The 72,089-nt window shown below is 32.7% G+C and overlaps 4 protein-coding genes, 1 long non-coding RNA gene and 1 pseudogene across 5 annotated transcripts; 4 read left to right on the top strand and 2 right to left on the bottom strand.

The window, feature by feature from the left end:
• Window positions 1–90: 90 nt before the first annotated feature.
• LOC143566152 (ATPase GET3A-like) lies at window positions 91–2,171 on the bottom strand (annotated as a pseudogene).
• Window positions 2,172–21,996: 19,825 nt separating this feature from the next.
• LOC143566151 (uncharacterized) lies at window positions 21,997–26,648 on the bottom strand. The gene is made up of 3 exons (XM_077052921.1): window positions 26,604–26,648; window positions 23,274–23,985; window positions 21,997–23,120 (listed from the first exon to the last, which is right to left on the bottom strand). Exons 1-3 carry the CDS (start codon window positions 26,646–26,648, stop codon window positions 21,997–21,999), a joined length of 1,881 nt encoding a protein of 626 aa, XP_076909036.1.
• Window positions 26,649–30,068: 3,420 nt separating this feature from the next.
• LOC143566155 (uncharacterized) lies at window positions 30,069–31,371 on the top strand. Its single transcript, XM_077052922.1, has one exon. The coding sequence runs from the start codon at window positions 30,277–30,279 to the stop codon at window positions 31,144–31,146; it is 870 nt and encodes a 289-aa protein (XP_076909037.1). The 5' UTR covers window positions 30,069–30,276; the 3' UTR covers window positions 31,147–31,371.
• On the top strand, window positions 31,190–32,957 carry LOC143566156 (pumilio homolog 12-like; the record flags this gene model as incomplete). The annotated part of the gene is made up of 4 exons (XM_077052923.1): window positions 31,190–31,348; window positions 32,115–32,278; window positions 32,378–32,636; window positions 32,759–32,957. Coding segments are annotated over 4 exons (702 nt in total), but the record flags the coding sequence as incomplete, so codon positions are not given.
• Window positions 32,958–52,624: 19,667 nt separating this feature from the next.
• Window positions 52,625–56,075, top strand: LOC143566162 (uncharacterized protein At2g23090-like). Its single transcript, XM_077052924.1, has 3 exons — window positions 52,625–52,751; window positions 52,842–52,882; window positions 55,771–56,075. Exons 1-3 carry the CDS (start codon window positions 52,676–52,678, stop codon window positions 55,888–55,890), a joined length of 237 nt encoding a protein of 78 aa, XP_076909039.1. The 5' UTR covers window positions 52,625–52,675; the 3' UTR covers window positions 55,891–56,075.
• Window positions 56,076–56,187: 112 nt separating this feature from the next.
• Window positions 56,188–58,343, top strand: LOC143566160 (uncharacterized). Its single transcript, XR_013141188.1, has 3 exons — window positions 56,188–56,794; window positions 57,660–57,712; window positions 58,045–58,343. It is a non-coding gene; the product is annotated as an uncharacterized LOC143566160 (long non-coding RNA).
• The last annotated feature ends 13,746 nt before the right edge of the window (window positions 58,344–72,089 follow it).

The following is a 72,089-nucleotide window of genomic DNA, read 5'->3' as shown; positions in this document are numbered from 1 at the left end:
TTAACATAAATATATAATAATCAAAACCATACAAGTGCAACTGAAGCTCTTCCTTGGCTGCAGCACCAACGCTGCTAGCCACCTAATATGCTAACCACCATTCACAATACCTGCAGTGTACGAAACACTTAGATAACACACACACACACACAAACATATAGGGCGTGTTATATTGAAATCATCATATAACATGTAAAACATATCTAGGTACTTTGTTGCAGTTTCATTCTAGATTTGAGCAACTTGGAATCAACACCTAAATATAAATTTTGAAAACTTTTTTAATGAAAAAATATTAAGATTTACAAATGGGTGGGTAAAAGAACACATGTACTATTTTATATACTCGAAATAAAATAAAAAAAAAATACTGCATTTATATAAACCTTCGTCATCAAAAAGCCCTTGGTTGATCGTAAAATTATGTATATCTATCTCCAATTTAGTGAGTTGTTGTACAATCTCTCGTCACATATAACGACAAGAATTCCGTGATGCATGTGCATATAAAAGTCTTATATTTCTGTTAAACAAAAAAATGAAAAGCTAAAGCTTCGTATTTTAAAATGTAACAGAAAAGAAACTCAAAGCCGTTACCGGATCTTTGGACTGCTTGTTGACTTGTTCAATCACATCTTTCATGCCCGCAAACCTTCCATGTATTGCATCCTCGCCAAACTCTTCTCAAAACCAAACAAACGTCCCATCGGTCATTAACATGACAAAAACAAGTCAACTCATACAATATGTTGTCACAAGTTAAAACATATATCAACATGAACAAAAAGAAAATACCTGAATACCTTTGATCTGGATAGACCTTTTAAATTTACTCCTTCAGCATTTTGGTAAGACCTTTTTAAAGCATTAATGGGAATTGTAACAACCGAAGTGTCTGGTGGGAGCAGTATCAAAAAGCATTACAGAGTAATCCATCAGTTGTACTAACCTTATGTCAGGTTTTAATAAAAAAAAGTAAAACTTAAATCCTTGAATACCTTTGATCCTGAGAAAATTATTATATACTGCCTACATTTTACTTGTAAATTCTATAAGCAATACAAATGCTAGTTGTTTTACTAAATTCTAGATTTCTTTTCCCAATGTTCTCCTATTTGCAATATTTTATGCAAGTCATCAACAAAATTGAAATGAAAACCAAATGCATATGTCAAAACAATATATATAAATGGAATTCAAAAGTCGAAAGTAGACATTAAAAGTACACAGAGAAAGTTAGATTTCTATATTTTAAAAATTAAAACATTTAAAAATCGTAATTAACATTGATTGACATCAATTCCAAAGTTTGAAGGGTATAAAGTGGCAAACTTATACACAATAAAGCACACACTCAGTGGATAATGAGAAATCATTAACACATTAACATTTGACAAAAGTCATAACATAAAGCTTCTAATTAAGCTTCAGATGAAGCCACATTGAAGAAGTTTCTTAGTTGTGTTATTCATGGTTTTATTGAATTACAAAAACATGTAGGACTTGATAACGAAAATGAACACATCCCTCATTTGCTCATTTCTGTTCCCGAAGGTTCATTTATATTCATTTGCTGCATTTGTGTTTGTTAGTTTACATTTGTTTAAGTTCACTCGTTTATACATTCATTTGATCTTTTAGGCTCATTACAGTTTAGTCTAGTTATATGAAATTCATAAGGTATATTAAATAGTTTAGTCAAGTTTTATTAATTTTTTAGGCCCAATAGCCTGATTCAAGTTGACTTTCAATTGGTTTCTGGTAAGTTATGTTCGCTTACGTTCGTGAACTATTCGTTTTCAATATTCACGAATGAACATAAGCGAGCACGAACAAGTTCATTTTCTTAGCAAATGAACATGAACAAGAAAACAAAGTTCCTTTAATTGCTCGTTATGATCGTTTTTCGATTAAAGTTAAACGAACGAACACAAACATGCCTCGTGCAGTTCACTTACAAAGCCTACTGGCTAAACCAATTTATAAACAGTCATACCAACAATCAGTAAAGAGAAGACTACCTTTTTATTACGAGAGTAAAGTATCCTAGACATACTACTTCGTATGTTACATATATTAAACATACAACTATTTCATGTTATGTCAATACTATAGTAAAAAAAACTACATTTTTATTACCGCGTGAAATATCCTTGCTTTTCGGCCTGCATTTTTCTTGAAAATATAGACAAGTCAGTAATAGAAGTGACAAAATATGATAAAAATTGGAAATGGCTCAAATGAAACAAATTACATACAACAGTAATCTTACATTTGTATGTTCAAGTTCTAAGTCAGAACAGATATACTCTATTCCTTCTGGGCTATTCACAGAAATAATAATGTATTAACAACCAAAAAGAAAATTAAAAATAAAAAATAAAATCATACGGAATCCAAGGCGTTACTCAAATGGCTCAAAAACAATTTATCGTCTTTGATTATCATGAGTTTCTTGAGAGCCACTGATCGCTTGAAAAACTGCATCATAAATACAATGCCAAAAACATACGGATGGCACTTAATCATACCAGAAGACTGAATTGAATACAAATAGAATAACTTATCAATGCGTTCCATCAGCCACCACACCTACTCTAGAGGAGAAACCAAGGAGTAAAAGCTTAAGGTTCTATCTTTTATCCTTCGGTTGTCAGTTTTGACTATTTTAACGTTTGTGAGTTCGTTTTTAGTTTTTAATCATTCAAACCTTTTGTAATCAGATTTATATGAACATGTTTATCATTTATATCTATTTTATCTACTGTTCATTGATTATGATTGGCTAAACTACTTTATTCTACCTAGGTTTGATGATTATTGTTAGGTTTTGATGAGTTTATTGGATTGTTTGATCAATATGACTTGAATTGCTATTGAAAGTTTGGTTTAATGATGAATTAGGTTGTGCTTAGTGGCTGTGATTTTATTGGTTTTATCTCAAAATCTCATACTTCGATTATTTGAATTGGTTTTGATTGATAGTTGTATGTTCAAGCCTTTACTATGTGTTTAGAGTTTGTTTGTGGTAGGATCAACCGTAGGGTTTTATTGAGATTGTTAGTTGATTGAATTCAGCGGGTTAAGCACCTTCTTAGAGACCGAGAGGTGATAGGAAGTAGAGTCGGCTCATTGCTTATACTTGTTAGGATTAGGATTGCGCGAGAGCGGGTTCGGTTCTTGTCGGGTTTGGGTTCGTGAACGATTAGTTGGTTTAGTTTGAGTTAAACCAAATTGTTCCTCTATCCTTGGTTACGTAGTATTCGTTTCCATTAGGGTCGTTCGTCGGTGAGTCCGAGAGTAGATTCGGAATTAGAACACCTTAGCATTCGTTTCCCGGTTTGTTCATAAAATCAATTAAGTGTAAGTTAGGATTTGTTAGTGAGACCAAGAGGTGATCTAGCTTTCTTGAGCGAATCTTAGTTGTGTCATCTTTATATACCGGTGTCGTGAGATCATTCAATCCATTAGCTTGTTAGACCGTCAATTTGATTCTTACCTAGGTAGACGTTTTCTCCATTGTTAGTCACAGTCGTTAAGCAGTCGTAGTGTTTCAGTTAGTCTCGTTAGGTCTAGTTAATTGATTTAGTCAAAGTAATTTAGGTCAATTAGTTTAATTATTAAAAAACTATTATTCTTATAAAGGTCTTGTCTAGGGTTTAGTGATAATAGGCGTTCTCACGTGTCCTTTTGTTCGATGCTCGGACTTCTTAGGTCTATACTACTTTTAATCGGTACACTTGCCGGTTTGTATGGATTCATTAAGAGTTTTCGTTTTATAAATTTAAAGCTTAGTTGTGAGTTTCATAGAAAGAGCATTCATTAGATACACATCAAGTTTTTGTCACGGCACAAAAAAAGGATTTTAGTTGAATATAAGGAAATAACTTCAAATCTATACTAGATATAATACATCACTTAAGGGTAAATTAAGACGCTTGGATTAACTAACTTACAACATTTAATGCAATATGACAACATTCAAGGGGCAAAAATGTCAATATTTCATTAAATTTCACGTGCATTTGAAATCTTTTAAAAATATTTACAATTTTGAAATTAATACCCAACTAAGCCAAACCATTACCAATAATAGGTTTCCGATATAGTATGTACTTTGATAATAAATTGAGTTTAAAATAAGAATTATTAATCTGCCCATACTTTCATATCATATTAAACACCAACTAATACGTTACTTAAGAGAATCGGAATATGAACGAAAACAACTTTGGTGACATAACTGATAAACCTTATTAGAATAATAGAATGCGAAATCATAACAAGAACAAAGATTACAAAAAATTCATACTGTAAATTTGGCTAAATTAATGTTGTAAAGACGAGTTTACTTGTATTAAATAAAAAATTATTTAACTATATCTAATAAATATTATAAAATATATCTAATACTAAATGAGTAAATAATTAGCATTTTAATATGCACGATGAGCTCCGGTTTCAACCGTGAAACCAAACTGATGAACAGTCTCACACTTTCAAACGAACTTATGAACACCTATAATTTTTTTACATGATTACTAAAGTATATATATATAATTTTTTACATGTTTCCTGCTGCATTGCGTGGGCACTCTTCTAGTTATTATTATTATATATATATATATATATACCGAACATTTTAGGCCGATTGTGATAAAATAGCTGGAAATTATATATATATATATATATACCGAACATTTTAGGCCGATTGTGATAAAATAGCTGGAAATTACAAAGTGACAAATTTTTTTTAATAAAATACTTACTAAACCATAACCTTGTAACCTGGTCTACACGATAACAATATTTTGTATCAATTATGAAGACACAATATTCAGTTTGAATGACACACTAAAAAATTATGACTTGCTAGTAATTGGTGTTAAGTAATTCATAGTTTCATATCACTAACGTCATATTGTTCTTTCATGGAGAAGATCTTCTGAAATTTTGAATGAGGATGATGGTTTGATTAGTAGGTTTTCATGGAATAAAAGGAAAATTAAATTGATAAACAAAACTGATTATGAATGCAATATAGATTTCTTAAAACTAAACATAATTATTAGTGATATTTTTAAAAGTTGAAATAGGATCCCCTAAAAAATATATAGATTTATCTCATATAAATTCGGTACCAATACCGATTCTTACCGTAAAATACAGATACCGATACTGCTTTTAATCAATACCAAATTTATGAAAAGGGAATGTCGATACCGGTACCGCTTATGATCGGCCAGTACGGTTTCGGTATTCGGGGAAAAAAAGCTCATCCCTAGTGGGAAGAGGTATTATGGTAAAAAAATAATAATAACTAGTTTTATACCCGTCCGGTGGACAGTGGTTGCTTAATGTCATAATGCCATAACCATCTTTGTTTTTCCTTTGTATTCTAAAAGATAACAGTATTTGTTAATAAACTTCAAAGACTTTCTCAAGTTACTTCTTGCTTATTCTTCTCTTTCTGTCACAAAATTATCCGGTGGCCGGAAATTTAACATAATAATATATGACAAAACTATCTTTAAAAGTATAAACAAAATCAATCAAAAGCTTGCAAAAAGGACACGTACTATAAAGTGTTACATGAGACTCTTAACCATTGTTTTCCTAGACCTCTTGCCATTTAAGAAAAATAGTAAATGGGTTGACTTTATAAAAGTCAAATATAAACTAATTGAAAAGGTTCAAAGAAGTAGAGATACATTTGTAGGTTTGTGCAAGGTATATGTCCGAACCAATTTGAAACCAAGAACATCAGCAAAACTGGAACCGAGGTCTTGACCCAACATTTACCGGTTCGTCCAAGTTTCGGCTAGTCAACATGTGCAGAATCAAAACCGATAAGGGATTGCCCATCACCGGTTATATAAAATGTGTATACTTTTCCTCCCACTGGTCACTTTTGTATGAATAGGTGCATAATGAGCTAAAGAGCTAATTGTACTGTGCTGCCTGAATAGACATAAAATCCCACCAATTTAGTATTTACACATAGAGATGTTAAATACTAACATGATAAATAAAATATATTATAAACTAAGATAATTTAGTCTAAAATTTAATAGCCGCTAACAAAATTGTTACCTTGAAACATTTGGATTACTTCAGAATTAGAGGTTATAAAGTAGCCTTCTGCACTCAGTAAACCCAGCCTTACTTAACAACCAACTGATATTGGACCACCTCTAAATTAACTACATAAGCAGTCAAAACTCATTATGAAGATGAAAAAAAATCAAAGCACCAACAAATATGCAATTTATGATTAAATTGATGAAGATAATATAATTGGTTTAGAAGCTAATCCATACATCCACCTGTTCAACACAACTATGATCTTGCTTTCCTGCTTTTTAGTGCAGTTTTAAAATAAAAGACCAAATGAGAATACAATTGCCAACTGACCAAATGCTATGATATTCTTTGAAGTCAAGTGTGATAGGTATAGAATTAAAGTTGATGCATTGTACCACATGTGTTACCTTCACCGTAGACGTACTCACCTGCATTCACCATAGCCAAGATTCGCATAAATCAAATTTAAGTTTACAACTTTAATTTGATGGTGGTTGTTATAGGGATGAAGCATTGATCAAGATTCAAGAATGCATAAAGTAAATTAAAGTTTACAAGTCTATGATAAAATTAAGACACTTGAATTATTAACATGTGTAGTGGTGATTACCAATTGAGATGAAGGATTAGGTTTGTCTTCAAGAATTAGATGACCCATGTGTTGTATCCATATCATATATAAGCAAAGTTGTCCTCTATAACTCTCATATAATTAAAATCCTGCACAAACTTGTGGGGCGTTATAATTGACCACAAAATAGACTCCCACGGATACACACCCAAGTGAAACTAAATCCAAAAACAAATCAAAATGTTAAATGGTCAGGGTTTCGATAGAAACCAGGGGAAAGTAAACGCTTGCGATGTTCCTCTACTCTCTTTCACCATCTTATCGATAAGAAGGAAATAAGAAAACAGAACTACATGGGACATGAAAGAGGTAATTAAACCCACCATAGGCATGGGGGAGGAATAGAAACCGTCTGGAGCGTATGAAAGAGATGATGGAACTTCTCTAAACTAAACTGCTCCTTCTAGAAGGTTTTTAGAGGGCTTTAAGGGCTAAGATTGAATCATGATTTACCTAAAAGTTGGTTCCCCTGTTGGGGAACAATATAATATATAATTTGGAGGAAGAGGGGAAGAGGTTTGGCGACGTCATTGCGGACACAGAGCAGGTGGATTTTCGCTGAAAATATGAGAGAAAATTTGTTGGGTCCATAAGAGACGGGATGACTTTGTGCAGGCACGGATTAATGAATTTAGAGCGGGTGGTTTGAATGATAATGATGATGATAATAATAATAATAATAATAATAACAAAATGGGAAGAAAACATTGCTTCAGATTTTATTGTCTCTGCAAGATACAGATCTTCAGTATTATACAGACGAAATGATCAAAAGCCTTTCGCAGGTATCGCAAACAGTTACTAGGGGTGTGCATGTGTCGGTTTGGATGGATGTTAGTCTTAAACCAAATCAAAAACTGAAAATTTGATTCGGATTTTACCAATTGGGCATGAAATTTCAAATTCGGAAAACAAGTTGACTAAAGAAAATGAATTTTGGCCTAAATGGTTTTGTTAATTACAATTACTACCACTGATCGATTCAGACTGGTTATTAAATTCTTGTAGATTACTTAACATTTAAACTTAAAAATGAAAATTCATACATTTGGTAAGGGTCGGCCCTTGGGGGTGGCAGGGTGATCGACGGCCACAAGCCCGACACCTCGCTAGGCCCGGATTTTTTTTTTTTAAAAAGTTTATATTTATTTTATTAAAAATAATATGTATATTTAATGTTTAAATTCAATTACATAACCACTAGCTTGGTCTAGTGTTAAAGGGGTATTACTCCCAAGGAAAATGTTATGGGTTCTAGTCTCATCTGAAACATGTTTAATCCTATTTTTATTAAAAAGTTTTTTACACAACCCAAATTGTAACCAAGTAAACCCATATAAAAATTAAATTGTTTAAACCCAACAAAATACTCCTTTTACTTAAGGCTAAAAAAAATCGCCTTCGGCCCAAACTTTTTGTTGTTGGGTCACGATTTGGTTAGACTGACGCATATCAAAATACCACGACATGATCACGACAAAAGAGAAATGATCTAGAAGAGCCGAAGTATTATACAAGATGGAATTTACGACTTGGAGCATGTAAATACATAAGTCCACAGGGATTTTGGTTGGCATGGGTTAGCAATACAGAAATCATGTTGATTTCTATTTGGGCTTAGTTGGGCTTGGTCATTGGGCCTCTTGTAAATGCTAACTATATAAAGCATGTTAGGAGAGAGAAACATAAGATCTCTCACACACTTTCATAGCACCATATTCTAGAGAGCATAATATTCTTCGTGAATTGGTTTGTGTATCTGACGATTTATTTGATAATAGAATCGTATGCATTGAAACTATATTACTTCGTGTTCATTATATTTATAATGTTCTTCTATCTCGTTCTTGAATCACCACGGTGTTAGGATTCGGCACTACATCGTGTCTGGGTTGATATCATACTGTAGTGATCCGGATTCGGGACTTACAAGTGGTATCAGAGCTTTTAGACCTATTCTAGGCTCGGTTGTGATATCAACGATTCAAGATTTTCTGGAATTTTGGTGAATTGTTCTTCGTGTTCATCGGAAGATTCAAGATTTTTGGTGTGTTGATTTGATTATTGGAGGAAAGAGTTTAATTTTGGTGTTTTTGGGAGAAAATTATTTTGGGAATATAACTGATTTAATTTTTGAAATTAATTCAAATCCCTGAATTTCGGGATTTGATTTGTTTCCTAATTGATCAAGTCAACAAAGGTGTTCTCTACTTGATTTACAGGTTCTCAGGTGATTTTGTTTGGTTCTCGGTTAGAACATTGAGTTCTCGGTCAATACTTCGAGTTCTCGGTCAAGATTTGGAATTCTCGGTCAAGATCTTGGGAGATATATGCCTTGTTTGATTGTTCGCGGGCATTCTTAACTGTTTTCGGGATCATTTAAGGGTTTTCGGCCAAAAACTCTAGGTTCTCGGTGGATTTCATCTATTTTCGGCCAACATTCTGAGTTCTCGGTCAAAGTAAAGAGTTCTCAATCAAATTCAAGAGTTCTCGGTCAAAGTCAAGAGTTCTCGGTCAAAGTCAAGTGTTCTCAGTTGACTTTCAGGGTTCTCGGTAAACTTTCCAAGTTCTCGCTCAGGTTCATGGTTCAAAATCTGGGTTCTCGATCAAAGCAGAGTGTTCTCGGTTACTGTTCAAGGGTTCTCGGGCAGATTACAAAGTTCTCAGCTCAGCTTATGGTTCTCGGCTACTTGGCTATAAACTATTGGTTTTTCTGTTATTGGGCCTAGGTACATTGGGCCATTGCTAATTGAAATGGACCAGTTAAGTAAGTTATATTCTCCTAGCTCATCCGAGTTAAGCTCTTAATTATGTTCTCAATCTTGTGTTAGTAAGATAGATTTATATAAATCTCACAATAGAAACTTGATTAGAGAAATTGAAAGAGTTAAAAGTGAAAACTATGTTCTGACGAAAAATGAGAAAAATATTTAAGGAAAAAGTAGATGCACAACATAAGGACATACGTCAACTTCAAAAACATTTTAGTGTAAAATGTTGTCACCACTTAGATGCTAAGAAGTGTATTGCTGAATTAACTGCGAACTAGATACATCTAAGGAAGAACTTGACAAATTAAATGCTAAATTTGAAAATGCCGATTTCAATTTTAAGAAATTTGATGTATCTAGTGAGGTAGTTGAGAACATAATTAAGCATCAACTAAAGTATAAAACTCAGAAAGTTGAGGGGTTAGGATATGAAAAGGTGTCTCCTCCTTATAATCATAACTATACTAGTATGCCTGTGACTGAAGAGGAAGAGGCTAGGGAGAACATGGTATATGGTAAACAGGTTCAATCTAAAATTGTTGGATCAGGATCCGTAGAGGTAATTAAACCTGTTTTTAAATGTGTGAACAATTTTGATGCTTCTACTTCATGTGCAAATATAGTAAATATTGTTGCCTCTGATAGTGAAGGGGTTCAGGCTAGTGAAAAGGAATCTTATTCTAATGTGTCATCAAACTCAGATGACACCACAACACAAAATTGTACTAATAATAATACACAGAGTCATGACAACGAAGGGAAGGCACATAAGAAATCAGTACAACAAGGACAGTCTCGTCCTCATAGGTTCTCTGGATCTCCATGTGCTGATAAATCATTGGGTGCTATTTATATTAAGAGGCAAACATGTTACCACTATGGCACACCGGGACATATAGCCAGAAATTGTGTTCATCGTCTATATGTTCCGTATTACAAGCAAAATCAGAAGGCTACACCAAGGGACAAGAAGAATGGAAAAACCTTTCCTAAGAAGAAACTCATGTCAATTTTAACTTCACGTCCTTCTCAACATGAGGCAAGTGTTTTCGTTGACGTTAGAAGAAGGATGAAGGTGTGTTTTGTCTACGAAACGGCGGGCATTTGGCAAAGGAGTGTCACTACCGTCCTGTTACTAGACAAACTCCTCATGTGAAAGGTAACAAGTTTCAACTGAATCCAGTGGTTAAACAAAATACCTATTTTACAAAACCACAAGTATCTGTACAACTGGTCAAAGATGCTCAAGGATTCAAATTTAATATGACAGGTTTACACTCAAATGAATTTGAACTGTTAAAAGAAAAATAAATTTTCAGAAATCAAAGTGTGTTGAAAGTTCTAAGAATTCGAATTCTAATTGTTCAACTCCAAAGTCTATTGTTTCCAATTTCAGTAAACCAAAACAGACTTGGAAACTTAAAACTCAACAAACAGAACCTGTAATAACAAATGTTTCTGTTAAAGATGGGAAATATATGAGTTGGCAAGAGGTCACATATGTTGACGATCAAGGGAACCCCAAGACATTTATGACTTGGGTTCCTATGTCCAACTGATCCCGCTAAGCGTGTAGGAACAACCACAATTTCAATGTTTATTAAATGGGTTGTTCCAGGCACATGACAGGGCAAATTTCCATAATTTTAAGCTTTTAAACTATAAAATGGATTATTTGTTGCCTGGACGGGATTTTAGGGTGATAGAACGTTTTTAATCTGCTCTCTAAGTGTGTAGGAACCAATCAGGGAATTCATTGCATATTAAAAGTTTGTTCCAGGCATTCAACTCGCAAGGATGCAGAATCTCAAAAACCAAGCTTATTCTTAGGGGGGGATTCACACAAATGGGAAAATGTTGTCTTGAAGATAAAAGGTAACCGTATCACTTTAGTATGAAAGATTGACTAGTCAAAAAGATTTTAAAATTTTTTTTAATCATAAATTTTAAAAAATACAAAAATATGTTCACGTATAGTTTTTCAAGTATAGTTTGTTTTGTTTTTCAAAATGTGAAAATGACTTGTACGTACATGAGAAATGATAGTACATGCTGACTATCACACTTCTTCATATGGTACTATTAAATTATACGTTTCGATGATTAAGTCTTTTTTAGGTTAAATTTGTACATAAAAGTTTTTTTTCCTGATAAAATTTTTGCACAAATTTAGGGGAAAATTTCAAAAATAGTGTGCGTGTGTTTTTATAAAATAAAATTTTCAAAAATATTTTTACACTTTCTCTGAAAACTATGTCGGTTACTTAAGTTTGAAAGACATATACTTGTATATGTTTGGTCCTGTCATCTACTCGTAGATATACAGGATAGCCATTCACCTGAAGACTGAAAGCAACTAGGGCGATTGTGGTGCGTTTTTGGTTTTTATTCTTTCGCTTAAAACTATGTCCGTTACTCAAAGTTCGAGGGACATGTATTTTCATATGTGTTTGGTCATGTTATCTACTAGTAGAAATACGGGATAGCCATTTACCTTAAAACCGAAAGTGAATGGGGTGATGTAAGGCCCCGTTACCGGTACCCTACATTTGGTGTTAGATTTACTCATAAACACAGTTCTAAATATCAGAGTTAATTAAAACTTTACGCGGAATATAACTTCAACCATAACATATTACAAAACTGTCAAATCTTGCCATAACAAACATTCAAATTTATTTAAACATAAAACATAGTCTTTTAAAACATCATGACATTTTCTTGAGATGCCAGTATCTTCGATTCTATGCCATGTGTCTTCAGTCATGCGAGCTGCTTCAACCTATTTGCCTGCGTGCATACTAAAAGTCAGCTACGCTAAGTGAGTTCTAGTTAATCACATAACTTACTTTACATACACATATACGTGCCCGGAGGTACGCATTACATACTTAACCCGTCCTTCATTCATCATACACAATCATAATTAACCTTACGTTATAAAGAGCATTCGCCCTACATACCTCGGATATTATTAGGGTCCGGTACCCTCCATCCTCGGATATTATTAGGGTCCGGTACCCTTCATCCTCGGATATTATTAGGGTCTGGTACCCTTCATCCTCGGATATTATTAGGGTCCGGTACCCTCCATCTTCGGATATTATTATGGTCCGGTACCCTTTCTTCCATACCTCCTTAACATACTTTCTATATACATAATCATAAGTTTCGCACATACATACATCATTCATTCTTCATCTTACAACATACATATAACATCAACCATTTCCTGGCAATACATGCAATTCCAAAGATCGTTCATGTATCAACAAGAAATCATTCACACATTTCACATAATACATATATGGCACACACTTATCACTTAGGATAAGTGTATTAACTAATCACATCGAGTATGCACACAACCCCGAAAACATAACAAGGAATGGGGCTAGAAACTCACCTGAAGTCGGTTACGTTCACCGTTAATTGTTATTCCTTTCTTCAGTTGGGCGCGGCTAACTGTATAATAATTACACGTATCAATTATCTATCACTATCTATAACGTCTTTCTAGTCTACTTATGACCCACAACGAACGGGGGTCCGGGGAGCAGCGCCCCTGGCAGCGGGGTCTAGGGGCGGCAGCCCCTAGCAGGGTCCAAGGGGCAGAGCCCCTGGCTGGGGTCGAGCTGCCATGTCAGCTTGGAAAAATTTTATTTCTATTAACTGTCGTAACACATTTTCCATTAGGATTTTAAATCATTATTTAATTCGCTAACTCAAAAGTTCAAGGGCTTAATTGTAATTAATTCATTCTTTTTCTAAGTTCAGGGACCATTCTGTCATTATGTTAAACTTCTAGTTCGTCCCAGTCCTTTAACAATTGGGGTTCATAGCGAATGAACCCATTCATTACTTTATAATGAATCAGACCTTATTCGTTTGGTCTGGTTAACGAGTTGAACCTTATGACGAATTGAACTCTTATAACGAACCAGTCCTCTTAACGAATTAGATCTTTTAGCGAACTGGACTCATAACGAATTAATACATAGCGAACCAGTCTATGTAACGAATTGGACCTTCCAATTCGTTATCTTTTAACTATAGCGAATCAGGGGTAATTCGCTATCTTTTCTCCTTAACGAACTGAAGCTAATTCGTTATATTCCCTTAGATGAATCAGCTAGCGAATTACTTCTGATTCGTTAGTTCCTCCTTAGCGAACTAGGGTTAGGTCAGGGAATGTCAGAACATTCCCTGACACTCCTCTTAACCTCGTACCACTTTCCGGCGCCGCCATTGCGGGAAAACGCGTTTTTGCCGGAAAAACGTGTTTTAACTCGTTTTTCGCCATTTTTTGTCTCGTTCGATCCAGATCTGAGCTAGGGTGACCCCTAAGCTCATCATAGGTTCGGTTTATACACGATTCCAACCGAATCTCGTGACTTTAACGATGTAACAGTGTCGGCTCGTTGTCTCGTAACTAAATATAACAAGTTTAAGTTAATAAAACATCATACTAGTATTTCCTTGGGTCGGTGCTCGGTTTCCTTCTTGGTTTCTGCTAGAGAAAAGGAAGAACTAGAGAGAAAGCTTAAGTGTGTGTTTTGGATGGTGTATGGAATCTGTGAAATGAATGATTAATGGATGATTAAAGGTTTATATATTTAGGGATCATGGGCTCAAGCCCATGGACTCTACTTCTTTCTTTTATTCCCAAAGTCCATAACCCATATCCATTTAACCCAACACTAGCCCAACTCATTTCTATTTATCTAAACCGATAACGACCCACAGTAAAATAGACGAAATTTATATTATTATTATGATCAAAAGTAGGATGTTACAAGTGACTGAATTTAAAAAATTGTCTTCTGTAACTCTACCGAGAAGTGATATGGTTATTCAGTTAAGAGCTTTTTAGAAGCTTTAAATATTTTCAAATGAAAATTGATCCAACCTTTGGAAAATGATAGTAAAATTGTTTATGTGTGCCTAACGTGTGAAGTTACTAGGCTTAAAAGGCTTTTGAACAGTCATTGATTTGTATGGTGGCTTTCCATGATGCGTAAAAGTTGAAGTGATATACACTAAATCTGCTAAACTTGCCGTGGAGAGTTATTTTAAATATGTGTTCATGTCTCCAAACACATCTCTCCGAATGATAGGCAGAAAAGCAATTACCCAGTCATACACGAGCCAATTAGTGTCTTGATCACCAAAAATATTATGTTATTAAGTTAAATAAAAACATGAAAAAAAACATTAAAAAAATTAGTATAAAGTTATTAAAATTCGTTTTTCAAGAGCTTAAAGGGTCAAACTAGAACTACGAGGGTGGGGCATTCAAATAAGTCCTAAACACCCTAAATGTAAGGCATGTAAGTCAGGATGGCTTGTAAGTCCAACGTTCAACCTTAAAGCTTAAATTTTTTTGTTTGCATAGAGAAAATCTTTTGATCAAGCACTAGGGGGTTGGAGTCAAATTGGGGTGATCTGGGGAAAGCCAAATACGCTTTGAGAAGGGATAGGAGGCATCACGGGTCCATGAGTGATGTCCATCTAAGATTTATGCCTAATTGAACATAACTCGTATCACTGATGCAATGAAAATTATGCTAAGTATCTTTATACCTGCTATCAACATGTCTCTCTATGTCATAATAATGCTGAAAGTGAATCATTATGAAAGCATCTTAATCAATATGATTCCATGTTCGGATCTTTTCATAAAAGTTTGCTGGCTCATCGAAACTGAAATTTGATCCCAAAAAATTTACAAGAAGGCGGGGTGGTTAAATTGTTGTATTTATTTATTTTATTAATTTGTTTATTTTTACCTCAAGTTTACTCTTGTCGAAACGAATGCGTTAAGAAATCGTTTTAAACTTGGATCGGGCTTTTGTTCTAAGACCGTGAAATCTGATATCCGTTCTGTGTATTATAGTTGGTTTAGATGGTATGATCTCATTTCAAGTCTTTTCAAGAAAATCATAAACTCAGAAAAATAAAAATTACAAAAATATGTCTGTTTTATTTTATTTTATTTAATTGTTTTCAAAATATTTTGGTTGATCTTTCTATCAAAGTTGATTGTCTTTCAAGACGGATTCCTTGCAACATAATCATATGAAGTATCTGATATTCAAATTGGATGATGCTGTCAAGAAGGGAGAGATGGTAGAGTATTGGATGCAGATGTTGAAGTTGCTGATCAGGTTAAAGTAAAGATTCTGAAGGTTTTGAAAGCATCAGTCTAAGGGGGAGATTGTTGGGTAACGATTTGGTTAGACTGACGCATATCAAAATACCACAACATGATCAAGAAAAAAGAGAAATAATCTAGAAGAGTCAAAGTATTATACAAGATGGAATTTACGGCTTAGAGCATGTAAATACCGAAATCCATAGGGATTTCGGTTGGCATGGGTTAGCAATATAGAAATCATGTTGATTTCTGTTTAGGCTTAGTTGGGCTTGGTCGTTTGGGCCTCTTGTAAATGCTAACTATATAAAGCATGTTAGGAGAGAGAAACATAAGATCTCTCACACACTTTCATAGCCACCATATTCTAGAGAGTATAATATTCATCGTGAATTGGTTTGTATATCTGACGATTTATTTGATAATAAATCGTATGCATTGAAACCATATTACTTCGTGTTCATTATATTTATATTGTTCTTTTATATCGTTCTTGAATCACCACGGTCATGTATTAAGGCCTGGGACATGAAAACCAAAAGGCCCTAAACTGCAAACTTAAAATTTAGACAAATATGATAATAATAATAATAATAATAAAACAAAACAAAACAAAATTTTTTTTTTTGTTTTATTGTTCAGCAAAATGATCTAACTAAAATACGTAAACAAATCGTGATGCTCTTCTAACATTTTTCGAAGCAAAGCCCTCAATTAACTATCAAGTATTCAAGTATCAACTGAAAAAAGTTTTAACAAATAATAAAACTAATATCAACAAAATAACAAATATGAAATTCTTTAACATCAAATGATTAAGAATTAAGTAAGTGATTAAGAGTTAACTACCTATTAACATTAACATTTAACAAATAGCTTAATAACCTATTTGAAAAAGCAAAGGAAATTAAACTAATAAATCTGCTATGATTTTGAGTTTTGATATGTTCATTTAAATATTTACACCATGGATAAAGCTAGTAAATAATAACGGTAATAACATGTAATAGCTGATTGTTAAAATCCCGTTGGTCGCCGCTTGCCGAAATGTCGTCGGAACCTGGAAGTCCGATGGTCGTTGCTGCCTACGTTCAAAACCGTTATGTTATTTGGTTTTGTTAAATTTTAATGGAATACATATCATTGTTATTATTATTATCATGATTATTATTAATTTTATTATATTATCATTATTTTGTATATTACGGAGTATAATATAACAATATTATAAGAGTTGATATCATATTATCTGGGCTTTGTTTTAGAGCAACTGGTCTGCAATATATATATATATATATATATATATATATATATATATATATATATATATATATATATATAACTCTCTTTTAAGAACCCATGGGCCCTCAAAGGGGAGTGGGCCTGGGCCTGAGCCCTCCCTGCCCTCCCCTTGGGCCGGGCCTGACCACGGTGTTAGGATTCCGCACTAACATCGTGTATGGGTTTATATCATATTGTAGTGATCCGGATTCGGGACTTACATTTTTGCTTTCTCGGAGCCGGCCATGCATTTGGTCCAGTTTAGTCTTTCTGGTTTCGACTACATGAAAAACTAAAAACAAACTGAGAATTTGGTTTTTATGAGAACATAAAACAAACACTCCTTTTTTGTTTGGGTTTGGTTATTTCGGTTACATATAGAGTTTTTTTTTTTAATAAGGTTTTATGCACAAGCGTATCGCTTATGCATTTGTGCTTGTATTATTTTTCACATATAAAACGAAAATATTTAGTAATAGTAGATGAGCAACAAAATATAACTATGAAGATACTGAGATTAATTTCGTCATGATGACAGGCTTTGTTACATGGAGGAATTAACACAGCGGTAGAGACGATGGAGTCGACAATGACACGTTTAGTTAACAACCCGCACGTTTTACACTAGGCGCAAACTGAAATCGACAGTGTTGTGGGACCTGATCGATTAGTGGACGAGACGGATCTATCAAAGCTTCCATACTTGCAATGTATCATCAAAGAGGCGTAAAGAATGCACACCCGACCGCCCATTACTCCTTCCTCATGAGTAATCCAAAGATTGTGTGGTTGGAGGTTATCATATCCCGCGGGGTACGACGTTGTTTGTAAACGTGTGGGCCATACAAAATGACCTCAACATATGGAAACGTTTATGCCCGAGCGGTTTGAAGGGAAAGAATCTAGCGTCTATGATTGAGTGCTTTGATTGGAAACGGGTTAGTGAGGGTTTGGTAGATATGAGCGAATCGGGTGGGTTCACCGCACCCAAGACTGAGCCGCTAGTTGCGAAGTACTGGGCTCGTTCGATTGTTGAACATCATCTCTCTCAAAGGTAGTTAGCAAGGTTCATGTTGTAGTCATTGGGCCAGAGAGAGTGTGACTTGGTAGTTAGGCCTTTCTTTGAATCGTGTAAAACCCATCAACTATTAAAATAGGTAGTGGACCAATGTGCGCCTGTGGGGGAAATGTGGGTTACAACTTATTTTTGAGTATTATTATGATAACAGAACAAGACTACGGCTCGTTATTGAATCAGAACAAAGTATTTTGTGTTCGTTTGTTTAACTTTAATCAATCAAACAATCATACACGTACAATTAAGTAATTAACGAGGTTTTCTTGTACGTGTTCATTAGTTAAGAAAAGGAACATGTTCATTTTCGTTTATGTATGTTCGCTATAGTATTAACAAACAGTTCTCGAACGAAGGAAACAAACATGATTCAATATAGATGAATGTATACAAGTATAACTTAGCTAAAGCTAGCTAAATGCGATTTGAAAAATAATGTGTTGAGCCTAAAAAGTTATTACAAGCCGATTTACATTTTCTAGCTCTTGTACGCAACACATACACATGAGGGCCGGTCTTTGTTCAGCTTTTAATGGTTTGTTTCATGTTTGTTGCTATATTCAGGCGCACCGATCTGGCAATGACTTACTTGGCCGTTAGATTAGTAACAAGACCTAATAAACATGTTGCTAAACATGACTTTGTTTTTGTGTCACCGACTTAAACATTGGTTAATTTATATGATAATTTCTTGACAACAATATATGCAAAGCTAAGCTAAGCCCAAGCAATCAAGCGTGGCTTGACTTGTTTGCAGCTTTAGAAGTACTGTTAGAAGCTGAACACATTTCTTTTTTCCTTAGCTAAGGATGAGTAGTTTCAACTTTCAAGATAGAAAAGTTATGAGTGTCATATTCATTGTATTTTTCCCCTTCAATATAGCACAGACCTTATTGTTATACTCATACCCAAAATATAGGAGAAATCAATAAGAAAAAAAAAACTTTAATGTTCTAATCTATATCAGGAACCCTATTCTCATTTCTCCCCCAACTTATGTGGGAACCAACATTAGAGCATTCTCAGCGCTTGCTCTATAATTATGTGAACGAGTTTTGTAAATTATATGTTATATGAGAAAGTTTAAATTTGGGGATACACTATTCACAATGTATTGTTTTTCAATATTTCTGTGCGTGTGAGTAAAGGAGGTAAAAAGATAATGATAGAGGCATAAAATTAAAAATAAAAGAGAAAATATAGTAATTTTTAATGTAATTATATAGATACATATAGAGAATGAGTCGGAGAAAAAAAAAATGACAATAAAAGTAGAATAAGTAAGTATTATTTAATTCAATATAAAATATATATACATACGAAGGATAAGATGTGAGGTTTTTTTTTTAAATAAGAGAGAGATTAAGATATTATGAATTTTAGTTAATTATATGTATAGGGATCGGGAGGTTACTCAGAATGCTTTTATGTAGTTTATACATATAAATTTTTGTTTGAACAACCAATTTATTGACGAAATATAAACATCTAGCTTAGCAAGAGACTAGACTAAACATAAAAACACCCGACTACAAACACCATGTAGTTCGTTATAGATATATTGCTTCTACAATATAATTCTTTTCATATATAATAAATATAAGTTATTTAAACGTTAAAAAAAATTGTGGAAAACTTGAATTCAACCCTTGCCCATCTTGACGCGTTAACATGCGTGACCACCCTATGTTGCATCTTCCATGTCTACGTTTTTAAGACACTGATTTATGAATTGTTGACCTAACTATATGTGTTTTAGACATATGTAGTATTTTTTTGGTTTGACTAACGATATGTATAACTAATCAATCTCAAGTTTTAACGGTTTTTCTTTGTTAAACACATTTTAAACACGTGTCGGTTGCCTATGAATCCTTCACTTTTGTATCAGGACGTGTTAGACCATTTACAAATGCTGTTGGTGTTCGAATAACTTTAATGCATTCGATATGCTTTAGAAAGAGGTGAAATGTTATAAAGACTAGATTATTATTTGGACTACGTGATTTGACTCATTTAAAGAAGTCATTTGGCATTTTAATGATTTGACATTGAATTTTATTACCAATTCAGTCTATGGCACTGACTCTCTGGTAATTTTTTTTTCTACTAAATCAAGGGGTATTTAAGTTATTTTACACTTACGGCCTGTTCTTGAGTTTTTTTAAAGGAGAGAAAGGAAAAAAAACTAAGAATAGTTAAAAAATGGGTGTTCTTGAGTTTTTTTAGGATGGAAAGGAAAGGAGTAGGAGGAGTTAGGAGGGATTAAATTAATGTATTTTTCCAATAAGTTATCCTCCCAAAAATGGGATGATTACTAAGGATAACATAGTTATCATTTCCTTTCCTCTAATTTCCTTTCAACTCAATAACACACCTAATTAAAAAAAATTTCTTCCCTTCCCTTCCCTTTCTTATCTTCCCCCCTCCTTTCATTTTTTTTCCTTAGTTAAAAAACTCAAGAACAAGGCGTTAATGATTATTCATGATACAAATTCATCTCAAATGTATTTTTGGAAGACGGGATTAAAAGACACGTTTTTCCATGATTTTAGAATTTGTAGGGATGAGATATGAAACATTAAAAATTGTCTGGCTAAACTGCTTTTAAGAAGATTTAGTGAGAAATTATAAACAGTTTCTTCAATATTTTCTAAATATGGTCGGATTTTTATAAAATATTTACACGTGTCAAAATACTATTGGTTTAGAAATTTGGTCAGATGTTTTCACAATGTCTCGTCTCATTTCAAATTATATAGGCTATTTTAGAAATATGGATAATTTAGGGCTATTACACACTTTCATTATCTTAAAAATGGCTTTTTAGAGGATTTGTGGGCCATGTTTTTCACTTGAAATATTATGGAAATATAATAACATATAGTACACTTTTAAGAAAGGCAATCACATAAATAATTGTATTTTTTTAAATTTCATTTTGATAATTGTATTTTAGCACAATATGCAAAGTAAATTGCTTTAATTATTTTAATTGTTTTGATATTTATAATTCATTTTAACTCTACTGTCGCAATGCGGCTAATTTTTTTCTATGTTTTGGTACAAATTTCGTTCAAGTCTGAGCTGGTCTTCGTCCCGACGTGAGATGACATGGTATTTTTATCTATATTTCGGTATAAATCTCTTTTATAATTGAGCCAGTTTCTGTTTCGATGTAAAACTTGTTGAAAATCGAATCAGGCAGATACAATATATTTTACTTTATTTCTAAATGTGTTTTTATGTTTCTTAACGCTCATTTTTACACCGAAAAACTTTTTCTTAATTTCAAATGTGTCTTCGTGACATGTTTTTTTAATTCAAGTTTCTATATTCTAAACCGAGCCACTATAGCCTCATGCACTTCTCTTTACGTGCTTAGCTACGCCTAAAACCCATCACAATGCCCATATCTTCATTTTATATAGTTGGATGTGTTTATTGTTATCTATGTTTTGAATTAAAATTTATTAAGTGTTAACCGGTTGCAATGTGCATGTGTTTATCAATAGTTAAAGCAATAAATTAACATATGAACTAATGCAAACAACAATTTAAGTTCAGAGAAATGAAAGCAAAAAAATCAAAAATTTTGCATTCGAACAATCAAAATCATTAAAATTTGGAGAGATTTAAGTTCAAATTTAAGGAAATCGTGTCACATTGTGTCATTCTATGGCAATCGCTAACCACGTGTCACTTGCTTTATCAAAGTTATTTTACTATAAAACGTATGAAGGATGAATAATATCCCCCAGACTCAGTGGCAGATCCAGGAATTTTTTTTTTTGTGGTGCACTACTTTTATATGTTTCAATTTCACCGAGTCGGGTATATAAAATTCCGGGTCGGTTTGAGGTTCGGGTCGGTTCGATTGTTCGGGAAAAGTTCATTACATAATAAAAATACGATAAAAATAATAAAAGAGACACCGTCATTAGAAATTAAAAAACACATAATATCAATACAATAGTCTTTATGAATTAAAAAAAAATGCTTATAGTTGTTCCCTACGAGTCTTCATCTTTTGAAATCGTTGCATTACTTCTTCAACCGAAACTTGTTGGAGGAATTCCCTTTCAATGTAACAAATGCAAGAATCGTTCATGTATTCATCACCCATCCTATTACGCAAATCCATTTTCACATTCTTCATTGAAGAAAAACATCTTTCAACACTTGTCGTTGCAACCGGCAAAACCAATGATAACTTTATTAAACGATACACTAACGGATAATCAATGTGTAATCTTGTTTTCACCATCATTTTAGCAAGATCACCTAAGCCACTCAAGTTGGCCAACCGCTTATCTTCTTTCACGTTAGTAATGTAGTGGCCAAGTTCATATACAAGCTTATCCTTTTTATCAAAATCAAAATCACATGGATACATCTCGGCCAAGTTTATCAAGTTTACTTTACTAAAGGCACTAAAATTACAAGACGGGCTCAAAGAACTCATATTAGTAAGCAATTTAGTGGCTACCTCATTAAAGCGGCTTCCAAGCTCTTGAATTTGCATATCGAGAACCGTGTTGAAATTATTAACCACATAATGATAACGATTGGTGATACCGGTCTTCTTTCTTTTAAATCTCGAGTCAACATACTCGGCTTCCATATCAACCACTTCAATTTCATATTTTTCACAAAAGGATGTGACATCTTCCAAAAGTGAGTCAAAACCTTCAAGTCGATACCTTTTTAGGCCTTCATCAGTTAACTTAACTAGCTTAACTGCATTCAACATATCTTGATCTTTTCTTTGAAGCGCTTGACACAATGTGTTAGTAACACCCAAGATGTATTTCATCAAATGTAAATAAAATACAAAACTAAAAGTTTTTATGAATTCTTGAAGCCCACGTGATTCATTTTGGTAATTTGAAAACTCTCCCGATTTTTCTATATATTCAAGCACGTCAATAACACAAGGATATAAAGTAAGCAAACGGAGAATTGTTTTTTCATGAGAACTCCAACGTGTATCCCCAGCTCTTGCAAGTGACAATTCTTGATTCTTTCCACTTCCGGTTTCAACTTCCGAATTCAATCCCAAACTTTCTCTTTGACTTTCTATTAACAAATCTATTCTTTTACAAGATCCACCAACAACATTTACTAAATTTGATAATTCTTTATAAAGTCTGTAAATCTCATAATGTTTGGTTGCAAGGCCCACAACAACAAGTTGAAGTTGGTGAGGAAAACAATGAACATAATATGCCGAAAAATTTTCTTTCAAAATTAAAGCTTTCAAACCATTAAACTCACCGGACATGTTGCTTGCACCGTCATATCCTTGGCCTCTTACCCTACCAATACTCAATTTGTGGCGAGCAAATAGGTCATCAATTGCAGCTTTTAGAGATAACGCAGTTGTTTCCATAACATGAACAAGGCCAATAAATCGCTCATTCACAAATCCTAATTTATCAACATATCTTAAAACCACGGCCATTTGTTCTTTTTTAGAAATATCTCTCGATTCATCAACTAATATGGAAAAGACATCATCATTAAGTTCTTCAAATATCCTCTTTAATACTTCTTCTGCAAAACAATTACAAAGTTCTTTCTGGATTGATGGAGACGTCATTTGATTATTCCCGGGAGCATTACCCAATATAACCTTACCAATTTCTTCACTTAGTTCTCCAAACACTTTTAAGAACTCAATAAAATTTCCCCTGTAAAGAGATTCTTCAGACTCATCATGACCACGAAAAGCTAATGAACCATTCAACAATGCTTTGGTAAGTCTAGCCGAAGCATGTAATCGGATTCTATATTGTTTTTTATGTAGATCTGTTCCCTTATCAATGGCCACAAGTATAGACTGAGCTTGGTTAAGTAAGTCTTTCCCCTTTTTACGTGCTTTGTTGTGAAAACTATTGATTTTTCCAACATGATTGCTAAATTTCTCCCGACACCTATTCCAACATCTCAATCCTTCACTTAGAAATGCATCATTTTGTCCACTTTCCTTAAACAAGTAATAATGCAAACAATACACTTTATCCACTTTGACACTATATTCCAACCAATTTCCAAATTCACTAGTGTACCATTCCTCATTAAAGCGTCTTAATTTACCACTAAAATTTGTTAGAGGACAATCATGCCCGGTTGGTTGACATGGACCTCTAAGTAGATATGCCCGTCTAATTTCATCTTTTTGACTTGGGTGATAAGATGAAATTGGTTGCCTTTCGGAAGGATCCCATGGTAGATCATTCAAATTTATTTTTAATGGTTTACTACTTGAAGATGATGATCCAAGGTTCGATGGTTCACTTTGATAATATTTCTTCATATTCAAAATACCTACAAATCAACAATTTCAAACTAACAAATTTAAAACTAAGAAACTAACAAAAACTAACAAACTAACAAATTAAAACCAATAATCTAACAAACTAAAACTAAATTTAACAAATAGCTTAACAAATAAGTAGTTAACACTTAACAATTATGAACAATTAACATTTAACGATGAATTATTACCTTCAAAGTGGGAGGATTCGAGACTCCGAGTAAGAGTAGGCAGTGGCAGGAGGACGGGGATCAAAGACGGGTTGAGTAGCTGATAGAGTGATAGATCATAGACTGATAGACTGATAGAGTGAGTGGCTGATAGACTGATAGACTGGTTGGTCAGGGGTTGTGCGAGGCAGGCGGGCAGCGGGAGTGGCTGAGGGAGGCTGCTGGCGCCGGCGGACGGCGGTGGACAGTGGTCAGTGGCCTACGGTGGTCATATACGGCGGTGGACGACTGGTGTTGCCTGTTTGCGAAGAGAGGCGTTGTTTGCTTATGTTTGTTATAAAAAACCCTAACATCAGTTAGGGTAACTTAGTAAGAAAAAAAAAACAAAAACAAAAAAACAGGAATAGAACCTGCGACCTCCGGGTTACAAAACCCACAAACTACCATCCGGGCAAGCACTTTATATGTTTTTAAGATGGTTCCTGTATAATTTATAGGGTGGTTCCTTTATTATTTTCTATATATAAATACACTATAATTTCGAAACTCGGGTGATTCCGCGAAACCACCCGTTACTACCGTAGATCCGCCCCTGCCCAGACCAGACTTACGGAAAATATTAAAGAAAGTTAGTATCATGGGATGAAATGGTTATAAGTTCAAATGTCTGAGGTTGAAATGTCAAAAATATAATTTTTTTAAGCTGAAATGGTCAAATGAATCAAAGCACATATGTCAAAACAGTAGCTTAAATATTTACTTAAGCTTTCAAAGTGATTTGTATAATGTTTTAAAAATTGAAATGTTTATAAGGCTAGTACAAAGAAACACACTAACATCTTTCTATATTACAGTTTATTATTACATACGTTAAATTGCGAAAAAAAATTTAAAAATAGGAAGAAGTTTAAAGATAAAATGGTTCTAAGAGAGAGAAAAGTTGTATTAGAAAGTTAGGAGATCCGTCATTTAAAATGGCGGATGTCAAGCACAACGTAGGCCCTGTCAAATCTTGTCTGATGAGGTGGACGAATACTAAGTGTTCCGCCATTTCAAATGATATTTTATTCGTATTCCGCCATTTGAAATGACGGATGTCAACTTTTGTGATCCGCTAGTTTGACTAGCATGTCACAATTCCCAACGTAGGCTACCCCTTTATGGAAGACGTATTTTGATGGACATCCGCCATTTAAGATGGAAGATGCCAACTTAACATCCGTCATTTCAAATGGCGGATATGAATAGTGTTCTTTAGATTGATTTGACCACACGCTAACTTTTTATTATTTCTTATTTCTTAATAAATTTTTTTAAAAAGATAAAAGGTTTTTTTTAACATTAAACACTATTTGAAATGAAATTTTGATAAAATACGTTTTTTTTCTTTTTATTTGTTTTCAAAATATCATTATTTAAAAAAATACAAAATTTAATATTAAAATAAAAAGTTTGATAAAATAAAATAAATTTAATCTTTAAACATTAAACACTAATATATGTAATTATGATAAAATATGTTTTTTCTTTTTAGTTTTTATTAATTTTTGAAATATCATTATTTATAAAAATACAAAATTTAATATTAAAAAGAAAATGTAGTGTGTTGTCAAATCAGCCAGGAAAGTACACTATTCACATCTGCATTGCTGATGTCGATATGACATCTTCCATTTCAAATGACGGATGACCATCAAAATATTAAAATTACACACGTTAGTGTTTTTAGTAATAAAAAAAACTTTTTAATATTAAATTTTGTATTTTTTAAATAATGATATTTCGAAACTAATAAAAAGAGAAAAAACATATTTTATCAAAATTCCATTTCAAATAGTGTTTAATGTTAGAAAAAAAACGTTTTATCTTTTTATAAAAAGAAAATGTAGTTTGTGGTCAAATCAGCCTGGAAAGTACACTATTCACATCCGTCATTTACGGATGTCCATCAAAATACATCTTCCTTATAGAGGTAGCCTACGTTGGGAATTGTGACCTACCAGTCAAACTAGCGGATCACAAAAGTTGACATCTGCCATTTCAAATGGCGGAACACGAATAAGATATTCGTGATCCGCAATTTGAAATGATGGAACACCCGTTAGTCGTCTAACTCACCAGACAAGATCTGACAGGGCCTACGTTGTGCTTGACATCAGCCATTTCAAATGGCGAATCTCCTAGTTTCCTAATACAGCTTTTCTTTCTCCTAGTTAAATTGCACACTGTTAATTTACTTCTAATTTTACACCTTTGTTTGTAACATTGCTAGAAGCCTAAAACCCTTGGTACTTAGGGAGGAACACATTATCATACACCTTGAAAGACACTAAAACCATCACCACTTAAAAATGGATACATTATCATACACCTTAATACTTAGGCTATAAACTCTTTGTATCTATATCAGAAGACAAAACACTTTCATATATCTACAATAAAAGTCTTAAGTTCATATCTTATAGTGTATGAAGAATAATATCTTTGTAAAACTTTTTTTAATTCAATGCCAATCTAAAACTAGTGTCATTTTCAGCCGTACCAACAAAACCAGTTAGTGGTCCATGCAAGCATTACTAAGTTTAAACAACATTTGACTAGTGGGTTCGCGACAATTTAACATGAATCCAAATTTTGTACCATCTATTTTTATATCAAGTGCATTAAGGTTAGTTTCACCAAACACCATTTCAATCCCAAAAGGAATGTGGATCTCTGGAGATCTCTGGACACATGACTCAAACGATTACATAACTTCGTTGAATACACACTTTACCAAATTACAAGACGAAGGATTTGAAAAGCATGAAAGACCGCAACGGAAACATAGGGCACCATCTCACAATTCTAAGGAGTAAGGTCGTACCGGTCAGGGGGGTCCGTTGGCAGAGTAGTTTCCTTGACTTTTATTTTTCAGAGATGAATAAAGATTGTTTGGTTAGACAACGAGTAGATGGCATTTCTTGGAGTTTATGAAGACCGGTCAGGGGAGGAAGAGAAAGCAACCAATTTATTTAGTTTGAAAATCGGATCAAATTAAGGGCGGTTTGTTTACATCTGAATGAAACCATTTAGATGATAACATCTTATTCATTCAGAGTTCAGACTGTTTGGTTTTAGACATAAAAACATCTAAATAGTTAAATTTAGGTCTGAATCATTCAGACTCATGTTGTTGCTGAATGAGACAGAGCCTTATTCAGATATGGGGAAGATCCAGATATGTGGTTTGTAAGTTGGGGAATATGACGATTTCTCGGTTAAAGTTATTAGGAAGATTATTACTGAAAGAATAATTGGGTTAAATTTATACATAAAAAAGTCATATATGTGCATGGTGGGTGTTAATTTAAAGACTTCCTAGTCCTCCTAGTAAATTTGGTGGGAAAAGGAATAGATATCCCAACATGCTTTGTTCGTTTTGTAACGAGTTCGAAGATATTAATGACCACGTTTTTGCTACATTCTCTATGGCAAGTCGAATTTGGTATCTTATTGTGTTGTGGCTCGGTCTTCCTTTGGTGACGGGGAGTAGTCCAGGTGAAATGAAGGATTGGTTGGTAGCATTGAAAGTTTAAAAGCACAAAAATGACTTGATTGGGTTAATTATATATGTCACTCGTGAATTCTATAAAATTCAGGAGTGATACAGTTCAAATATCATTCGACAAAACAAGCTTACGTTATTTGGTGATAATTTACAATTCGCATAGGAACAAAAAAAATGCAAAATTGTTAGGACTGGGTAGTGTAATAATCTATTATTGTACTTTTAACTTTTTTTTATGTCCTAGCTTCTTGCTAGGAGTGTTTCTATAATAATAAATCGTCTTTCAAAAAAAGGACGGACTTTCAAAACATTAATTTTTGAATTCACTATAAGTCAAATTAGCAAGTAGAACACGAGTACAAAAATGCCTCAAGTAAAGATGGTGGAGAAGATGCGGTTCATGGATGATAATATGAAGAAAGCAAACTAGAAATAGATTTTCAGTTTTACATTCAGGCACTTAATGCCTTATGGACAGTTGATCGGATTGCAACTGAACGTGATGCCGCCAAATAGGTATTTTTAGCGGAGGTATTTTAGTTTCTAAATGTGTATTGTTTTTTTTGTTTATTTTAAAGTTAAAGCTTTTTTTATAATGAAATGTAGTTTTTGTTTACCTTATACTTTTTATTTAAAAATTTTGAATGTGGTTGATGGATGGCGAAATATGGGAAACATAAGCATTTCACTATTTTATGGATGGTTAGATATGGTTAAGTATGGCAAGGGACGTAATGTAGTTTTTGTTTTGATTATTTCAACATGATACTTTATTTGTGCTTAGGGGTTTGTTTTAATTTAATTCATATGATGTTTTAGTTATTTCAAGTTTTCAACATACGTTTTATTTGCCGCAAGGGTTTTAATCTTTTTCAACATAATATTTAAATTATTTTAACCTGGCGCCTTATTTGAGTTAAGTTTTTAACTTTTTTTTATATGATATTCTAACTCTTTTAACACAGTGTTTTAATTACGCTAATAAAATTCACTTGATACTTACCATGTGACGCTTCGTGGTATCTTTGTGAGAAGCAAAATGAGATGCCACAACCCACATGTACCAAGGATGAGGGTAAAAATATACAAACTATAAATATATATAAACAATGGCGAAGCTTGGGCGAGTTCGTCCGGAAGACTCAAAATGTATTATAAAAAACATAAACTAGGGGGGGCGGTCTCAAATTTTCGGCATAAACCGAGTACATTTACTACGTATACAAATTTTCGGACGAAAAAATGGTCGATTTACACTACCACGCAAAAAAAAAACCGGGGGAGAGGGGGGACCCCCGGCCCTAAGGAAGCTTCGTCCCTGAATATAAAGTTATATGTATATGGTAATATCTATACATTTATATTTATATTGACAAATATTAACGTAAAAAGAATAAACATAAAAAGTAAGTTAGCGTTTGGTAGTAAGAAAGACACGTAAAAAGAATAAACTTAAAATATACTATAATAACTTTAACTTCCAGTGATATCAACATTACCCGTATTTATTTCAAAACTTTAAGCCCGTGTTACATATAACGTACTTTCTTTTTATGTGTGACGTTATATAGCCATACATTTATACGCTTCTATCCAATCATCAGCAACGTAGTCACGTCAGGCCTAGCTAACTTCTCTCCACAACCGTGAACCGTACTCTATCCTCCGCAGTCCTCACATGTTACTCAATCATTCTATACCCCCACTCACATCCAATTATCTCAACTCTTAACGAACCGTCAATCGACGAATCACAACCCTTCTCTCTCCTTCCACGTCAGCGATAAACTACTAACATAAAAAATAGTTACTTTTTTATAAATGAATAGAAACTAATATTAGATGTGAATATATGTGATAATAAAAAGTGGTGATACAAAATTATTATTAATAATAAGACTTATACAATATAAGAGTTAATAAACTAACGGTAACGGAAAGTTGCCGGTTTAAGGTAAGAGAGGATGGTCATTGGGTTATCTTTCCATGAACAAATATTTCCTCATTTGCATGCATTGCAATTACATACTCATATACACACCCACCTCACTTTCTCTCTCTACAATTCTCACTTTCTCTCTCTACAATTCTCACTTCATTCATCATCATCATCATAACAATAACAACAACAATAATAATAATAATAATAATAATAATAATAATAATAATCAGATCAAACCCCAGTTCTTCTTCAACTTATTATTAAAAGTTAAAACCCAAATAATAATATTAAAAACCCCCATGGAGCCTCAACGGAACCCTCATTACGCAACTGGGTTTCCGTCAATGTCGCCGGTGGTGATCGACGACGTCGTTTTGGCTGAGTTCGATCGGAATAATCAGTCACCGTCAAGTTTCCCAAACTCGGTGATCGATGTTGACGAAACGGTGTCAAATCTGTTCTCCTCACTTAACCTCTCGTCGTCCAACAACACCTTCCGTTGCCAGAATCTCACCCACGCCGGCGATGGGTTTGCTCCGATCGGTGCCGTTCATCCGTTCCGAAGCGGTGACGTCAGCAACCGACAACAATATTCCAGTGTGGGACACCCTACCCAGCTTACGGTGGACCCGCACCTCCATCATTATGATTATGATTATCCTCTGTGGCTCAGCAATAGAGATCAGGTTGTTCGTTCTTCTGGCTTTGACCAAACCTTTGACTTTGACCTTGACCAGCCGTCTAATTTGGTATTACTAAACAATAAAGCACGAAACAACAACAACAACAACAATAATAATAATAATAATAATATTAATATTAAGAATAATAATAATCAGTTTTTGAGTCAACTGTCATTGAAGGAGTTGAGGGGTAAGATATGTGTGCTGGCTAAGGATCAAAGTGGGTGTAGGCTGTTGCAAGCGAAGTTTGAGAACCCGACAGACGACGAGGTTGAGCTTGTTTTGTACGAGGTTTTGGACTCGATTAGCGAGTTGATGAAGGACCAGTTTGGGAACTATTTGATTCAGAAGCTGATTACTGTGTGCAATGATGATCATAAGTTTCGGATACTGTTGGCCTTGACCGAGGCTCCTCTTGAAATGGTTCTTGTTTGTTTGAACCCACATGGGTATGCAGTTGTACTATGTTTGGTTATTGTGTTTTGATGATTGTATATGATGTTGTTGTTATTGTTGATTGTGTAGGACAAGAGCGGTGCAGAAGTTGCTGGAGAATTTGACAGAGTCGTATCAGATTACTTTGGCTATTGCGGCTCTTCGTCCTGGTGCGGCTAGACTGGCTAGTGATCCGAATGGGCACCATGTTATTCAGTATTGCTTGATTCATTTCCCTGATGATGTTATTGAGGTATCATACTACTGTTATTATAATTAGGGAAATCGTCAAAGTGGTTGTTTAGACCGATAAGTTTGACAATATATCATTTGGCGTCTTGTTATTAGTTAAGAAATTGTTTCAGCCTGCCAGAAGCTTTCACAGGGCACGCCCTGCTGCAGATTTCAATCTGGCGCGTCAAAATGGGTCTGTTGTTCCAGATTGAAATCTGTTGTGTCAAGGGATACTTATCAAACACTAGTTGATTGGACATTTTTTAAAAGTTGGCTATTTTGTCAAACGCATTGGTCAAGATGGTCATTTTTGATTATTTTTCCTTGTTGTGATTAGTGTTTTATGTCTTGTTGTGCTGATTCTCTTAGTCACATTTCATTTTATCTAGTTTAGTTTACTTTACATTACATGTCCGAAAGGTATAAAAAGTGGTTTTTTTTAATGTAAGGGGTCTCAGTGGGATATGTTACGGGATAGAGGTAAGGTGTACCCTTGTCCCACCCTTCCAAGACCCTACTATTGAGTGAGATTTTACTGAGTACGTTTGTTTGTTCTTACTAGTATATGATATTTGTATACGATTCTCAAAGCAATTGACATAACAAATGTAACAAATAATTCTACATGATGTCCATAATGTGTATATGGCTCATTGACAGTACACTTTGATCTTCCATTTTATCAAATGAGTCTTGAATGTGTTCTATATGTCTAATTCGCATAAAAAAGTAATATTTTTTGAACTAAGATCTGTCAACTTATATTATCAATGTCACTTTGGCAGCCTATTCTGAAAGAAATAGCAGATAAATGTTATGAAGTTGCAACCGATAGAAGTGGCTGCTGTGTGCTGCAGGCGTGTATCGAGCACTCTCACGGGCAAGTGAGAAACCGTTTGGTTGGTAAGATTTTGAGGAATGCAGTAATTCTAGCTGAACATCCTTACGGGTTCGTGTCTCTAAATCCTTATATGTAAAACAATATAACATGATCATAACATGCCTTGTTCTTTTCTAATACAAAAACCATATTATAAACATTGTGTAGAAACTATGTACTTCAACACATGCTGGGATTGAAAGCACCAGAGTTTACTGCACGCCTTGTGAGGCAGCTTCAAGGGAACTTTGCATCTCTTTCATGCAACAAGTATGCTAGTAATGTTGTCGAGAAATGCTTGAATGAAGCAGGCGAAGATCTTTCTGCGCAGATTGTTATGGAGTTGATCACATGCTCAAATCCTGCTTTGCTTCTAATCGACCCCTATGCAAACTTTGTTATTCAGTCTGCTTTGACAGTTTCAACGGTTAGTAGTTTATTTTCTTCCTCATATTGTTATCAAACTTATATTTTTTTAGCAAACCGTTGCGGTTAAACTTATCAATAATCACTTTTTAGAGTGTGAATAAACTGATTATGTTGAAACAGGGGTACGTGTACGATTGTCTGTTGGACCTCATATCAGACAACATGGGATCTATGAGAACCAATCTTTATGGTAAAAAGATACTGTCTTGGTTCGAAAAGAGGAGGATCTTGGCCATCTAGACCAAGATGTTGTGAATAACTAAGGTTAGATGTTGTCATCAATGTGTGTGTCATAATCATATAATATATTTTGTGTTTGTAGTGAATGTGTTAAAGATTAAAAGACGTGGAATAATGTTGTAGCTGTATACACTCCTTTTGGTTCAATCTTGTAGGTGAAGTTATGACATCTTGTATACTCTTTACTAATGGTTTATTTCCTTGATTGCCGGTTAATGTTCGTTTTCTTGATAGTCATGTTGATCATTTTTGTTTTGTTCTTTTGATATGCGTTTACAATTTGCCAGTTAAGCACTATTACTAGTCTTTTATGTTGTATATGATATCAAATTAGGTACAATATGAATATTTAACCATTGTAGTAGAAAGTTTTTGTCCAAAATTGGAATGTTTTCAAAGTGTTAAGGTTTCTTCATTGAATTGTTTAAAGTGCTATGGTTACAAATAACTCATGAATATAATGTAACTCGTTTATGTCATTTATTTGTGTGCTTGTGGTATATCTTGAGTCTCTGAAATTTGGTAAAATTGTATTGTTAATGAATGTATGAAATATACCATTAAAATATATGTTCACGATAACAAAAACCGAAAATATGTGACACGTGATAGTTATAAATATTCACATGTTAGTTTATGCACACAAGCGAATATCAACATCAAAAGATACCAATAGTTCAAACACCGGAAAAAGGCAAAGTTGGTGCACATCAAAAGCGACATTGGTAAAGGGTTCAGCAATATATCACGCGTGTAAGGGCTGAACTAAACCTATTGAGTCAACTTTCAGTTTCAAAATCAACTTTAAGCAAGGTCATCCACTAATCCTTGCGCGTTCAAAGTAAAGGGTAAATGAGTCGTCTCAGGACTTTTGATTGATCACGTAAGAATCAACTTAGTTTTAAGTGATATAAACCAACAATCGTTTGTAAATACATCCAAACTTTATAAAATAATTCGAAAACTTATAAAAGACCTTTTTTCTATCATGAGTTGAAAGGAATCTTCCATATATGGAGTAATGCCAACAAAATCTGTTCATGATACAAACACTTGGGATTAAATTGGTTAAAACTTAACAAATGAGGCAAGCATCTTACTAGCTTTCATTCTTGACTTGCTAACTTAGCTTTCCCAGCTACCTTTGAATTTAAGCATAATTGTTATAGTCAAAACCCATTTTTAGTTATAGTCTTTCGCACGTTTTTATATAGAAAGTGGTTCGTGTACGTGTTTGTGTATGGACAAGACAATGAGTATACATTCAAACGTCTATATTACATAAACATTCTTACAAGTCTTATAATCGAGATTGATCAGTATCTTATATAGCAAGAATTGAAGTAAGTTGTGAGCAGTATCAAATAATGATCAAATGTATACAAATACTTCTTTATAAAGTGCAGGAGACGTTTGTTAATCTCTACGTCTACCAGTACCAAGTGTATTGGAATATAACAATTAGGGAACTCTAAAATATAATAAAAATCATGTCAAAGAATATATCATTATATATGGGGATATCATATACTTAAACATCTCATGGGATACACAATTGTGAATTTGTGATGTGTTATTTGACAGTATTAAATAAATAACTAACTAACTAAATAGATAAATAAATAAGGGCCGCAACGTCATTTGTTGATAGTATGAGGGGTATTTTGTAATATGTGGTTATGTTAGTTAGTTGAGTTGAGTTCTTAAATGTATTGTAAGATGACTAGATTCAGTAATCAATTTGAAGCTTGCTATGTCTCTTTCCAAAGTCTAAAACCTTAAAACTTAGATAACTTTAAAATCTAGAAATCTCTATTCTTGTCACATTTAAACTTCAAAAATTATATTCATGCCATATAATTAACTATTGTTATGAATTACAACGTATAACTATTTATAAGATGTGTAAGCAGGATTTGAATTTGATCTTAACTTGTAAGGTTTAAAACGATCCTAAGGAACTCTTTACGTTGGTTCCTAAATTGAATAATTGATTTGACGAATCCTCTTTCAACAAATAATAATAATAATAATAATAATAATAATAATAATCTATATATTATTTCAAAAAATAAGTAGATGTGAGCGTCTACAGTTTTCCGAGCCCTACTTACTTTTTTTGCTTCTCGTTCTTCGCTAAATAAATAAGACCGATTCTCGTTTCTCTTTCTTAATTCCTAAATCTTTACTATTATTTACTTTTCCAGCCTCTCTTTTTTCATCTAATAAATAAGTTTATTTTTCTTCTCTCCTTTTTAATTATAAGTATTTAATATATTAGTTATCCATCCCGTATAATATACTGATTTATAGTCAACCAAGTAATTTACTTTGTATATGCATTATTTTATAAAAGAGAATTAATATTGAAAAATTACAGGCTTCGTTTGGGTTGGTTAGGTTTGGTTTGGGGCTTTAGCTTACCCCAGTCCATTAGCGAATGGCCTTCTTCATTTTTCAATAGCCATCAGCCCATCATGCTTCCCCTCTACTAAAAATCGTTCCTTCCAATATTCATAATCTTAAACCGAATATCCGATTACTAAAAACCACAAATGAAACAAAAGACAACATAGTAAACATCAAATGTAAATATGAGAATATGGGATATTTTGATAATAATCTAAGGGATTATGTTTGATCCTTATAATTGTATATAATTCGATAAATACTAGGTGTTGGACAAATCAAAAAAGTTTTAACCCCACATAGAATATGCCTTGTTCTTTGCCTTCTCAACCTATGAACCTAACACCCAAACTAAAAATGCTCATTGTCACTCGTTTCTTGCTATATATACTCTCAAACCATCTCCTCATTCTCATCATAAAAATTGACCAAGAAAATATGGAGATGATTCAACAATTGTTCATGGTAGCTTTTGTATTCTCGATACTAATTGAGAAGCTTGCTTGTGTTACCAAGGATAATCGTACCCAACACAAGAGCAAGTGCAAGAGTAAGTGCAAAGGCAAGGGTATGATTCAGAAAAAGGTTAAATTTGCGGTTCATGATCAAATAGCCACTGTTATTAACAATAAGCTCGTTAAATTAGGCGTCATCAAGAGATCGACGAAGAAACAAATGTTTAGACCTATTAGTTATGATTTAGATGAGGTATATCTCGGTGCTAATTGGATTGGAGAAGAGTTGATGATCTATAAGGAGCTTGGATTTCATTTGGAACATCATGAAGAAGGGTTTGGTAGAATTAAAGATCTAAAAATACTGAATGACGACGCACAAATGTGGTTAGCGGTTGATGACCACATTGATGGTCAAACCGAGGATGGGAAGAATGAAGATACCGCGGTTGTTTTTGCTCCAATAAAAATTAATTAACAATAAATATAGATTACATGTAAAGATATACATATTTGTTTGATGACGACGTAAATAAGGAAGAAGATAGCTTTAGGCCTTTAATTAGCAACAAAGAATGTTACGATGAGTTTTCAATTTTGTAAATGAGTCAATTAAAAGAGACCATATAACATATCAACTAGGATATTAAGGGGTTACATCTTTGTCTTGTGAAGAACATTGAGTAGTGATTATATGCTATGTTGCCTTGGATCAACAACCGACTTTAAATAAATCGGCCATCATTTTCAATTTGCGGTTGGAGCGGCTATGTATTGGGGGAGTGCAAAAATTCAAAAAACGCATTTATAACCGGAAAAAACGACTTAAAGTTATAACACTTGAAGTTATAACTTAAATGTGAACTTACATGCTTTTGTGTTTCCTAGACAATGTTTGATATTTCTGTTAATTATTCTTTTACCCATCAATTCTTTTCCTGTTTCTATTTTCTAATAATATTTGAGATTTTACTTATATGTTCTCATGGAAGTGAACTAAATAAACATACAAATTAGATCCCAAACTCCATGAGGTCTACTTAAATACTGATTTTTGTAATATTATGCTAGCTCGTCAATGAGGCCTTTTCGCCCGCACGACCTTTATTAAATTCATCCATGCGTCTGAGGATGGTCAGTTGTAGACATATCTAAGGTAACTCCTTGTGCATGCACATATTCTCTCCACATAGTGCTAAGAATTATGGTGTCTCGATTGATCACGATTAAGACTAGACATCTATGCAATTTATACACGTTGTATGGGTAAATTTGAACAACTTGGGCTACTAAGAAGGGGTGATTCATAGCCATAAAAAGACTATACTTTGTTAAGCGACCCACAACCAGAAACAGGGTGTCTTTGCCACTACATTTTAGCAACCCCTGATCAAGTAACCGACTTCAGTTATTGGTTAAAGTGGGTACCGAGTAAAATAAATTATTTCATTTGGAGTTTACTTTTAGATCGGATCTCTACTAAATTGGCATTGGCATATAGAGCGGTGGATGAAGGAGATGCCTATTGTATTGTGAAGCGCATCATGAATCAACTTTGCACATGATGGTGAATTGCTCATCGTCAAGGGTAATTCGGGCCATAATCCACGAGTGGGTCGAAGTACCAAACTCGGTATGCTTTGAGCCGGTTCAAGAAATTTTAGGCTATCCAAGAAAGCATAAAATTAACTTGGAGGAAAGACATGCGGTGCAAGCTGTCTCGATAGTTACGTGTTGGATGATTTGGAAGGCGATGAATGAAAGGACCTTTAATGACAAAGTCTTCTCGGTGGAAAAGGTGATAATTAGAATTAAAATTAATTCATTTATATGGGTGAAACATAGGAGCAAACAATCTTTATTGGAGTGAGAGAAGTGATGCAAGTTTAACTTTGTTAATTTCCCTTTATAGAGGATATGTGTACGGTCCATTATCATGTTTTCTATTACCAGTTAAATTTTTACTAAGAACTGATAATACACAAGTAATTGTTTTTATAAAAAACAATCTACCTTCTAAACCTGAGTATAAAAGGTTAATTAGATGGCAAAACTTTACTGCCTAGTATAATTTTGATATAGAAATAATTAAATCTGACAAAAATGTATTAACAAATTTTTTAACTAGGGATGAAAGATCATGTTATGGGTTTTGCTAGTTGTGAGTTATTCCTATTTCGTTTTTAATATACTTTTCTTTAAAAAAAGTTATTTCAACTTTAATCCCTTAACATACCTAATATTCTCTTGTTGCATTACCTATTTCACCTTACTCTTCCACTAAAAGAAAATCCACAATATTTGAATTTAGCTTGTATTCCTGAATTATCATTAAATTGTGGCAAATTAAGGCGTAAGCAGTTGCCCACAAAGGGAAGAAGCATGCATCTAAAGGAAAGTGAACAAATAAAAAACTTGAATCGGTTTACAAAACGTACAAGCATATAAAAATGACAACGAAAATCTTGTTTTTTTAATATAATCTTGGTCCTCGGGCCCACCATATATTACGTGAGTTAAATTGTGTACGATTTACGAACAAAAGAATACTTATACACCATGATTATACACAAAAGTAGTTAGCGATAAACTCATTTTGTGTTGTCTTGCATTTTACTTGAAACGGATGAGAAATGCATTATATAAAATTATATAAAACATATAGTGAATATCCATCATGATGATTGATTTCTTATATGGGATTTTAACCCTTATTTAAACAATGCTACCCAAATTATAATCCGTTTTAGTTTGGTCTTAGTGACATATATTTACTTTTTCTAACTGGGATTTTTTATGTTTATTTTTTTTTAAGATATCACATCCATTTTTATTAACAAAAACCTAAAATGTGCACATACATATAAATGGGTGTAAAGTTCCACTCACCAAGTTGGAAAAAAAGGCCTTATCTCTTGGTATCAATTAATGGTCACAACTCACAAGTTATACTTGATAAGGAAAAACATAAACTTTTTTTTTAAATACGCTATTGTTGTGAGATATTATGCTTATATGTCTTTTTTTAATACTAACCCTAATATGCTACTTAATTATACACATCAACTAATATATTGAAGTTGTACAAAGTTTTTCTTTCTTTCTTTTTTTTTTTTCAAAGCGATAGGTTTAAAGTAAATGATTATTGTAATATATAGAGGTCTTAATATTCTAAATGTTGGATTAGGATTTAGATTTGGATACATAAATGGATATCCAAAATTCTAACTTTCAATATGTGAATTTGTAAAATCTCTCACTATAATTTGTAAAATCGAGCAAACAAGAGAGGGAGGAGGTCAAGAGAAGGTAGGAATAGACGATTGACAAAGTAAGAAGAAAAATTTAAATAACCTAATTAGTGGCGTAGTGAATATTAAATCATAAATATAATGTTTCGGATTATTATATCTATGTTTACAACATTTATAAAAATTACCAAATTCAATTGCGTTCGTGTTCCCAAACTTTGTGGTTAGTTTGCCACAATAATGTCCTTTGCACCCTTATAAGCACCCTTCATGTAACACATGTTAAAAGCTCTATAACATGGATCATTTATGTGATTTGGTGGATTATTTAGTGATACATGAATAATGTAGTTTTTATTTTTTAGTATAATAAAGCGGAGAATAGATAGATGCTATTGTGTAGTTGTAATCTTTTCAGCTAGCGTCTTGCTAGAACGGGTTTTTAATAAATCTGTTAGATGTTAACATGGAAAACGAGTCGAGCCTATAGGTAGTTTCTTAAGATTATTTAAATCAAATTTATATTTTACATATATGTTCTATAAAATAGTTGACGGTGGGGCTGTTGAAAAAAAGGAACAAAAGTCGACGGTGGGACCACCAGATGGGGAGTGGAGTAGGCAAAGTAGATCGTTTGAATCGCTAATTTCAATTCATTCGGTTTCTAGTTGAGCTCTCCAGCTGTATCGATTTCACTTTGCCCTCCAATAAATGCCACCAAAACTTCACTCTTTTATAATTTATTTTGTATTTGCTTTATCTAAAAAATGTATTGTTAGGTATCCACCAAATCACCAATTATGCATATTCTTAGGGGTGTTTGGTAGAGGGAATTGAGGGGTGAGAAATGGAATTGGAAAGAATTCTCTTGTTTGTTTATGAAAGAAAGAGGTGAGAAATGGAAATAAACCATTTCCATTTCTCTGATTTTGTTTCTCTAAAAAAATAGAAGAATTGGAATTCCAGGGTTTCATTTCTCCCATTTTCCTCCTTTTCCTTTCAAACTCTTTCTTTTCTCTCCGTGTATAGAACTCAACGGAGCTTCCATTAACATCTCACGCACCACATTATCTTCATCTTCACTGTGCCCTAACTGTTCACTTGACACCAATTACAACTTCATCCGCCACATTCCTTGAAAACGATTAACAATCCGCGGCAATTCAAAACGACCGCGTCTAATCGAATCGAGTTTCGGTAACCGGTACTCTTCGCCTTCGCCGAGAGGGAAATAAATTGGAAGAAACTGGAATTGTGGAAGTTATTGGCATTGGAAGCCGGAAGGATGCGGTTCTCGAGTTCTGTTTGCTTTCGCCTCAGTTTCGGTTCTGGTATGCAGTTGATTTTCGGCGTTTTTGGTTATTGATCTGATTATGTGTCTGTAGTGTGTATTGGATAAATTGTGAGATAGGAATGTATGCTAGATGAGGATTTTTAGGATTATATGTGTAGTTGTGATGGAATAGAGTGTAGTTGTGATGGAATAGAGCTGTGTATTGGTTCTGGTATGCGGCATTTTTGGATGCGTTTGTAGTGTGCATTGGTTTACTAGTTTTCTTTGCATTGGTTATGTTATGAGATAAAAGTGTATGCTAGATGTAGATTTTAGAATCATATGCTTACTTGTGATGGCAAATGACTAATTGGTGAATTCAAGAAGCAGCTAGCTCATGTATAAGTGTATAATCAATGTTGTAAAACTCGCCTAGCAGGCGCTAGTTGAGCGGTGGGGTACCGACTAGTGATTAATCGGGATATATATATATTTTCAATAAAAGTTATGGTAATTGAAGTTTCTGGTGACATCAGCATAACTGTTTTCACCTGTAATAGTTTGTTTTGTTTGCTTGATGTTACTTTTGTAGAGTATCATTTTAGCTAATGTCTACCATAGTCAATTACTACATCTTGCTTTCATTTCGATGATATTAACGTGTTACATGCCTGTTGTATTTAAGCAAGATATTGGATATCTCTATAAGGAGGGTAAATGTTTATTATGTATGTGTATTTCTTTTTTATGGCAGGAATATTATTGTGGATGAAACATCTAAGGTGAAATTACAACAACGGTTACTTGGGGATGGTGAGTTATTGTTTATTTACTGACTAGTATAGAGTTATACTGAGATAAAACATTTATTTGTTTGCTGGTCAGGTTTGACATATATGCCATTGTTCCACATTTTCTTTGTTCAAAATTTGATATAAAGTTGGAAGCAACATCATGCAAACTACTATAATGCAAGTACAATCAAGACTCTAGAGTTTACTAAAGGGACACCTATCTGATTGAGAAATTGTTATGTATGTATTGAACTGAATCTTAAGAGTTTACTAAAGGGACAACTAATTGATTGAGAGATTGTTATGTATGTATTGAACTGAATGTTAAGATTCTTATAAGTCTGATCATCGACAGCATCTATTTTCATTTGAAAATTCTACTCGTTTGTCATATAGTGAAACTCATACCTATGTGAATTTTATTACTTATGTTTGATGTTTCATTTCTCAGATTTGAGCAAAACAGCTGTGGAAAAGCGGATGTTCATGGAATCATGCTCAAAAGCGCTTATACTTTTTTGTACATTCCTTGTAGAATTTTACACCATTCTGAACAAGAACAAGACCTCAAAAAGGTATCATTTTTTATTGATATAACAAGAACTTGTAGAATTTTACACCATTCTGAACACAAATGAATTTATTATTTTCAGATTTTAGGAAGCTATAAGGAGGCAAAAATTGGATATGGGGTCGGTCACGACATTGAAACATCGATTCTTCAAGCCATATATGATTGCCCTTTTCTTGGCTCAGGTGTTAAGGTCAGTTAGCTATAAATACATTATTTTTTTAATTATTATTATATGATATTTTTATGTTCATTGCATTCCTTAGTCCATGCCACGTATCATCATTGCTTGTTGTTTATTGCACAATTTTATACGAACAACAATGAGTGAAGACCCTCTTGATAACGAAATCCCAGTAAATCACACACAACCTGCAAATGACCATGACAATGTTATTTCTATGATCGAGCCCTCACAAGCTTTACCAGGTATCACTACGAAAAAACGGTTCAAAGCAGCTCATTTGATTGGTAAAGATGTGGATCTAGGACGTTCTTTTCTTGCGTTGACAATAGAAGAGAAAATTGAGATGGTCGAATTGTATACCGATGGTTCAATGGGATAGTTGTGTATGGTTGAAGTATGTTTTGTATGTGAATTGGTTTTAACTATGGTTGATGTTTTTGGCTTAAAAACTATGTGTTGTATGTGAATTGGTTTGATCAATGCATATTTTTGTTGGAATTTATGCATCTTTTTATATGTTTTTTATTTTTTAATAAATATTTGTTATGAAAAAAATACTTGTGCTAATGATAAAGTTGATATAATTCTCTGTTTATTTCCTATGTACCAAACAAGAGAAATGATTCTCAACTATATTTCTCTACTGAAATCTCTGTACTACCAAACAGAACAGTCAATTCTCATTCTCCAGACCAATTCCCTTTCTCTGCAATTCCATTTCTCTATTCCATTTCTCTACAATTCCATTCTCTGTACCAAACACCCCCTTAAGTTTAAGTTTTACTAAATGCAATTCTAACATGGGAAATAAGAACTTTTTTAAATATAAAAAAATCTAGCCTTAAACTTTTATAAACAAAGAACAAAGTCAACAACCTCTGCACAACTACGAAGGGAAGCCGCATCATAAACAAATTTGCATAAAAATATAACAAACTAGATCAAACTAGATCATTCTAACGGTCCGCGCTTTGATCTATTTTTTAACCAAAGAATTAAATATGACTAATAATATCTTTAATCTTAACATCTTTGCCTTCAAAGGGCTTCTCATTTTTGGTTTTCCAAATCCTCTAAGGCCACCGATAGTGAGCAGTGAATCCAGGTGACAAGCGACGGAGAAGGGCGAGAACACCGCCCACCGGCAATTTTAGGGGCGATAAGGGGGGGGGGGTTATTTATCGCCGTTGGTTGTGTGTGTGTATTATTATATTATTATGTGTGTGTGATATGTATATATATATATATATATATATATATATATATATATTAGGCTACAACACCATTATAATCAAGTAAGGTAACACGTATAAGCAACACGTAAAGGACCCTAAAGCAAAAACTATACTAAGCCGTTACATCTAACTGCATATCCTATAGTCATGGCTCTGATACCAATCTGTCACACCCCGACCAAAGGCGGCGGAACATGCCAGGGTGCAACGGATTGCTCAAGAACACAAGACACTATTAAAGTGACAATATTTAAACAACTCATTAACTTCATTTAATCATCAAAAGTAACACAACATCGTTCATACAAAATAACACCAAATGCAAGAATTTAAATTGTTCATTCTTCTAATAACCTAAACGGTCTCAATATAAAATAGTGACTTCAAACTCCAATCAACCAATAATCAAATATAACAATGCATAAAATATAATTTGTCAACACGAATGTTGGTGAGCAATTTCATAGTTTTGAGTATATATAATATGAGGCAAAATCCACAACTCGTATATGAAACTATAAATAAAAGCAACAATTGCGGTATATAATTCATAAATGAATGAGGATCCTTTCTAATTGGTAATAATTAACATACTCGGATAATGAGGCCCTATTCTACTAGCACAATGCTAAAATAGTTAGGAGAGCGTATGATCATATTTATTGAGGCTCAACAACAACAAAATAAACATTCGTGCACGTAAAACATATGAGACATATAACACACAATAGAGCAAGTATTCTAAGTATCATACACCCTAGAGTTTGTGGTTTGAGGATCGAGTATCTTAAATCATTCTTGTTTTGAATATGTATGCATGTTAACCTCAAAGTATGAAAAGGAAAAACGGGGGATGAAATGTACTAATGTGAAATAAGTAACTTGAAGGATTAGTTGCGAATAAAAGGAAAGGTAAGTTCAACGAGTAAGACCTAGATTAAAAAGGGTCTTAAGTTAGTTGATGGATCTTAAAAGCTTTAAAGTAAAATAACATAACAAGTAAGATAAATAATTAAAGTTTGAGGGTTAAAGTGTAAATACATAAGAAATTAAAGTCATGGTTTTTTTGAAAAGTAAGCTTACTCGAAATCGGGTCTCGGTATTCTATTCATTAGTTTTACTTAACCTTTGTTAAGTAAATATTTGGGTATAATTATGATATTGCAAAACCCTTTGTTAAATATATGCCAAAACAACGAGATTTTACAAGTGTTCGGATTTGTCAGTTCGAGTCTTGATAATTGGTCAAGCCCGAAGCCGAGGTTCCAAAGTGACAAATGTTATGAGATAACTCAATGAAATCAAAAGAAACTTAACCAAATGTGTAGGTCTATTAAGAAGAACCTCAACGTTCGTTAAGCGGGTGTTTGGCTTTGTTGGTCCAAACTTGTTATAAGACCAAGTTGGATCCAACATGCCAAGTGTTTTGAGAAAATAATTAAAATTAGTTTATAATATAGTTTTAAAGAAAAATATGAGATTCGGTGGCCCAACACACAACTAGTGTGTCTTAAGTAGGGCTGTCACTTTTACCCGAAACCCGAAACCTAACCCGAAAAAACCCGAACCCAAACCCGAACTAACCCGACCCGAAGAACCCGAACCTGAGAAAACACTAACCCGAACCGAAATAATTCGGGTTGATTCTTGGGTTTGATATATAAGATTTGGGTCAACCCGAAAAACCCGAATAAACTTTTAGTTTTGAAATTAAATATATTTTATGTATAATAGGCTAAGTCTTGGCCACAAAAGTTTTCAGAATCCGGCTCTTATCGACTGCTGTCATTCTAACTATTATGGATCAATTGGTTATTATTATATTATGTATTCCTTTTATTACTAATAGCATCCGTAATCGAACAACCAAATCACGCCCAATAGAATATGATTATGGTTCGAGTTAGTTTTACTCTTCTTTTGAATTGCTATTTAATTATTTGTGTTATAAGCCAAGAAGAATACATTGTTATAATTTTATCATTGTAGTTTTTAATTTTTTTTGGCTTTGTGTGTTTTTTTTATAGGATACTCGAAACCCGATTAACCCAACCCAAAAAAATCCGAACCCGAATTACCCGAACCCGAAAAACCTATGAGAGATTAGGGTTGGGTTTCGGGTCAAGATTTAAAACTTTGAAACCCGAAAAACGAACCCGAAGAACACACATAGTCTTAAGCTAGTGAACCCGGTTTAGTTCGGTCTTGGTTCGGTCCTTGACTCGGAATAAGACCGAGGATGGTTACCACATGCCCAATACGATATAACTTATTAAAATAAATTTAGAAATGATCATACTCAAGTCTTGCATACAACATGTTAATAATAAAGTATTTAAACAAGAGTTCGGTTTTGGTTCGGTCCTTGACTCGAAATGAAACTGAGGATGGTTGCCACATACCCAAATACCATTGAACTATAAAAATGATTTGGAAACAAAAATGACTAGAAACTAAACAATAATAATAAGCTTAAACAAATTTAAAGTGTTAACAAGGACTATAATAGTCCTCCATGTAGCCTTGCCTAGCAATACACCTAAACCGACCATGGCCGGAAGAAGTAAAGTCAAGGAAACAAGGGAAGTATGTTTTAACAAGCTATAATAACAAGCTTTAATTAACAAGAATTAGTTAAAAACAAAGATTAGCATTAGTTTGACCTTGAAAAGTCAAACTATCAAGAACTTGAAAGATGAATACTTAGATCTAGATGAGTTTTGTGGTGAGATGAGCAACCAAAAATGGATGCATTGGTCTTGTATTTATAGTGGAAAAAACAAATGTTACCCATAAGAGTAATGCATGAATTTTGATTGGTTAAAATGGTCAAACAAGGTGGATGGTGGTGGAAAAAGTAAGGGTTATCCATTAGTTTAAAACACCCATTTAGTTTTGGTTGTTTGACGATTTGGGTCCCTGAAATTCGTTTTAAGTCGTTTCTAATATTAAAAGGGTGTTTTAAGGCGCCGTTAAGTAAAGGGTTCTTTCTTGATTCGACAATTGTGAAACATATATGAAACATAAAACCCAATATTGTATTAATAACGAAGGATCCGAAAGACAAAATGGGACGGGTTTCCGATACAAATACAGATACAAATACAAGTTAAACCGAAAATGACGAATGTCACCCCCCGACCAAAGGCGGCGAAACATGCCGGGATGTGACGGATTGCCCATAAACACATGAAACTATTTAGAGTGACAATATTTAGTCAACTCATTTAATTTCATCAAATCATAAATGTCACATAACAATATTCATACGATAATCATAACAAAATATAACAAATAATATATTGTTTATTTTACTAATATCCTAAAGGTCTTGATAGCGTTTTCCCCATGATCTCGAGTCAACCTAAATTCAAACCTGTAACATTGCATAAAATAAAGTTTATCAACACAAAGGTTGGTGATCAATTTCATAGTTTTGAACAATATGTATATAATAGGAAATTCCACAACCTGTATACAAAACAATAAATAATAGCAACAATTAGGATAATGAAATCGCTAATAAGAATACATTAGCGACACCTTTCTATAAGGGGATGCCAAATATACTCGGATTTTTGTATGAAATCGTTAATAAGAATACATTAACGACACCTTGCTATAAGAGAATACCAAATAGCTTCGGATTTATGAATCAACCCTCCAAAAGCGGTAAACACATTAGCATGTAAGCATAGAACACCAAATCGAGCATTTATTTAAGTAAAATATAGAATAAAGTTTGTGGTTTATGACTCAAGTATAAAGCATTTAGTTTGAATAAGTATGCAATATCACCCCCAAAACGAAAGATGCAAAATGGGGTATGAAAGTACTCACGTTCAAGTAATAAATTTGAAAGATTGGTGATTTGAAAATTAACCGGAACGATGAGTTTAACGAAAAAAGCCTAAAAGAAAAGAAGTCTTATATTAGAAAAGTTGTCTTTGAAGTCTTTAAATGAAAATAAATGTTAAGAAATGTAAACAATTAAAGTTTAAGGTTTAAAATGTAAATATTTAAGGAATTATAACAATAATCCTTTAAAAATACAAGTTTGCTCGAAACCGGGTTAAAGTATCTAGCCTTAATATTTGCTCAACCTATGTTAAGTAATAAGGTGGGTAAAAATGATAGAATGCAAGTCACAAAAACGGGTTTTAACGAGTGTTCGGGTTGTTGGTTCGGGTCTTGATAATTTGTCAAACCCAAAGTCAACTTTCCAAAATAATGAATGTTATGAGATAACTCAATAAAATTTAATAAGACTTAACCAAGCATGTAGTTCTATTGTTTTAGAACTAACAACGTCCGTTAAGCGGGTGTTCGGTTTTGTCGGTCCAAACTTTGTTATAAGATCAAGGGATTCAACATTCCAAGTACTTTAAGAAAATATTCAAAATCAGTTTATAAACTATTTTCAAAGAAATATACAAGTCTTGATAGCTAGAAACACACTTGTGTGTCTTAAGCGAGTGAAATCGTTTAGTTGGTTTGTGATGTATGCTACGCGTGGCGTAAAATATAGAAGATGGAATGATTTGCTTTTGCACAAGATCGTGTTTTAAATTTATAAAAGTGATTTCTACAAAGACTAAACACACACAAAATAGGCAAGTGTACCTATCGTATATGTAGAATAGTATTGGTAAGAACCAAGTATCAATCCGTGGACACAAATGTTTCTAATAATAAATCGTTGTTTTACTTCAATCGTAGGTTTTAATCATTTTGGGGTTAAATTTTTGAACTTTTTAAAAAATATAAATACTTATATATAATATGTAGGTGACCAAGATAAGAAATTCTAAATGAGTTGTTCAATTATGCGAAGGTAACCATCTAAGATCAAGAATCCACTCCATTTTAGCATTGATAATTAATATGTAGACATGTGATAAACTTGCCGTAGCAATATATGATAGATAGCTCCTTAAACCTTAAGTGAGCATCTTTGGCACTAAGGAGATGGTATGCGCATTTTAAAGTCCACCCTTTCCTAATGTCATACCATCTCAATGATGTCAATTTAAGTTGGCAAGTAGTTTCGTAAAGTAGAAAGATTGGGATTGACTTTGATTTCTCAAATACCAATTCTAACAACTTCGGGTGGTTGTAGTTCATCACACAACCTCCCCTTGGTTGATTTATGTAGGTTATAATTACACATTCCGTTAACATGTGGTTTCAACTAATTTGATATCCTAAGCAAAGCCATTTTCGGATTACCAAGGTTTAGAAAAATACACCATAACTTATATATCATCATTTCTAAGTACAATATAAGGATCCATGTTTCGATAATATATCAAAGTATTTCTGTCTTTCAAGAACATGAATCGATCATGAACGATTGCCAATGAAATTGCCAACCACCAACTTTGAATTAGTGATTTAAGATGGTGAAACATTTCTCATCAAAAGATAATTGTAATACAACCATGTACTTTACTAGACTACATCACATGTCTTGATTAATTATCAAGTAAAACAAAGCTTCTTCATAGATTTTAGATGGTAAAATGAGTTTAGCTCATAATGAGCATAATGATAAACATTAAGATGATTGATAATAACAAATACATGATTAAACTTGGAACAATCTAACCAAATGTAGATGAATCTTTCTTCTTAATGATGGTAATGATGGTTGATGATGATGATTAGTGGTGATGACCTCCAAGCCTTCAAACTGTTCACTAGATCTTCAAAGTGAGTGTTAGTGTGTGTTTTAATAAGTGAAAACCGGATAGAACTCTTTTCAAGGCACACCAAATGAATGCAACATAAGCCACTATTTATAGGCAATCTGGATGATGAGGCACGGCCCAGTGCTTGATGAGCACGCCCCCGTGCATTTTTATGACATGTGCCAGATTTGTTTTGTCTTTTCTGTGAGGTGGCAACGGCCCCGTGGTTGGTAGGCACGGCCCCGTGATTTTTAGTGACATGTGCTCAATTCTTCTTTGTCTTTTCTGCATTCTCGTCCACGGCCCCGTGCATGATGAGCACGGCCCCGTGCTTTTGCTTCTAGATTTTGTCTTTTCTTGTGTTAGAAGCATGGGGGCGTGTTTCTTGAGGCATGGGGGCGTGTTTCTTTGTTTTCTTTTGTTTTCTTCTGTTTTTTCTTCGTATTTTTGCTTGTTTCTTTGTTTGGGGCTTGGTTTCACCTGAAATTATGTTTTATTATGATAAGTAGCCTTTTATGCTATGTTATTAGATAGAAATTGCAGTTTTTAGAGATTATTTGATGCCGAAAAGATGTATATTTCTATGTACATCAGTTTGATTCGGTTTTCATCTCAAAATTAGTTCATGGATGGTTGCCACATGCCCAAATATCAAAGAACTTGTATAATAATTTATAAATGATGATACCTATGTTTTACAACAAAAAAGTTAACAATAAAGTCTTTAAACGAAAGTTCGGTTTTTGGTTTGGATATTGTTTCGGGTTAAGACCGAGATAAGATTCTACAAACCCATAACCATAGAACTTATAAAAATGATTTTAGAAACTTAAATTTAAAAGTAAGCATGTTTAAACAATTATTTAGCAAAACTAGTAAACAAAGTTTGGTTTATGGTTTAGAGTTATTTACGGTTAAACCGAGGCTAGTCTCTTCAAACCCATAACCATGGAACTTCATAAATATGATATACAAACTAAAATGAACAGAAGTTAAGCATGGTTAATATGTATAAACAAGTTATATAAGTATATATATATATATATATATATATATATATATATATATATCAAGAACAACGTAAGTCCTCCATGTAGCCTTACCTTACGAGGCCCGACACTCCACTGACCGAGACCGGAGAAGTGACCACCAAAGGTAACGAGGGTTTTTATATATGTTGTATAACCATATTCAAATATTAATAAGACTATATAAGCTAAGTAAAATGAAAAACTTTACTTTGTTTGACTTTTGAAAGTCAAACCTTCAAGAACAAAGAAAATAACCTTGAAAGAACTTGATTTTAAGAGAGGAAATGAATTATGAGCATGATGGATGTAGGAGGAGGTCTGGTATTTATAGAGGGGGATTGAAAGGGTTTAACAAGTGATCTAGAGTGTAAAAATCGGATTGGATAATAAGGTGTATGAGCTAAACAACAAAACAAATCAGCTGCTGATCTGCACGGGGTCGCGATACGCGACGGTGGAGGGTGTCCCCCATCGCGTAGCGCGATGGGGTGGGAGCTAGAAATATTTAAAGTTTGAAAAATGACAATTATGGCCCCTAGAGTTCGTTTTAAGCGTTTTTAAGGCGTTTTAAGGACCAAAAAGGATGTTTTCGAGACACAACAAGTGTAAAACAATATTGTAACATAAAATCCATCATTTTGATTAAATCATAAGTTTCGGTTTAAAAAAAGGGTCGGTTTACATGATAAACGAATACAAAACGAATACAAATAGGACCCGAAATTGACGAATGTCACATTGTGGAAGCGGGTCATTGTAGTATGTCACAAGAGTAAAAACAAATGGTTTTCGCTTCCTCTCGCCTATAATTCTTCTGGTTGTTGGAACGAAATTGTGAAGGTGGGTGAAATATGCACTTCGAATGGTAGGAAGCTAAATTCTTTTTTCTATGGTTCGGTTGGAGATGGCAAGTCTATAAGGTTTTGGTGTGATTTGTGGATTGGGGAAACGCCTATTCGAGAATCATGTCCTAATCTTTTTAGATTAGAAAAATGTAAAGATTGTATGGTTGAAAGCAAAATCACCCTTGAAAGCACCGTTAAAAATTTGAAATGGAATTGGAAAGAGAGCTGACGACAACTGAGGAGGTTGGAGAACCTTTTGAGCTTTTGGAGCAGATCCATGATTACGTTTGGGCTCAGGGAGTGGATTCGTGGAAATGGGTAGGTGGTGATCCAGCTAATTTTACGGTATATTCGGTTAAACAACTATTTATTTCGGCTCGGAATTATAGCGATTTTTATATAATGAGATGGAATGAATCGATCCCTTTGAAGTGCAATGTTTTGGCTTCGCGAGCGGAACTAGATAGACTCCCAACTAGGGTGGAATTGACGAAGAGAGGTGTTATTTTACAAGATATAAATTGTCCGTTGTGTGGCGATTCTACGGAATCATCGGCCCATTTATTTACTGCTTGCTCTTTTGCTTTGGAGGTGTGGGATCGGGTCGCGAGATGGTGTAGGTTACCTCATGTATATGTGTTTGAGGTCAGGGATTTACTTTCTTTAGCAAAAGGTTTGAAGTTGTGGAAACATGAGACGAAGACGGTTCACAGGATTGTGTTAACGACTTTATGGTGTATTTGGATTGCTAGAAATGAGATGGTTTTTCAAAGGAAGAACTCTAAAGTGATGGATGTTATCACGAAGATTAAAGCTAGTTTATTTTTTTGGATTAGAAATAGATCTAAATTCAAATGTATAGAATGGAAGGATTTGTACGATTCCCATTATATTTGATGTAATTTTTGGTTTTGCATGCGGTCCTTAGTTTGAGGACTTGCTTGTGGTTTGTTTTTGATGAATGAAGTTTATCTTTCAAAAAAAAAAGAATTATTTAAATATTACTCTTTAACGTTAACCTAATTTACATCATTGTCCCTAAAATTTAATATAGTTATTTTGGGGTTTCATTTATTTTTCTAACAAAATTTGGATTGCTAAAATTTAATACAGTTATTTGGATTACTAAAATTTAATACAGTTTATAAGCTTTAATAAATTATTTTGGGGTTTCATTTATTTTTCTATCAAAATTTCCTTAATTACATGCTTTATACTTTGGAGGTTCTATGTCAAAGCAATAGCCATCATGCTATGCTACTATATTATCGTGTTTTTGTGTCGAGCCTATGAACGACTTCATAGTCATATATAATGAACAAAAAAAATCATAATGTCAAATATAAACTTTTAAAAATTAAGATATACATACACTTATTTTAGACAATGAATTAGGACCTCAAATCTTAGTGCCAAGAGTAATCTCATTTTTAAAACAAAAATTTAAAATAACATGGCATATGACGTGTTAGAGGTGGGCAAGAAGATGTGTTAAATAAACTAACTTGAAAATTGAATCGAAATCGAACCAGCTTGAAACCGATTATATAAAAACCAGTTTGGAATCGATTGAAATCATAGGTTCGGAGCCGATTTGTAATTCTCTCAACCAAAATTGGTTAATCAAACTGAAATCCGGTAAACAAAAGACCAAAACCGGTCAAAAACCTATAGTGACCAGTCAAGAGCCCGTTTCAACATGAACAAAAACCGATCATAAATCAGTTTTGACTTTTGTTGATTAAAGTGAACCGGTTCTATGACGCGTGAAACCAACATGTATATATAATTTAATGGTATCTCTAAATCTTTAAAGATGCGTATGGACAACCAGTCAACCATAGTTACGTATCTATTCGAACGTGATGGTCTTTTTTAAAAAAAAATGTTAAATTGTTGAAATAAATAAATTGTTATGAGTTTAAATAAAAAATGTAATAAAAAAGCACTAATGTTTTGTGGTATATAAAGAAGATACATACATACGTCTCATAAATAAAATCCCCAATTGCAATTTCTTTCATCGAATTAACTAATTAGGGTTCCGGCTGCGGCGATGGGTGGAGGAAACGCGCAGAAATCCAAGACGGCGCGTGAAAGGAATTTGGAGAAAGCTAAAGCTGCTTCCAAAGGTAACCCTAATTTTATTGAATTGAATTGCTTTCTGTCTGATTCATTCAATCTAATTTTGCTGATTGATTGATTAATATGTTTGTATGCAGGTAGTCAACTTGAAGCCAACAAGAAAGCTATGAACATTCAGGTTACTTCCTTTTCATTCATTTACCCACTAACTATCTTAATCCCTTTAGGGTTTTCTAATTATATGGGAATTTTTTATAACAAATGGTTTCTGATTATAAAAATTGAAACTTTTTTGATGAATTAGGAAATTATGTTGAAGTTGTAGTAATTATTAATTAGTGTAAGAGCTGTAGAAGAAAAGTTGAAGTAAAGAAAATACAATTATATAAATTTGGTAAATAAAAACTTATATTGAAGTTGCAAGTATTATTATTATTATTATTTAGGATGTTTTTTCAAGAAAAGTTTATAACTATTAGATCGAATAGATTTTGATTATTGATTTGAATGGTGGATGATTTTATTTATAAAAGGGGAGGTTTACAGGTTGTTTTGTCTTGTACTATTACTCGTGTATGCGTCTATCTCTTGCTTAAAAGTATTTTTTCTATTTAGTTTTTGTCTTCTGCTAGAACTCACTTGAAGACTACATTGACAATTTCTTTATTGTTACTACTTGAACATTTAAACATATGAAGATACTTATAATAAAACAATTAAACAAACTTATTATAGATATTGGATTATATTGATATATTACAGCAGCATCACAACAAAACCCAGCAGTAAGAACAAAGAACACGATTTAAAGAAGAAATAGAAAAGCGCAGATGTCTTGACCCAACAAACTTGATCCGACTTTAATAATGAAACAAGAAATTTAACTTAACAGAATGAAAATTGCGACCTGTTAAACAGGCCCAAATATTTCAATCCTATTATGACTTAAATTAATTAAAACCACAGGATAAACTTCAACAATAAATAAACCAAATAAAATACCAAATTATTTAATTTAACAGAATTTAATCGACCCTAACAGAAAACAGCATACCAAACTAAAAGACACCCCTTCAAACTTGTTTTCTTTTCACATGTGAACAAACGTGATATGACCCAACTTAAAAACTAAAACATAACATTAAACATCAAAACATAGTTATAAATAAACTTGTTTATACGGTATAAATAACAGTCTCTAATCAATAATCATCAAACATAATCCAAATTGTTTAATAGATCTTAAGTTGCTTATTCTTAAAAAATAATAACCACATCAAAACATAAATAATACATCTTAAGTTGTTTATTCTTTTAACTGACGTACATGGACTAATAGGCTGTTCTTTCACCCGACCCAAATTGAAAAGGTTCAACCCAGTTTAGTCATTTGTTCAAATATTGGTGGATCGCATTATGCGCTGCATTAGACCAGATTAGGCAAGAGATCACATCATGTGAAATTGCCTCATCACCTGGGCGTTATGGAACAACTAAGATAGTTGGCCCAATTTGAGAGGGGCTAAGCTCAAATACAAGAACACTTGATAATCAAAATAAACAAGACAATCAAAACTAGAAGAGGAAATGGAATATTAATTTGACAGTTATTACTTGTCTACTTCCTAACATTCAGCCCAAAACCTTTGCTCCTGTTTGATTGGGTCCAAGAAATAACTGAACCGAGAAGGGTTTGACTTAGATGGGTCAACCCGGACCTTCTTGTGTTATGGGTCGTATCAAAGGATCTAGGAATAATATAATCTAGAAAAAAATATGAAACACATCCCCAGGGAAGGACCGTATTGAGGTGGCAACCACTTGATAGGAGCATAAACGAGCTGAGACCAAGCTTAACTGGGCTCGAGCTTGTCTTGTTTCGAGCTCTTTTTCTAAAAATTGAGCTTGGCTCGTCAGCTATTTCTCAAGCTCAAGCTCGGCTTGTTTATTATTTATTAATTAATTTATACACATTTTTAGTTTTTTCTATATATTTCTTAATTAGAATTTTGTATTTAACTTGGTACTATTTTGTTAATTTTATCCTACTTTAATATATAATAAATATTGTTATATAAACATATATATTTTTACTTTAATAAAAATTATATAAGTAATAAGCTCGCAAGCCAGCTTGAGCTTGATAAATGATAAGTGAAGATTGGGATCAGGCTCGTTCATTAAACAAGCTTATTAATGCTTGAGCTCGTTAAAGCCTCTCTCTATTCGAGATTTTAAAGAGCCGATCTCGAGTAGCTCACGAGTTGGCTTGGCCTGTCAGGGTGGTTGAGGTCAAAGAAATCTTTACTTTTTGTAGTAAGTTAAACAGAGTCTTTTCAACCATCTTTTCTAGTGTTCTTCACAAGATATTAGTGATGCTGGTAATTAGGTTGATCACGTATTGCCGGATATGTAATTAGTTACCATTTCTGTTCATGACTAATGGAACCGTTGGTGGAGCAATATGATGTATTGATGTTAATAGAACCTAGACTTTGACTGTCTTAAAATCAAGGATCATCTCTATCTTTCTTGAATCTGGTCATTCACATCAAGTTGGTGATGCAACTTATTCAGATTGATAAACAACATGATCACACACGTCTCTCAATGTACATAGATCCTTGGTCCCCTATTGTAATATTATATGCCTAATAACATCGATTTAATAAAATTTCACCAGACACACATTTACTTTGTATTCCTTAACATCATAAGTATTCATAACGTGTAAGGCGAGTTCTTCTTTATCCACAAATACAACATTACAAACATGTCATTTAAGGTTGCAAATAACAACGTTACAAACATGTCATTAGACATGGATTAACCAAATTAGCTTCACTCTGTACTTGATGTGCTCTCTAGCATTACGTAATCAGCTTTAGCAGAAAACAAGTTTTATAGTAGTTATAGGCAACTACCTGAACTTGTTCAATATATGAGGGTCACCACCAAATTAGCTTTACATGTTTGGGTTTTCTTATGCCATAGTTTGTATTAAAAATGTAAAATTGTAAATAAATTTTGGGGCATTAATGTGATGATTTGTTTTTGATGTTTTAGTGCAAGGTATGCATGCAGACATTCATATGCACAACATCAGAGGTGAAATGCAGGGAACATGCTGAAGCAAAACACCCTAAAGCTGATGTCTTAACTTGCTTCCCTCATCTCCAGAAATGATTGTGTGACATGCAGTTTGTGGAATATGTTATATAATATTATCTCGTTTTTATTACCGGCCTATGTCTTCAGATGTTCCCGGATGCAATAGTAATATATAAGATCGGGTCGTATGTTTGAGTCCTTTTATGTGATTGTATGCACTTTTCACTTTTCATGTGTTGGAAAAGAAACAAGTTATTATCCATGGTGCCACCATATTTTTGCTTAATTTTTTTTATAAGTAGATGACCATCAAGTTGCTTGATAATAGCTTTCAACGAGTTAAAATGTTTCTAAATTCGTAATAGAGCGACTTTTTGCTTTATGCTTGGTTTTGTTTGGTAATATATTTGGTAGAGGGTTCTAGCGGGTTCAAATGGGGTGGCTGAGTTGTCGAACTGGTTGGATGAATGACGGTTCCGGCGGCGAGTGCCCCTATAGTTACATCCATGTATGGTCATGTATGTATGTACTCTGTTCCAGATTTTTTTGTCTTATCAAAATCCAACTGTACTATGGTTGGACCAAATTTTATATCAGTTTATGGTAGAAAGGCATTAAATGTTATTTGTGATAATATAAATAAGTGAATCCTTTTGTTTTAATAAAAATATGAAAGTAATTAAAATAGTTATAAAAGAGGTGACAATTCAAGTGCCCAAAGCCTGCCTGTACACGTTGAGATGCATGCTATTCACTCAGTAGCATAGCCATTAAATTCGACTACTATTGCCGACTCATTTCTCTCTGCAAATAGCTACCTCCAATTGCCGTTAATGGAGCATCATCCACTGCTGTCTCCATCACACATATGCTCAACTTAGGCTTTATGTTGTGGTCTTCGAGTGTTTAAATTTGATCATGAAGGGTTTTGGATTATGGGTCTTGTTCTTCATGTTTCTGATTTCTTCTTCATTTCCTGGTAATTTCTCTTATATTTGATGTTCCTCATAATAATTGTATATCACTAGTGTTTAACACAATTTAGATTAGTGTTAAGGTATTTCTTGTTACATGTGTTGTTATTTGATATCAATCAAGGTTCCGCCAAGTATTCTATGACACAAGATTCCACCAATCATTATGCTATACGAGTAGATGCTTTGTTAGCGTGACACAATATGACACCACTAACACTAATCCGGGCAATATAGATCAATGCGAGTCATATTGATGTTAGTTGTGTCTGGTTATATAGAGTTGGTGTATAAATATAAGCAGCCTTAAAGATACGAGACTACCTTTTCATAATCAATAACATGTTGAGAACTCCGAGAATTTTATTAAACTTACACAGATTATTTTGTAAATTTACTCGACGTATGTAGATTTCAATAATATACATTTAAAAAAAATATGGTATTGATAATTTATTTGTCTAAATGCATATATGAATATACACTACACGAACATATATATGTACAAAGTACAAGTGCGCATTTTTATACTTAAAAAAGGCATTTAGGATAGAGGAGATAAAATCAAAGAAAGAGTGGGACAATATCAATAAACCATTGTTTTCTTAAATTTAGTTTCTTCATTCAAGGGACACACACATGGTATATGATATTATTGTGGTTCTTAAATGAGTATATACATATACGTACTTGGATATATTGAAAAAGCCACGGTGGTGTAAAATGTGAGGGGATGCTAGTGCCTGGCAATGGCGGAGATGGGACTGACCTTGCGCCCGACGTATGAGTAGGAGACTGACCATAAAATGATAATCTAACTGTTTTAAAAACCCAATATACAAAGATTTTTACTTTTTCCATTTGCTTCAGGCTATGAAGATGCAAGAATGAAAGTAAAGGTACACAACTGTAGGAAACTCAAGGTAAATGATCTACAATTTTGGGTGATGCAAAACGACAAACAAACCTCTTATAAGTAAAAGTAGAGAGATGATGTGATTGATTTGATACGAGAAATATGATACTAGAAAAACAATACGAGGGGTTGTGTTTAGCACAATCCATGATTTTTCTCGTAACATGTATTCACTTTAAAGTTGGAACGCTCAAAATTAGAAAAAAACTTTTAGTGACCAACAAATTTGTACCGTTTGCAAAAGAAAGTTTAGAGCGTAGTCTTTTCGTTTGGATTATGACACAAGAATTCAAAGTCATGCATGTTAACATTTTAAGTTGCTTTTATTAAATGGCACAGGAAAGCCCGAATGTTGAACATTACGAGGGCAATGCAAGCAACATTGACTTGCTTGATTATCGCCAGATCGATCCGGTTCCAAGTTCAAAGGCATCGGTAAGGCATGGACCCATTCAACATGATGCTCCCCTTATGCCTTACATCCCCAAGCCGCCTTCACCCGAACCAAATCACCATCTACCTTAACGCGCTTGCTATCAACCAAGTGAATTATTTTGTGTTTGGAGCCCATACTGTTGCAGAACATGTAATGATTTATTTTTTGTTTGAATAAACTTTTTGTAGTATTGAAACCTTTTTCGTATCACCTAATAGGCTAATATCATAACAATTTTGTTATGGTGTTACATGATCCTTTTGGAATATTTCTTCTAAACAAGTTATAAGCTTATTCCATATGCCTTGTTATTTCAATCAGTTCATAGGCCCATTTTTACAATCAAACAAGGATTCACAATATTCACCAACACAGGGATGGAATTTTTGTCCGGAATACCCATACATGTTACCGAATTGTACCCATATCTGTACATGTATCCGTGCCAGTTTACCATATATATTCGGTACACGTTTTTATTGATTTTTAGTATGGGTACAGTTAGATATGGGTATGATGCACACTCCGACCGACGGCCGATCATACGATGAGGCGTAATGTTGATTGTTCTTAGCACAATGACACTATCAAAGTAATAATAATTTATTCATATCATTTTATAAATTTGACATGTTACAAGTAAATTGAAATCAAACAAATAAAAATCTGGCAAACATATAAGTTCTTTTATTATGATAACTTAAAGACATTCTAACTTTGGCCTGGCCATAAATTTAAGCCCGACCCTCCTCTTTATGAAAATTTCCATACAATTTGAGTTCGGCCCTCGACGTTTTCGTCAAAGCTTCGTCACGATATGCAACTCACCGTTAGCAACAGCCATTTCTGCCGGCCCTATCACTTCGCCTATTGTAACTCTTTCTTTTTTACTCGTGGGTGTTGAAAGCCTTTTTTTTCTCTTTTGAAAAAGCAGATACGTCATTAAAATTGTTGACCATACAAATAAATGAGTTGGTTGAGCAGATACATGCATTAATGTTTATTCTAAAAGGTATTTATTTTGTCTTTAGCATTCACGAGTAGAAAAAACCATGTTAAGTTTATATTTAACAAGAACACTTTATTGTAAATCGTTTGGATGTTTCTATGAATTAAGCTTTTAATAAAAACAAAAACACCATGCTAAGTTTATATTGAAAAGAAAAAGATTTAATTACAAATTATATACAATAGAGGGACGTGTAAGCTATTATTAGCATGAGTATATGCTAATAAACAAAACAGTGGATATATCGTATATATGCTAATAATAACACAAGAAGAAATTGCTTACAAAACAGCAACAATTTTTTTTTTTGAATTTGATGCAACAAAATGTGGCTCTCCTAGGCTACTAGCCGTTTCACAACGCCTATTTTAATAAAAATAAATCTAATTAAATTTTTAGACATTACATACGCACATAACATTTATATTCTACACCACACCAATTTAACACTACTTCTTCAAACTTCTACCAAATACTGTCCACATTTAAAAAAAGTGCACTCACACTGCGGCTCATCGTCGTCTTACTATTATCACGTCGACTCTTCCTCAGATTTAGATATGGATAACGAAGTAATAATTGCTTCGGTTCAGGCAGCAGAACTACTAAACAGTGACGAGAAATTCGGTATTTTAATGTAAATACAAAATAGGGAGGAATATTCTAGTTTTCGAGCGAATTTGATAGAACATTTATGATGGAATTGAAATAATTAATGGTCCAAATGAAGGACGAGTAGTAACTGTTATCTTTAAAAAAATATATTGATAGTTTGTTTAATTTTAATATTTTGAGTTGTGTTTTATTTTATTTTTGTTTAATGTAAAACTATTATTTAAAAAATATATATTTAAATTTAATGTATAAGTGACACGTAACGCGATAACTAGCTCTTAGTTATCTCACAACATATAAAATAAGTAATTCCCTCACTGCTTATGTGGTTGTGGTAGCGTGATAACTAGCTCTTACTATTTATCCATGACCTAAACAAAATGATCATGGAAATGAGAGTGGAGCGAAAGTATATGCGAATTCAAAAGTTTTCGTTAGAGTGGTATAAAATGAACCGGGTAAAAAGTGGGTCGTGTCAAAGAGGAAAATAAATGAATTATTATACAATATATATCTAGAAGAAATCATATTCTAACTAGGGGTGTTAATCGGGTCAACCCGATTGGGTTTTGGGTTAATCGGGTTTTAAAAAAATTAAAACTAACTCACAGGGGTTGGGTTAATCGGGTTTCGGGTTGTTCGGATCGGGTTTGTCGGGTTACACTATATTTTCTGGTTAAATAACGAATATGAAAATGTCATTTATGAATTGTTTGGTTTCGAGCTGCTGTTGGTGTTTGAATCAAGGTTATTTAAACAAACAAAAAACAAACACTTGTATGTGATTTGAAACAAAAAGAACAAACAACACCGTATTCGAAATCCAAATTAGTGAATCACTTAAAGTAAAAGTAAAATATTTTTTTTATTAAATTCTAGTCCTAGTTCGTAACAATGGACGTTTTTCTAGCTGTGCAAAGAATTATGAATTAAACATCAAGAATAGCATTCAACAACATATCAACAAAATACGATCAAAGAAAAACATGTAATTACCAGTACCATCCAAATATTTACACTGCGTTTTAAAAGTTTTCTTGAAGTTTGTCTTTTAAAGGTTTTTATTTCTTTTTTTTTACTTAGTAATCATTAAATGAAAGATTTGTTTGCTGTGTTTTCAAATAAACTAGTAAGAAGCCATATTCGATTTTTAAAACTTTATAAGGTTATTATCCCTATCATCTATACTATATATAAGGTAAGAGTCAAGGACCTCTTAATATTTAAGAGGTCCAATAAATAGCATAAGGTACAACATCTAATGCATTAAAATTTAAGATTCTAGGGATAATTTTGTCTATACACAATTAACTAACTTGTAACTTCTAATTTGTGATTTTATAATTACAATGTATACCCCTAAAATTTACAATATATATCCCTTGAAACTTACAATATATATCCTTATACTTTAGTTTACTTTTGTAATATTTAGAAATATTTACACATTTTACTTCTCATCTTTATCAACAAATTTGACAAAATTACTTTTTTTTTACTTTCGTCTATATTTTTAAATATATAATGTTCTTAAAAAAACCGAACCAACCATTACGGCGTGCTAATTTTTGTCGACGTTTCGATATAAAAAAAATTCAAAACAGATTTGTAGATTAAAATGTACAAGTCAATTAAGCATTAAAGTACAAGTTAGATATGCAAATAAAAACCTACAAAATGTTTATAAACACCCATTGTTCTATTTTAAGTTATAAATTATAAAATTATAAAATCCGCCCAACCAAAATACACATAATACTAATTCAGTTTTGGTATATGTTAAAATTAAAAAAACCCTTAAAATAAAATCAACTCAATGATCACATAAACTTATTCAATTGTGAAATAACAAAATTATCCACATATCAATATATACCAAATAAAAATTTATTAATATCAATGTAACACTTCTTTTCAAAATATCACTACTAACCTGATCTCGTTAATGATTTTGGCAATATTCAAACGACCGATGATAGCAGCATCTTCGTATTGTGCCTTCGTGCAATTACGGGTATCATTGAAGTAAGCTACACCAATTTAAAAAAACAAAATATCAACCTTCAATGTAATAAATTGTTTCATAATGACATGTCTATTTAAAAAAAAAAAAAAACCTCTGCATTCATTAAAATAATTCAACAGTTATATATTTTGAATGAATGTAATAAATTGTTTTATATTAATATTATTTAAAAGCTGGACTAATTAGAAAAACAATAAGCTAATATTTAATGTAATAAATTATTTTATATAATAATGACATGTCTATTTTTTAAAAGAAACAAAATTAACTAACCCGTAACTTTTAATTTGTGATTTTCTATATTATATATAAAGCATGAGTGAAATACCTCTTAAATTTTAAGAGATACAATCACTAATGCATAATATACAATCACTCCTGCATAAAATTTTGATAATTTGAGGACAATATAGTATTTTTGACATCATATGTACAGTTAACAATATTTACCTTTAGAAAATAGTTACAAAAATGGTCATTCAACTTCAATACAACTTTGTTAATTTGTAAAGTAGTTACATCTTTACCCATTTAATTGACAAATTAATTTAAATTTTTTATTTCTTCAATATCTTTTAATATATTGTGTTTTAAACAAAAACGAACTTACCATTGCAATATGCTTGTTTTTGTTGACGTTTCGATGTAACTTTTGTTTTATTTTGAGGTGTTTATTATAATGTACAAGTCATTTAAGCATAAGAGTACAACTCAAATATGCAATTATGAACCTAAAATATAATTACAAATTTAACCCTTCAACTATACTCAAGTTTTGTAAATTTAATCAATAATTACTCTTTCATCCCCTTAAGTTTACCCATATAATAATCTATATTCTTTTTCTTTGTTTTTCATTTGTATCTTTGAATATAATACGTTTTAATAAATTTCAAACATGCAATCACGATGTGTTAATTTTTGTCGGTGTTCCAATGTAATAATATTTGTGCGCATGTTATAAACTTATAACCAAAATGATTTCATTTCACTTAAAAAAATATCAATTTTGATTCAAGTCAAAATAACATCAAAATGAGTTTTGATCATTTTCTTTAAAATACTTGTATTGTTTCGGGTCAACGATTGAGGACTTTGACAGGTCAAAGCGTCTTCGAGTTATAACTGGATGTGAGTCAAATGAGTTTAGGTCATTATAAAAAAAAAGTTTAAAATATTGCTTAGGCCATAACAGGCAATAAGTAAAACGAGTTTGAGTCATTTAAGAAAAAAAAGTTGTCAGTTTTAGTTCTGATTAAAAAATGTTATAAGCATAATGAGTTCTAGTCATCTTAAAAAATGGTTTTGGTTTGCGTCAAAACAATTATATGCAAAATGAATCCAGGTCATTTAAAAAAATATATCAATTTTGGCTTTGGGTGGACATTAAGTCTTTGGTCGTTTATGAAGGTTTCAAAAGACTATCAAATAACCGTGACTAACATAGTAGATATGATTCAGGTCAAAATGCCCAGCAAAATGAGGTTTTATCATTTTTTTAATATTTTTATTTTTTCGGGTTAACGATCGAGGACTTTAATATGTTAAAATGCGTTCGAGTTATAATGGGATGTAAGCTAAATGGGTTTAGGTCATTATAAAAAAAATAACTTTTTATTCAGATTAAGATGCGTAATAAGTAAAATGAGTTTGGGACATTAAAAATAAACTGTCAACTATGACTCTGGTTAAAACATGTTATAAGCATAATGAATTCGATTCATCTTTTAAAAAAAAATAGGTTTTGGTTTGCGTCATAATAATTATATGCAAAACTAATTTGGGTCATTTAAAGGAAATATTAATTTTGCCTATGGGTGAACATTAAATATTTAATTGTGCATGAAAGTTTCAAATGACTTTCCAAATAACCATGACTACCATAATAGATTTGGTTCGGGTTAAAATGCTTAGCAAAATGAGTTTATATCATATAAGACTTGATTTTTATGATTCGTATAGTAATTAACGTACAAAAAACAACATTCATTTTTTGAAAAAACCGTATCGTGCCATATGTTTAAAAGGTTGTCACTACTAAAAATTTGGTTAAACATAATGTCATCACCGCAGCATTGCGCGGGTATACTACTAGTATAAAGAAGTGCAAAAGATATATGTGATTAAGTTGTTGAGCCTATCAGAAGTCAAAACTCGTGTGATTAATCAAACAAGATTATAACTAGAAGGCTTGGTGGGTGGGCATTTGGTCTTTGGTAAACTAGTTCGGGTTAACCCGAAACCCGATTTTTTTTTCAAAAAGAAACCCGAACCCGACCCTATTAATAATTCGGGTTTGTCCGGTCAACCCGAATAACCCGATTAACATTTTTTGACCCTATTTAACCCGACCCTAATAAGCTTATTTGGGTTCGGGTTGGGTCAAGTTTATTGATATAACATATTTAATGATTATTTAACTTCTTTTTATTTAACTTCTTTTCTTTATAGTCAAGTTTATCGACATATAACATCTTTAATAGTTATTTTAACTTTTCTCGACTAATATTATAGTTACGCTTATCAATATTTAACATCTTTACTTTCTTTTTTCATAACTTTTCTCTTTGATATATCTTTTAAAAAAATTATTGAACTGGTAGAAAGATTTTTTTAAATACTATTACATAAATTGCTATATATTTTAATTTTATAAACATACAATACCATACTTAATAGTTTAATTTTTTTTTCTTTTTATCATAATATTTGAAACTTGTCTTGGACTAAAGGTGAAATCAAAGTATCTTCAAATTAATATTGAAAATCAATCAGAAAATGGCATGAAATCAGAACACTTTTGGTTTGACCGTTTCCATATTTATGCAACTTAAACAGTAAATAAATTTCACGAGACAGAGATCCCAGATTCTTCGCCCGACCCGACCCGAGTTGTCCCTATAGCCTCATTTATTCCCCACGCACCTCTTTCTCAATCTCACTTCCGGTGGAACTTCGGCATCTCTCACCGACACAGGTAATGGAAGTTTATAATTGTGTTGGGTTACGCTTTCAGTTGTCATGTATTTAGGATTTGAAAAAAAATCTAATAATAGCATAGCACATGCATTCATATCATAAATCTTTCGCTTTTTAAGTCACCTAAATATTCTTTTGTTATTTTTTTTATGCAAGATCTGAGTTTGGATTAGCTATTATCTTTTGGATGATAAACACTTGCATCGAAAGTCTTTGGATGGACACTAGAACCCGCATATCTATTTCATGGTGTGTTTGTGTTTGAAGCTTTTAATATGCTTCTCTTTGTTAGAATCGGTGGTCTTGGAACTTGAATTCTAGCTTAGCTAAAATGAGTCAAGAATCAATACCATCATCGTGGGTTCGTAACTTACTTGATCCATACTTCGGTGACTGTTTTGACCTCTTACTCTCCAATGAGAGTGGTTGTTGCTGCGGACTGATTGATAGCTGATAATGTTTGTTATTGCCATCAATTTCATGAATCTTCTATCTTTATTTTTAAAGTTGGTTAATGTTTTACTTTTGATATTTTAAATTTAAATCATGAGTTTATTGTTAGTTTGGTAGTTACTATGATTAGGATCTATCGGTAATTATTTTATTACATCATCCAGGAGAATGTATACTTTTCAATGAGAGTGGTGGTTGTTGTGTACTGATTGATAGATAGCTGATAATGTTTGTTATTGCAATCAATTCCATGTATATTTTATTTTTATTTTTTAAAGTTTTAAGTTTTGTTAATGTTGTATTTAAATTTAAATTTAATTCCAACGGGTTGTGCATAGCAATGTGTCGACTCCAAAGGGGCAGGGGTATGTCTTTAGCAGGTTAGGGTTTACAATTCAGAAAGGGGTGACGGCGCAGCTTGTTGCCCGCCTACCTGCTATGTTAATGTAATATCTATGTTTCTATATGATGAAAGAAGTTATTCATGAGTTATCTTGTTAATTTGGTGGTTACTATAATAGGATCTACCTCTAATGCTTTTATTAATATATATGATGTGATGAGGATTTATCTGTAATGCTTTTATCTTTTAATGATATCTAGCTTTTTTAAAATAGTTAACTAATGTTTGAAATCTCTAGTTGGAATTATCACGTCCCTACTATTGTTATTATTATTTATTACTTTTTTTTTCAAGACTGAGGTTTGATTATATTTGAAAGTGAAATTGGTTGGATAATATGATGTATTTTGTGATTTTTCGAAAACTCTATCATCCATAACTTTTTGATTATGAACAATTTATATTAAATTCAGTGTTCTAGAAATTAATAGTTGGAATTATAAGTTTATATTAATTTTCCTTTATAGATGTAGATAGATACAAAGCTTGTAATTAATATAAACATGTTAAATTTAAGTTTGTAATTTATTTTGTAACTTTACATATTAAATCATTTGTATTTGTATTTGTTCTTTTTTTTTTAAGTTTTATAATATTATTTACTTTTTTGTGCTGTTCAAAAGAAAATATATATATATATATATATATATATATATATATATATTTGTCATTCAATTTGGTGATTTGGGTACATTTAAGTGATTAAATGAGAATTAGTAAATAAACTAGTGCAATTACCCGCGCTTCACGACCCGGACATGGAATTCACACATATCCCCTTCCTAACTTCTTTTATTACATATTTTCCCAATGCTAAACACTTAATTACATATTCTCTCTCTCTAAATCAAATATATTACATATCTCCCATTTTCATTAAAATTATCTAACTAAATGACCATTTTACCCTTAATGAACTAATTTGCATATATCTCCTTCTTAATAGTAACAATTACATATATTCTCAATTTAAACCCAAAGACAAATATATCGAATCTAATTCTATTGGAGTCGATTTTTTTAATCGCCAGCTCGATAAAGCTCGGATTGTTTCAATCTTTTTATCGTTTCGAGCTTGATTAGCTTGCGAGCAGTTTGGCTCGTTTACGCCCCTAAATGTACATTCATTTAAATTGTAATATGTACGAGTACTTAAAATATTTGTATAAATAACAAAGTATAGATAGTAGTTGTTTGAAAACGGAAAAGTTCCAAGACAAATAAATAAAAACACAAATAAATCGTAAAGTATACAAATCTAAACCAAAAGCTATAAAGCCATGATTATATAGGGTTTGCAGCAGCCTTCTTGTACCGGAAAATAAAGCAGTAAACTTGCCGAAAATTCGACAGGAACGGCGACGTAGGCAGCCGAAGATGATGAACGCCGGAGGAAGAGACAACAACGCCGTGAAGATGAACGCTGGAGACGATGAACGTCAGATTAACGCTGCGAAGATGAAAGCCGTGAATGGAACCAATGAGTGTTATGTTCGCTGATATGTTCGTGACGATTGGTTTTTTGTACTAGTCATTGAGATTTGAGCATTTTATATTGAAAAGGGTAATATGGTAATTGCATAATAGAAGAGGAAATATGTAATTAAATATTTAGTATTGAGGAAATATGTAATAAGGGGAGTTAAAAAGAGGATATTTGTAAAATCTCTAAATTTAAGTTTGTAATTTATTTTGTAACTTTACATGTTAAATCATTTGTATTTGTATTTGTTCTTTTTTTTTAAAGTTTTATAATATTATTTACTTTTTTTTTGCTGTTCAAGAGAAAAAAAATATATATATGTCATTCAATTTGGTGATTTGGGTACATTTAAGTGATTAAATGAGAATTAATAAATAAACTAGTGAAATTACCCGCACTTCATGACCCGGACATGGAATTCACAATTGTTGGTACGCGTCATTGGCACATTCTGTTACAGGTAATTGGCTCATTATGTTATACCTTTAACTAAATTTCACAGACAAATTATGTTATATTTGTAACTAAGTTTCGCAAGTCCATAATGAATAATTTCTCGATTATAGCACCATTCCCATATATGGGATAATCACCAACATTGTGATGTATGTCCTAGCATACGCCATTTGATTATCAATCATCAAACACCAAATATTCTCCTTATATCATTATATAAATATTAAAAGGGCATATTGCATTTATCACACAATAAATCACTATTCATGGCATCATCCACTTATCATTTTACACATTGCAACCACACACGATTTTCAACATTGACAGTTACAATAATCTACTCCATTCACATAAACAACCCTTCAATTTCCTGCACCTTGCTTTTTTACTTTTTTGTCTGACATGATGGGCCTTGCTCTTCACTTTCATTGCAATCGACGGCGTTGCTCGACGGAAACGACGCTAGCCATGGTCTGTGATCTAAACATTCCGGTGTTCCACATTCAGACACTAACTTTATCAATTAAGTCGTCATCTTAAGTTGTTAATAGATTTGCCACACTTTCTTTAATAACATATAGATGTTTCTTAATGTAAGTTTATATTTTATAAAGAATATTAATCAAGTTCATGAGGAAGAACAATATTTATGTTATGCATATTATACGATCTAACATTAGTTCTACTATATACAATATTCATGTTAGTTTTTTTGCTTTTTCCGGAGTCGTTTTCTTGCTTTGCTCCTCAATCGGTTAGTATACAGCTTCCTCTTGGTTAGTAGTATGCTATTCCTGTGTAATCATCAATTGGGGGTTTTTGATTGGTTTGTTTTTGCATCAATAATTGATCACAGAGCTTGATTTGGGTAACTTTGATGTTTCTTCTTGACTAATCAATGCTATGTATTTGGGTAACTTTATTTATATGGTGTTTATGCAGGTTGTATTTCACTAAGATTTGGATTGGGATTTGGACACCCACCAAAGGATTATCATGTGCAGATTGATACATGGAGTGGTCGTTTATGGATTAATAGTTGTGCAGTTTGTAAGTGACAAGAAAATGAATGCTTTGTAAGATCTAACTATTTTTTTTTCTTACTTTTAAGTATGTAAAGGAGAATCTGAAACTTAGAAAATGAATGCTTTGTACAAATGCCAAACAAAGGCATGCATCACCTTTAAGTGTGTTGTCTCGGGCAAATATTATTTATAAACAAGTTGCTGTATTATTTTACTTCCATACCAGCAATTAGATAATGGAGATGACAAATTATATATGTATGGTATCTTAATCTCTTAAAAGAAGTGGTTTTCCAAGTCATTTTCGAGCCCGTTGCATCGCGCGGGTAATTTTACTAGTTATAATTAATAAGAGTAAAATCAATATTCTGAAAAAAAAAATCAATTCATTTGTGTTAAGGCTATGTGTAGCGGAGGTGCTACAAATTGGGTGAATTGCGACACGTGACACCCAGTCAGCAAAGAGTATGAATTTGTTTTTGGGGTGTAATGGTGTTGTAGCACCTCCAGTGCCACGTCACCATTTTTATTATTTTCTTTTAATAATTAAACTAAACAAATAAAAACCCATTAAATTAAATAATTAAATAAAAATACATTAAATTAAAAAATAAATATTAAAAAAATACATAACAAAAAAAACTAATATCCATAATATTCGTGCATTTTTTGAACTCGTCGTTGTTGCAATAACGTGATCTCTTCGTGTAACCCATCCGCTTTGAGGGGTTCGTAGTCTTCTTTCATTTGTCGTAGTTGAATCGTCTGGGCTAGCATTCCGTGATATTTGTTGGATGCTTTCATGTCGTTTCAATTTCCACGACATGTGTTTCGAAACGACTAAACACCACGTTTAGATGTTCGACTTCTTCACTGGCTGCGAGGTTGAATCGTGACGACGACGAACCCTCCCCTTTATTGTATTATTTTTTCTTGCTCTCCCGTGTAACATCTCGGTTTTTCCATTTTAGTTTACCCGACCGTTTTCGTTTTCGGGTAATTTTTAATTATAAAATGTTTAAATTATTATATTATATCTTTTCTTTTATTTGTTATATTATTTAAATAAATATTCTATTAATATCTTTATAACTTTGATTTATAAGCAAAATACCCCCTTAAACTCTAGTTTAAACCATTTTGTATCCAACCAAAATACTTGAAGGACCATATTTCAAAATCTGATTAATAATATTGTTATGACCCGTTTACCTTAATCCAAACCCATATAACAAGATTCAACCCGTTCTATGCCCAAACCCGTAACCCGATGGTTTTCTTGCTCCTTAATCTTCTTGTTATAACTGAAATTGATTATACAAAATCTTTATATGTATAAAACGAACTCACCGAACGCTACGAATTACAAAATAACAACCAATTTATACGTATGGTCTTTTATAACCAACCCGTCTATGTTCATAATAGGATATACCCTTAACAGTTGATAAAAATCAAATTAAAACTCTCTGCACCTTCGTCTTAACCCGACGACTCTAAACCCCAACCTTAATTGCATTATATTACTCTGCTATGGCTTGTATTGATTCCGTCATTGCCGCCGCTTGCTGTTCGTCATTCCCCGTCAATTATTCATCCTTTCAGGTAATTAAAACATGTAATACAGTCTCCCTAATGTGTTGAACGTAAGCCCTAATGTTGATTAAACCAAATCAAGCGGATTGAACGAGTTTGCGAATTAGGGCTTATAGTTTGGAGGGTTCTGTTCAATCCTGTATATATGAAACTGTTTTGGCTTATTAATCAAACAAGCAGTTAGCCCAATTGGTTTTATTGGTGCGTTAGAACTGGGTGGTCGTGGGTTCAAACCCGGGCACCCGATTTTAAGGTTTTGTTTTCTTTAATTGTTTTTGTTAATTATTATAATCTATATCTAAACTATATATAAAGCATGAGTGAAGGACCTCTTAATTTTTAAGAGGTACCAAACTCATTGCTTTACAATCTTCAATGCATAAAATTAAGACACTTTAGGGGTAATTTTGTCTTTTGACAATTTTGTCTTTTAGCAAAAGTAAAATCATGTTACGGTTTATTTTTAATGTATTCTAAAATAATTACAAGTATGACCCTTTAACTTTAATCACATTTTGTTAATTTATATAATAGTTACATATATATCCCTTATTTTAAACCAACTACCCCGACGACGTTTAAACGTTAATAACTTTTTCACACACCAATATTTTTTAAAAATATATATACCATAAAAACGAGAATTTTATTCTCTTTAATTTGAGTATGATATTGCTATACTTGTTTCATTTTAAAAACTTAACGTGTTACGCATCCAATGTCATGTTTGCATGCATACCTCGCCGCGCGCGGACACACAGCTAGTTAATGTTAATAAGTGAAAAATTATACTAATTATTAGATAAAACATTATTTTCATTTAAACTGACTTTTTTTAAGATAACGTTTCGTGTCAATTAATCTCGTTACGAGTTCTCGTGTGTGTATATATATATGTATGTTCTTTTTAAAATATATATATCTATAATATATATAAACGAAAACATAAAAATCCTACGTGTCGTGAAGTGGTCGCTCCCCTTTTTTTTAGTCACCAGATTTGCTTGATTTTTAAATGAAGGCTTCTCATGCATTTGACCCGAATTCATGGGTATGGGTCTTACAAAACCCATATATTCATTAAACGGGTTATAACATCTTATTACATTAAAAATTATTCTCATCAAATTATTGATGTAAAAATCCTATAAAATATGATATACTAAAAATTAATATTTTATTTATTTTAAAATATATATATAGATTTTTATGTTTTCGTTTATATATATTATAGATATATATTATTTAAATTAAAATACCAATTTTATAGTAAAAAATATAAACGGGTTGTGGGTCTCATCAACCCATAAGTATATTATTAACTTTCATAAATATTATTTATAATTAAAAAAACCAATTTTATAGTAAAAAAAATAAACGGGTCTTGGGTATCATCAAAACCATATAGCTTATAAACCGGGTTATAACATCTCATTTATTTGTGAAAAAATTTATCATCAAACCATAAGTATATTATTAACTTTCAAACAATAAAAAAATATAAATTCAAAAAAATAAATAAATATTAGAACAAACATATAAAACAGCCCCCATAATACGGGGGATAAAAACTAATATATATATATATATATATATATATATGGGGCTAGTATCGATTAAGAACCCATGTTTTTATTAAGAACTTTGAGAACTTCTTTTAACCAATCAGATTAATTCATTTGTTTTTCAATATTTTTAAGGATAAGGGTATTAGGGTTTTTTTAACCTTTTTTAAACCTTAACTGTATTATTAAATATTCACAAATAACTCAGTCAACAATCGTTTGAAGATTATTCCTATTTTTCCTCTATGTAAACGTACATTATATTTCAGATTAAATTAACTTTATTAAGTGAGATCATTCTCGTTGAAGATAACTTTAATATACCCACCAATTATATA

The sequence above is a fragment of the Bidens hawaiensis genome, unplaced genomic scaffold (genome assembly GCF_021521415.1).
Source record: "Bidens hawaiensis isolate Kalapana, Puna unplaced genomic scaffold, B.hawaiensis_p1.1 tig00022703_1, whole genome shotgun sequence".
Classification (NCBI taxonomy): Eukaryota; Viridiplantae; Streptophyta; class Magnoliopsida; order Asterales; family Asteraceae; genus Bidens; species Bidens hawaiensis.
Note: the sequence above shows the minus strand (reverse complement) of the source record. Positions and strands in the feature narration are given on the sequence as shown.

Coding starts and splice junctions, on each gene's coding strand:
- LOC143566151 (XM_077052921.1), bottom strand. CDS start 26,648: ATGGCTGATGTCAAGCACAACGTAGGCCCTGTCAGATCTTGTCTG. Junction 23,986..26,603: donor GCCCTGTCAGATCTTGTCTG/GTGAGTTAGACG, acceptor TACTTGTTTAAG/GAAAGTGGACAAAATGATGC. Junction 23,121..23,273: donor CGGTGCAAGCAACATGTCCG/GTGAGTTTAATG, acceptor TATCAAATTTAG/TAAATGTTGTTGGTGGATCT.
- LOC143566155 (XM_077052922.1), top strand. CDS start 30,277: ATGGAGCCTCAACGGAACCCTCATTACGCAACTGGGTTTCCGTCAATG.
- LOC143566162 (XM_077052924.1), top strand. CDS start 52,676: ATGGGTGGAGGAAACGCGCAGAAATCCAAGACGGCGCGTGAAAGGAAT. Junction 52,752..52,841: donor AGCTAAAGCTGCTTCCAAAG/GTAACCCTAATT, acceptor GTTTGTATGCAG/GTAGTCAACTTGAAGCCAAC. Junction 52,883..55,770: donor AGAAAGCTATGAACATTCAG/GTTACTTCCTTT, acceptor TTGATGTTTTAG/TGCAAGGTATGCATGCAGAC.